The following is a 72,089-nucleotide window of genomic DNA, read 5'->3' on the forward strand; positions in this document are numbered from 1 at the left end:
ATGCTTAGATGATAATTAAATAAAATAAGCATTTTGAAAGAAAATATTTAGGCATTGGATGTTACATATTATCTGATAGAAAGATCCTAGATCCAATTCTTGCAGAAAGGAAACATCATTGATAAAAAAAATTTCAACTAACACTGAATCAAATAAATTAAAAATGTTTCACGTAATTTTTAAAAGTAGAACTCATGCAATGCTTTCATGCACTGATGACAAAGCCATCTGACACACAACATTATCCATAATAGAACAAATCACCATAATAGGCTATTATAAAGAATATATACAAAAATATGAAAGAACATTAAATTACCATTACAAACCCATAAACCATTAAATAGTGAAAATAGATATAAATTTGTAAATGTCTCCCTACAAACACCACAACCATAACCAAAACAAAAAAAATTCTTACCCACAAAAACTAAGTAGCTGGTGTGTTGCAAGTCTACAACATCTCTCAGATGATTGAACAGTTTCTTAATTTTGTTCTTCTAATTAGTAAATGGATTTAGTTGCATGTAGAAGTTTTCTATTTGAATCCTTTCGCTTCCTTCTGCATCATTCTTCATGTCTATAGTATTGGATAGTTGTATAGTTTGTGATGCTATAATATCTATGTGACCCTTAATATCCTTAGTATATTTAGGCCATTGCCTTTAAAACATGTATGCCACCACTACAGCCTTTACACTTTTCTAGAAAAAAAATTATTCTTTCTTGTAGTTGGATATGTGTTGTTGCACATCTAATCACCAAAACTTCTAATCTTTTCTCTTCCACCTTCTTCTCTACATCCTTCAAAACTTTGGCTTCCAATTTGAAAGAATGTTCCTTAAATCCATTAAGCATCAATTGTTTTTTCTTTGCACTTGACAAAAACTCATCCTAAAATACTTCTAGAATCCCTTCATGAAGGAATTTAACTGCATCATTAATAAGTTATGATCCCTATATTTGAGAATTAATAAAATTCTTTTGAGTGGAATGGTAAAGTTGATCACCCAAAAAAATCATATGTAAAGGAGACAATCACTTAAGGTCCATCTGATCTTAAGACATTGATGCCCACTTTAGCATGTCACATCCTAAATCGACAAGACTAGGATGCCTTAGGTGCCCTGGTACTTGTGATTGGGACCCAAAATATGACCCCTCATTTCTTGCCTCATATGTGAGAAAAAATTCAAATACTATATATGACTAGGTATAAAAGGAATCCTACCCTATAATTTGAAGGGGTCTACCTACAATTCAAGTGATCTTTTAATTATAAAATCAATTCAATTCCAAGTGAACAAGCAATCAAGCATTCATCAAGCATTGAAGGAGAATTCAAGTTAAAGCACAACACTCATGATCAACAGTCTGCATGACATCCTAAAACCTTGTGTGAGGATTCAAGAAAGATTCATCAAGGTATCATGTTCAATTTTAAGCATTATTATATTATATCTAAAGGGATCATTTTAAAGAGGGAGGAAGAGATCTTTTCCTAAAGATGTCTACCTCCAAAAATAGAGGAGATATTTAATAAAGATATCATCTTTTAAATTAAGAAATGGGCAGGAGATTAAGAATACAAACCTTCCATATTGCACACTTCAAGGTATATTCAAACCTATTTGAACTAGGAAATCCCCCGTCAACAAACCTATTTTCATCATTTTGTGTGTAGGAAATTGATTCAAGAGTTACGTGTGAAGAATTTGGCAAAGTAAATGATGACAATCAAACTCAAATTTTGATGGAATGAAAATCAAAAGAGTACGCCAGTTCCATACACCTTCCTTTACTATTTTAAAAATATCATCAACCAAAATATTGTGCAGCAGTAGTATGGAGTGCATTTCATATATTTTATGCCCAAAGATTTCACCATACCACTTTCTTTTCAAAGGCAACTGGTCAATTGCACTGTTTGGGTAAGGCATTCCAAATAGATACAGTTGCATACCATTTATCTATCTTGAAAGTCTTTTATCCTAATGGCATTAAATTAAAGTTGTTTCTGTATTTTCTGGTGATCTCTGGAGCAGAGGTTTCTTTGCATCGACCTAGGATACATTTAACTTGTGTTGTCTCTGTGGAAATATGTATCCTAGGTCAAGGCAATGCAACCTCTGCTCCACCAATACCAGATAGAAGAGAAAGAAATTTAATTTAATTCCATCAGCATAAAATACTTTCGAGACATATATTCGGTATAAAAGGAAGCCTACCTTGTCATTTGAAGGGGTCTACCTACAATTCAAGTGATCTCTTAATTATAAAATCAATTCAATTCCAAGTGGACAAGCAATCAAGCATTCATCAAGCATTGAAGGAGAATTCAAGTTAAAGCACAACATTCTGCATGACATCCTAAAACCTTGTGTGAGGATTCAAGAAATATTCATCAAGATATCATGTTCAATTTTAAGCATTTTTAGATTAGATCTATCCTTTCCCTCAAAAAGAAAACATTATACTTCAAGGTTAATTCACAACCCGAGGTTTGACATAGGAAAGTTCCCATCAACAAACCTATTTTTCATCATTTTGTGTGTAGGAAATTGATTCAAGAGTTACATGTGAAGAATTTGGCAAAGTAAATGATGACAATCAAACTCAAATTTTGATGGCATGAAAAGCATAAGAGTAGGCCATGTCACACCTCCTAGTCCCAAGAATTTTTGACAACCTTTTGATAGTAGATTCTGTGTATGATGCTAATCTAAAAAGATTTCATTTTTTCTACATCTGACAGGTGGAGGATCTGGTCGATCCGCACCTCCTAGTCCCAACAATTCTACTTGAACACTCTGTCACGGGAGAAGAGATATGAATTCTAGGTCTACTAAGCAGATGCTTACTATTAGTCATATGATAAGAGAAAAGAGAAGAAACGTGAATACTACTAGCTAACAAGTTGTGTAATGTTGGGTGATTCATGTTACATCATGGATTTCATTGGCTAGCAAGTTGTGTTATGCTAGGTGATCCATGATAGAAAAGATTAACAGAAAAAACCATTTGTTCGCAAGGCTATCCAAAAACTCTACTACAAAATGGTTGTTGTAGTGACACAAAACACAAACAACAATAATAACCAACACTTGCAAAGGTGTAAAAAACAATAATGGTCACACTAGCATTAATCCATGCTATTCCAAGTAATGAATCTCAAAAAAATAATAACCATGCCCTAGGGAGCGCTATGTACCACAACACTTCTAGTTTGAGGATATAACATAAATGAATTAACACGAGAAAAAAGGAGAGCTAATATGCCTCCCCTTAAGATGTCAACATACCTCTAGGTTGATATCTCAAGGTAGATAGCGATCAAGGATAAGAACCTTCAAGACCAAGAAGATACCCTTAATAAACATACATGCATTCCAATCTAGTAAGAAAGATCCTTGTACATGCCTCATTGCTATAAGAAAGGAAGAGATAGTTGTAAAAGCGATATTATGGAAACATTAAACATAATTTAAATGAAGGCAACCAAAAGAATGCAGAGCGATAAAAAAACTCTATAGAGCAACTATTTTTCATACCTCAAATAAAAAATTGTAGGGTGGAACAATAAAAAATGGCAAATCAAGAAAAGAATGAAATATCCAAACAAAATTCTTATACAATGTAGTCTAGTTGAAGGATTTTCATTCAACACAAGATAGTGAAGGGGTCATTATGATGATTTATTTGAAGGTTCATAAGTTAAAGGTAGTCACTAACATATAAAGAGTGAATAAATTGAAGAGCTTGATGAATTGCTAACGTAGCATGAGGATGTATGATGTTAACAATAGAAAAATGATATTATGATGGTGGTGAAACTACAAAATGTTTTGATCATATTTTTATTGAGAATGAAAGCAACCACCTTGAGCTCATGAATGATAGGCATCGTATTGTAGAATATCAACCCTTGTTGAATAAGGGTGTCACATTTTTGAGGCTCGATCAATGCAAGGAGACATTTTGTGTATATGAAGTGGTTTCAATTAGCCATTTTGTGTATAAGTAGAGAGGAGATGTTGATGTCTTTTTTTATTTTCCTACAAAATAATGAAATAGGTCCTAATCAAGGAACACATGCATCCAAGCAAGGAGAGAATTTGGATTCAGGACGATTCTATGCAAGAAAGGATATCAAGTTATAAAAGATAAAAATCAACAAAGGTAAAGTGGATCCTTAAAAAAGAGGAACAATTGACAACTATTATTCTTGCTCCACAATGTAGAGACAAGAAGAACTAGGCTATTACGTTGCCTCCCAAGTATGATTGCACATGAAATCATAGTACCATGAATGACAATGAGCCCCTAATAGGTAATTAAGTTACCAATGTCATATAGCAAGATAAAAACATAATAGGATATAAATATCATTTAGAAGGGATATGATGAGTGTATAACTCATTGTCACCTATTATTGAAATGTTACTCTAACTAGAATAAGTTGTTGAATTTTAATCTCCAAATCATGACATTCATTAGTGGAATAGTTGATGATGCTTGAAAAAAAGATTATCCTAATATTGTTTATGGTTTTTTCTTCAATTTTTCAATGGGAGAGTAATAAACTTGGCTTTAAGAAACTCATACAAAATTATCTCTTGTTGTGATTAAAATTTGTTGGAAAAGTCATAGATATATTAGACAATGGTGGAGGGGATGTCAACAAAGGAGGAGGATAGAAACCTAAATTTTCTTTAGAAAAATGTAATGTATATTTCTCATGAACCTCCACACTTCATTGCACACATCCTAAATCATGTCCATTGCATCCATGTGTATATTTAAATGTGGTATTTAAATTATGTCTAGAGGAGTGTGTTCATTCATATTTTCAAAGTTTAAAGATCCTCAACCATAATCAAGACATGTGTTGGAAGAAGAGGTTGGAATAGATTTAGAAGAAGCTTGAATAATTGACACATGCAACTCCCTTGAGACTTCATATTTGGATAGAGGGACCTTATATAAAATTAAGGAAGGCATGAGAGTGATATATGTATTAGTGTAATTATTATAATTTTTGAATATTTATCTGTAGTATAATATTGGAAATAATATCTTATACTAATTAGGGAGTCGTAATTAGGATATTATTTTCCCATTTTTAGTTGTTGATCTCATTATTTAAGACACAAATGATTTTCATCAGTTCTTTTCTCTAAGTGGAATATATATCTAATGTAATTATTTATATTTTTAATAAGAAAATAAATTTATTGTAGTAATCATGTGGTTTTTTAATTTTATCTCTTGTCTAAGAGAAAGTATTGAAGATCATAACTCTAACATGGCTTTAGTTTGGATGAGTAACAAAATTCCTCTATTATTTATCCTATGATAGATGTTCATACCTTGTTCAAAAACTTCTAATTTCTGTGAGGCAGTTTGTCAAACAGTCGACGTGCCATTTCAAAGCCCCCGTTTTTGCACAGGCTGGGGGATGTTGACAAAGCTTTACACCTGCGCCCACGCTAACGGAGAATCAGAAACATCACTATCTGCAGGTGCAAAATAAATGGGTGACCGATGAATGACTTAAAGAAGGGGAATGAAGCCTATTGGTCTTTAGTCGTTGAACACAATGATCGTTGGGATTGCACAAAATAGACCTTTTAAAATGCTTTAGAAACTTTCAATACTGTGAAGACATGAACAAGGAATTCAAACTACTAAAATGCCTCACAAAAATGACGTCTCATGGAATGCTACGATATGCAAAAACTAGATTTGTTGAAAATCTTTTTGAAACCTTAAGGAAAATGCACATGGTAGGTGTACAACCAAAATCCACAACAATTGCTAGCACCCTCTTCGCACACATCTGAGATTGGAACCTTGGAATAGGGTCTGGGCATCAATTGAAACATTAAGGGAGATTTTTAGATGTTGTAGTTGTGAATGCCCCTGGTAGATATGTTTGCAAAATGTGGGAGCATAAAACTAAACATATGAACTATTTTTTGACAAATAAAAAATTCCCAAAAAGGATGTCGATTCATACGATATATATTGATTCATACCTGGGAGCATGCCCTATTCCACGAGCAAACATTGCTCCCATTTTCGCATGTTATCCCTTTTCCGTCGGGCCTTCAATCTACGGAAAAATCCATATCCAATTCTCGAGCAAGGGAAGAAGAGCTTTTCTTTGCTCGAGATCACCATTCATTTCTAGCAGGAGTTGAGCATTGATTTCGAATAGATATGATCTCTATTTGACCCAGAAAAAACCGGTGGCATTATGCAGATACAACCTGTCCTCTATTGATGGGGTTTGATAGAGGTGGAATTGCAAAGAGCCAATCTAGGTCACGATTCATGCTTATTGTGGGCGGGAGTATGCTGTTGGGGCGGCAATGTGAGAATGTGAAGAGGCCGCGAAATGATTTGAAATGTCTTGGTCTTTTTTTTTTTTGAAGTAATGCCTGCTGTCGTCAGAATTTCAATGAACTCGGGCACTTTTTATAAAAAAACATAAATGTCATTGCCAATTCCACCTCTGTCGAAAACATATATTGAATTATCGTTGGAATTCCGACGAATGCGGGTAATTTTTCAAAAAAAAATCAAATTTGTTCACAATATACCTTCTCCGTCGGAATTTTAGGGCAAATGCATTAGTGTATATATAGTGTGTGTGTGTGTGTGTGTATGCATACATACATATATGTATACTTATATGTATATTTTCTCTCATTTGTTTGTGTGTATATGTATACATATATATGCATATTTTCTCTCGTTTGTTTGTTTGTTTATATATAATTTTTATTTTTTATTTTTGTTTAATATATATATGTATGTATGTATACATACATACATACATACATACATACATACATAGATACATATGTATATGTATACTTGCATGTATAATTTCTCTCATTTTTTTGTTTGTATATATATAATATTTTTTTTTTATTCTTATATATATATATTTGTACATTTATATATGTATATACATATACATATATACATGTATATGTATGTATATGTATATATATATATATCTATATATACATATGTATATGTATATATAGATATATATATATATATATCTATATATACATATACATATGTATATATATATATATACATATACATATGTATATATATATACATATACATACATATACATGTATATATGTATATATACATACATATACATATACATACATGTATATATACATCTACATATATATATACATATATATACATTTACATATACATATACATATACATATACATATACATATACATATACATACATATATATATATACACATATATGTATGTATGTGTATATGTATATGTATATGTATATATACATGTATATATACATGTATATATACATATACATATACATATACACATACATATATATATGTATATGTATATCTATATATATGTATATATATATATATACATATCTATACATATGTATATATACATGTATATATACATACATATATATATATATATCTGTATGTATATATGTATATATATACACACACACAGATATATATATATATATATATATTTGTGTATATATATATTTATATACATATATGTATATTTGTGTATATATATATATTTATATACATATATATATATATGTGTGTGTGTGTGTGTGTGTGTGTGTGTGTGTGTGTATATTTATATGTATTTATGTGTATATATATATAGGTATGTATTTATGTATGTATGCATACAAACATACATACATACATACATATATGTATGTATATGCATATTTTCTATTTTCTTTGTTTGTATTTATTTGGTTTTTTAATTTTTATATTAATTTTTATTAATTTTTTATTTCCTTATTTAACCTTCTTTTTTCTTTTTATCCTTCTTGGTTTTTAGTCTCTCTTTTTATTATTTCTTTTGTATTATTAGTTTTTTATTTTTTAACTTATTTTTTTACAATTGTTTTCCTTCTTTTTCTGTAGTCTTGTATTTCTTTGTCTCCTTTCATCCTTGTTCCTTGTGCATCCTCCCAAACCTCCCCCCGCCCCCCCCCTCAAATACCCCTTAAGTGAGCCTTTGTCTGTATTTTTATTTTTAACATCTCTAGACACTCTCTTTCATCCCGATGATGGATCACAAAGAGTGATCCAAACCATTGATGCAAAAAAGATATAGACAATCAAATCCAAAAACAACTTACCTTTTTAGTTATGGATTGTGGAAGTTTGATTAAATTAATTTTACATAGTGCCAATCTACAATAAAATATATTATTAATTTATCTGTAAGCCATATGATTGTAGTAATCACAGATGTAGTGTTGCAAAATGCACCATTTATGATTCAACACAACCTTACCATGAACCATATTTTGCATCATTTTCCTCATGGAGCCAAATTGACTACAACAAAAATTTAGGTGAATATGTGAGTTCTAGGGAAGGCCTTTATTCATTCCCTAGGTCACCCAATCATTATAGACTACAAACATTTGACAAAGTCTCTTAGGAGGTGCAAGTGTAAAGATTTATTAAACTATGATGTAATGGTTTTTAGAATACATGACACTAACAATTTTTTTTTCTAATACTACAGTTGCACATAGGGTCCATTCATAATAACCACTCTCATTTTTTCTTAACTCCAAACCATTTGGCCATGGCGACAATGGGCGCAATGTTGTAAAAAGAATAATTTTACATTCTTTGCCTTTTGGGTCCTAACATGCTAAGTGAACATGTTGGAGTTGGTGGATGAATGCTAGAGATATTTCACCCCAACTATCTTGATCTCTCTAAGATACACAATGTTGGCAAAGATACTTAAGAGATCTATGTTTGAAAAGTTTCCAAAATATTATAGATTGGTTGGTAGAGAGGCACCTAAGCACACAAGCATACCAGGAGGTCAAAAGTCATAATATGAGCAATTTTATTGTATTTGAGTCATTCATAATGTATTAAGGTTATTTGAGTCCAGTGAATCATAATATGTAAGGATAAATGAGCCATTTTTTCCAAAGATATCATATTTGGTCCATCTTGAAGTGTTAAAAGTGTCCATGTAAGGGTTAGAGTCATTTATGTAAAAAATGCAAAAAATGTAAAAATTGCAAAGTTGCAACATTGCCAAAAAGTGCAACAAAAGTGTAAAAATGAAATCCATTGGTTATGAGGTGGTTAGAGTAGTTGTGAAGGACTTGGAAATGGTTTATAAAACCACGTTTGGCTGAAATCAAGAGGGTAGAGCAGTTTGGAGGGGATTTGACAAAGATTATCCATCAAACCTTCAAACTGTCACAAGGTTTCAAGGAATCTGTGACTGTCCTAGATCCATGGAGGATCAAATTTGGTGTATTTTTATATGTAGAGGTTTTTGAATGATATATTAATGAAATATATTTTAGATGGAACATTTCTTATGTATTTTTGTGGAGTATTTGGCAAGATATGTTTGTTTTTACAATAATTGTCAAAACCCTGTCAAGGGTTACCCATTTTTGGGAAAACGCTCATAACTGTTTATTTAACCGTTGGATCTGGATGCAATTTTGAGATAATTTGTGTAACTCGGTATTCTAAAGTTGTACCAAAAAGATTTATTTATGATTAATATTTAAAGAGTTATTGATGACTTTTTGTTACAGTTCATGGTGAAAGGTAGACTGGTGAAGGCAGTAGCAGTCCGGTTGCAGCATTTGGTATGGTCACATGAGGGATCATAATGAAAAAAGGATATATATGTTGGAAAGTTCTTCGAATCATCTTTCCAATTCTTTTTGGTTTACTTAATTTGGTTAAGAATTGAATATTTTGTGGTTATTTTGGTGAAAATAGTTTTTAAAGGATAAAACCCCGAACTAGGGTATTCCATGGCAATAAAGAATTTGTTCTCTCATGTTATGGTGAATGTTATGATCTGAAATATTGAATGAAGCTTTTTAGGGATGTAATATAACCTTTGAAATTAGTTTGGATTTGAGAAGAGTGATTTATCTTTTTATATGTCTCTTGATTCAAGTTTAAAGTCTACCCTTGAATGAAGGTTTTATGGTTTGTGATAGATGCTCTGCATCAAATTGGTATCAGAGCTAGAAGAGTCTGAGTGTGTGGGTAGAGCACCAAAGGAGGCTATCCACACCAGGACCTAGCCAAGAAGGATTTATTTTTTTGTTTTTGCTGATTTGTTTTTGGTTGCAAGGTGCTCGTCCATCTAGCTAGAAGAAGGCAGACAAGGAAGCTCTGTCAAGGGGCAAAGGGATGGTCCAAGGCCATGGGATGATCCATTGGCTGCCAAAAGACTAGGGAGAGATGCAAAGAGGAGAAATCCTAGGTGAGGCACAAAGGTTCTTGGTGAGGTGATGCAGCATGGAGAGGTGGACTTATGGTTGGTAAAAGCACTTGAATGGAAGCCACTACAAACTCCATTAGTAGGAGTCATAAAGAGATTGTTTAAGAAGGAAGCAACAACATAAAGAGGCATAAAGAGGTAAAGATTAAGACAAAGGTGAAAATAATTTATACTAGATTCCATCATCCTAATAGTTTTGAGTTGCTATGGATTCTCGTGTAGGGTTACATATTCTTCAATGGAAGAATTCTAAGGAAGAGTTGTGCTTCACAATTGCGCAGTAAAGTTCTCTAATGATGTTATTGCCCATGATATGCTCAAGTGGAGATCGTAAGTTAGGATTGTCATTGATTGTGTACTTTATGTACTCATTATATTCAACCTTGTGGTCTCTTATAAATAAAATGTTTTTCTTGATCTTGGATTATAATGTATTTAAATTGTACACTGTTTTTTAGGAACATGCCTCTATTCTTGTACGTGAATGAGCTTGTTGATTTAATTAATGCTTAATTATGTGTTAATATTGTATTAATTAAATTTAATATATGGAAGTCCTTCGATAACTCTCTCTTTATCCATGGTCCTACAAAGAACATCAACAACATATACAAAAAGATCCTAAGGACTTCTAATGTAATCAAATAAAATTTGGTTCAGAATAGGTTCGTTGATGATGAGATCATAGATGGTGACATATGTGCTTCGTTTTATAGTGATGAAGCATATGCACCATGTTTCATTCAAGAAATGTAGCCCTGAGCACTCAGCATGTGTAAAATAAGGGCTACAAAGGAAAGGTATTGAGGCTACATGAACGAGGTCCTCTTCAACCACCCTTTTAAATTTAACTTCAATAGGTTTGGCTTAGGATATATGCCATTAATGGAAAAATCGTATGATAATAATAAACACCTTTAATACTATGGTTATAATGTTAGAATGGCATGAGGTATTCCCTATTGTCAAATGTGTGAAAAGATAACACTTCTATAATGATTTAAACATATATACGATTAGAACTACCACTACATCTTCCATTGACCTTCCACTCATCCACTCAAAACTTATTACTTGAGAGCAACAAGATCCTTTTTCTTTGGACATATTTGACAATGATGAAGCTATAATTGAGCTATTGGGATTCCATGAGAATATTCCAAGTAGTAACTATAGTTAGATTTTGAAATTAAATTAGATGCAACAACCTATTTTGAAGAAGAAGTTGAGTTCTTTAGTATAAACTTTCCAAAAGAAGGAAAGAAATATTCTACATATTGACAAGATTGGTCAATAATTTTACAAAAAAGTTCACATGACATCAATCTAAGAATAGAAAATCAAATGGAGAAAATGTCCACTTCAAAACAAACCCTTAAAAGGAAAAGGGCAAAAAGAGAAAAGCTTGAAAAATTATTTCAAAAATCCAAATCACTAAGCAAATGCAGAATTAGAGTTGGCCTAGTGGTGGAGAACTTGTGCTCTTGAAACAGAGGTCACAAGTTCAAATTCCGCAAGGGGATAAGGTATGTACGCCTCATCTTAGCACAATTAGGTGGTTGCATATTGCTATAAGCCATTTGTAAACCCATATAAGATTCCCCAACATCATGGACTATAAAATAATCTTTCTTTCTTTCTATCACTAAAACACATCCTTTATTTTAGAATCAATCTTTAACTTATTTCTTGTCATATCCATTCAATTATGATGCTTTTTAAGTATATAATAAACACAAATGTGAAGTTATTATTTATCTTCAACTATTGAAATTGAATGTCTGCATTTGACATCCATCCTTACCCCCAAAAAAATAGATGTCGGTAAGCGTCAAGGTGGCCCACGCTAACTGACAGCTATGTGGGCCCGACGAACTTTTACTTTCGGACCAAAGGAGCGGAACAGCATGTGGTTCGGTGGCGCGCCGTGTAGACCAGTTCCGTCTCCATTCACCGAACCAAAGAGTTTTATAATCACTTGACTTCTTTTCGGAACGTGCAGTACCAATGTTCGCGAGGTGAGCTCAAAATAATGTAACTTGTTTGGCGTTTTCCACACGAACGTTCATAATGATAGATACTGTGTTGAGGCCGATCTTTCACGCTACATATCTTTGAACGTTTACTTTTTGATCAAGAAAATTAGGAGCCTTAAATCCGACTGAGCTTAGGAGTCTTCAATCCGAATGATCTTTCCCCACATTTTCTCTAATAGAGCCTTCTCGTTTGCTCAAGCGTCTACAAGCAATAATGGCCCGTCCCGCTCTCGTTCTTTTTTCCTGCATCCTCACCTTTTCACTCTCGCTTCTTCCTTGCGCTTCCCTCTCGCAGGACGGCGTAATTCTTCTTAAAATGACAAAGGAATATTGCAGCGATACTGAATCTTTAAACGATTGGAATGAATCTGATCAAAATCCGTGTGCTTGGAGTAGAATCTCTTGTGATACATTCAACAGCGTTACCAAAGTAAATCTCACGGGTTCTTTTATTTCTGGGAACTTGACTTCGGCTCTATGTAGCCTTCCTAATCTCACGACGTTGATTCTCTCATACAATGAATTCGGCGGTCCTTTCCCCGATGGCCTCTTGCATTGCAAGCGTTTGCGGCAGCTCGATTTATCGTCAAACCAGTTCGTTGGAAGGCTGCTCAGTTCTATCTCTGAATTGAGTGAGTTGAGAGAGTTGAACCTGGCAGGTAATTCTTTCAGCGGTCCCTTGCCCGAGGGCCTTTTCCATTGCAAGCTTTTGCGGCAGCTTGATTTAAAGAGGAACAAATTTTCTGGAACGCTGCCCATTTCTATCTACGAATTGAGCGACTTAAGAGAGCTGTACCTGGCAGGTAATTCTTTCATAGGTCAATTCCCCCACGGCCTTTTGCATTGCAAACGTTTAGAGCATCTCGATTTGTCGGAAAACCTGTTGATTGGAAGGCTGCCCAGTCGTATCTCCGAATTGAGCGAGTTAAAAGAGTTGAACCTGGCTTATAATGATTTCAGTGGCTCCATTCCTCCAGCCTTTGGAATGCTGCCAAAGCTCGAAGTTCTCTTCCTCGACAACAATAGTTTGAATGGGACATTCAATGTTCTCGGGAATATGAAGTATCTGGTAAACTTCATGATTGGCAATAATCCTCTGCAACCTGGTGTCTTACCCAAAGGGCTTGGGAATTTAAAGCAGTTGCAGAAGTTATCGCTATATAACTGTAATCTTGTAGGCGAAATCCCGGATTTCTTCGGCAGATTGACGCAGCTGGAGTGGTTGGACATGCGGTACAATCATCTACGGGGTAATATTCCGACCAGTCTAATGCAGCTTTCGACATTGGGAGAACTGCTTCTCGATCAAAATAATTTGTCTGGACGAATTCCTGCCAACATTCATCAACTGAGGAGGTTAACCATTTTGGGTCTTAGCGACAATGACTTGTCTGGACGCATTCCTTCCGAATTACAATGGGATTCACTGACTTATTTCAGTTTATCCAACAATAACTTGTCTGGACACATTCCAGAAGTTCTAGACAAGCAGGCTTACAAAGACAGCTTACTGCCCAATCCAAGGCTATGCGGGGGTCGGATTTTAACGCTACCTCCGTGCTCCACTCCATACAAGTTGTCACCTGAGAGATTGGCTACCATTCTAGTGGTACCCTTATTCATTGTAGCCGTGGCTTTGAGCTCCATTTGTCTTTGTCGTTCGTCTCGCAGGAAGCCAACTGACACGCCATCGTGGAAAATGACGCCATTCATTTCGACAGAAGTAGACGGATCGTACATCCTCCGCAATTTGAAGGAGAGTAACGTGATCGGATCTGGAGGTTCCGGGAATGTTTACAAGGTCATTCTGCAGAACAGGCAAGCGGTAGCAGTAAAGAAGATCCGGAACAGGGGTAAACTAGCAGGAAATTTAATGAGAAATGGCGAGCATGAAGAGAATAAAATTGGGGAAGTAGAGGTGGATGTATTGGTACTCATCCGTCATACCAATATCTTTAAGCTGCTCTGTTACATTTCAAGCGAAGAGTTCGATTTCAAGCTGCTGGTTTACCAGTTCATGCCCAACGGTAGCTTGTTCGACTGTATGCACGATGACCCAGAACCACAAATGGCGCTGCAATGGCCGATGCGTTATCAGATCGCTCATGGAGCAGCTCGTGGGCTCAGTTACATGCATCATGATTGCTCCCCTCCAGTATTGCACAGAGATGTGAAATCTAGCAACATCTTGCTAGACGAGGATTTTAGGGCTAAAATGGCAGATTTTGGCGTATCCAGAGTGTTCGATAGGCTGGGTGATGAGCATACAGTATCTGGTTATGTTGGGTCGCACGGATATATAGCCCCAGGTTACATTTTATCTCTACCCGCGATGGGCTAATATGTTCAATTTTCAATTTCTATGTAACGGATTTAGCACCATAACATTATAAATTTTTATTGTGCAGAGTACGGCCATATACTCAAAGTGAGCGAGAAAAGTGACGTTTACAGTTTCGGAGTGTTGTTACGGCCATAATACTACTTAGGTATGTGCACAGTGCAGCCAACTGAACGTGTAGCGAAGCTGAATTCATACGAATTTCAAATGATTAAAAATAGGTTTAAATTTGGAAACTTGCCTATCTTGCAAGGAAAAGGAGCATTTCTAATCGAGTGTTTACAGCTGACTTTTTCGTTTTAGCTGCATTTCGCATTGTGAACGGAAGCTCTAAACAATGACAAAACGGGCAAAATTATAAATTAGGAAAATGCGGAAGCTATTCAGTCAATTAAAAACTGCTTTTTGTGCAGGCCTGTATCATGTTATTGCTTTCGGCAAAAAGTTTTGCTCAACTAATATTTTGCGTTCAAATTATTATTATTTTATTGTCATCCCCTGCTTCAATACCCATTTCTGTGCCTGCTTCGTTAGTTTCTCTACAGGCACAATTGTTCCCTGATTCATCTCCCATCTCTGCACTATCTGTTAGGAATAATTAAGATTGTCTAAAAAATAATAGAATATTTCTAGAGTCTTTCAGGAGCTATTTTTAAAAAACAGAGCTGTTGTAAAAAGAAGTTTCCAGAGTTTAGAGTTTTCTAGAAAGCAAGAAGATTCTAGGCTTCAAAGATGTAATAGCTATATATATGTGTGATTGAGGACCGCTGCTGTACGCAGTTTTTTTAATTGAATATATATATCTTTTCTAACCCTGTTTTGCCCTGTTTTTTATCTGTTTATGGTTGCTGTTATGTTTTTATTTTCTGGGTGATTGAAGACAGCTGCTGTACACAGTCTTTTGAATTGAATATATATATCTTTTCTAATCTTGTTTTGCCCTATTTTTTATCTGTTTATGGTTGCTGTTATGTTTTTATTTTCTAGGGCTGTTTTTACATGGTATCAGAGCTAGAAAAACATTGCTAGAGGGATTTGCTGTAGGAAAATATATTGCTGGAAGTGGTTTGTTTGCAGGGCTGATATATTATTGGAGTGATATTTGGTTGCAAGGCTGTTATATTGCTGGAATAATATTTGTTTGAAGGCCTTTTTTTTTTTTGCTAACATGGGCTCTTCAAATGAAGTTTTGCCTACTTTTGATGGAAGTGGTTTTGCAGATTGGAAGATTGCAATAAAAAATACTCTAGGAGAGAAGGCTTTATGGCGGATAGTGAATAAAGAAATTGGAGAACCTCAACAAAATGACGAAGAAAAGGAGTTGTGGAAATGCAAGTTGGAGCAAGCTAGAGGTATTATTGGTAAAGCTTTGAGCCCCAATCTGAATAGAAGATTTGTTGATGTTGATAATCCAATAGAGCTGTGGGAGAATTTAGAAAAGGATTATAAAGATGCAAACATTGCTAGCATGTTTAGTATAGAAGAAAAATTGATGAATTTAGATCCATTTGATTTTGGAAAAATGTCTGATTACTTCAATGAAGTTACTTTTTTAAATGCTCAGCTCAAAAAAATAGGTGTTGAATATGCAAAAATAGATTTTCAGTTGATTGCAATGGTTAAAAGTAAGCTTCCCCAGCCATATAAGATATTTAAGGAATCAAGGAAAAGGGTTCTTCAACTAAATCCCAATACCCCCCAACAAACTTTTGATCAATTTTGCAAGTCTGTTTTAGATGAAGAAGTTCAGCTTATTAAAGAAAGACATATTAAAAAGAATCATGCATATACAACCAAAAGTAAATTTTTTAGAAATGATGGAAAAAAGAATTGAAAAGGAAATAATAAATTTCGAAATAATGAAGGTTCTAACATTTTTTCTAGAAATATTGGTGCAGAAAAGCAAGCTAGAAGAAAACCCATTATTTGCAGGTATTGTGGAGGTCAGAATCACATGGAGAAATTTTGTTTGAAGAAGAGGGACATTGAAAGGCAGCAATATAAGCCCAAGCAAGAAATGTTTAAGGATGGGAAGAAGGATAAACATAGCTTCGTAGCCATCTCTTTAAAAAGGCAAGAGAAATCAAATGAGGAGGTAATTGCTACACCCGAGAGTAAATCTAGTGTTAAGGGGGGATACTTTGCTTCAGATTCTAATAAAGAATGGATTTTAGATTCAGGGGCATCATCTCACATGACTAGGGATAGATCTTTGTTTATTGATTTTTATGAAGGAAAGAATTCAGATCAAGAGATTTCTATTGGTAATAAAATGAAACTTCCAGTTTTAGGAACACGGACTGTTAATGTAACAAATGGATCTTTAAAGAATGTTTTACTGGTTGAAGGATTGGGGGTGAATCTTATTACAGTATATAAAATAGTTCAAGCTGGATATGAGTTTGTTGTCACTGCTGATCAAGCTATTGTTAGAGATAGAAAAAACCCAAGCAATATAATTGCTATTGGTAAAGTTGACCATGAAGAGAATCTATTTAAATTTGTGGGGTTTGTTGATTATAAATTCACACTCTCTCATGCTTTTATTGCTCAAACTGATTATATGTCAAAACTTTGGCATGCTATACTTGGACATATAAATTATAGAAAATTACATGATATGGCTAGAATGGATATGGTTAGAGGATTAACAAAAATGTTAGCTTGTGAAGTTGTGTGTGAGGGCTGTGTGTTAGGGAAACATGATCGAGATCCTTTTGATTCAGGTAAAGCATGGAGAGCTAATCATCCTTTGCAACTCATTCATAGTGATTTATGTGAACCAGGCTATCCTTCACTTTCAGGTGCCAGGTACCTTCTCACTTTTATTGATGATTACAGCAGGAGAGTATGGGTTTATTTTCTTGAAAGGAAAAAATGAAGTATTTGAAGTTTTTCAAAAGTTTAAGGTATTAGTTGAAAATCAAAGTGAAAAAAAAATTAAATGCTTAAGAACCAATAATGGGAGTGAATATTGTAATTATGCATTTGAGTCATTTTGTGAAAAATATGGTATTAAGGTGCAAAGAACAGTTTCTTATACTCCTCAACAAAACGGGGTGGCTGAACGAATGAACAGAACTCTTTTAGAAATGGCTCGTTGTATGTTGCATTTTAAAAGTTTACATAATAAATTTTGGGGTTTGGCTATTTCTTGTGCTGCACATATTATAAATAGAATTCCCACTAAAGCTCTCACACATATCACTCCTGAAGAAGCATGGAGTGGTAGGAAACCCCACGCTAGTTATTTTAAAGTTTTTGGGTGTATTGCTTGGGCACACATTCCTGATGAAAAGAGAAAAAAGTTAGAACCAAAGAGTCATAAGTGTCTGTTTATGGGTTATAGTGAAGAATCAAAGGCTTATAGGTTATATGATTTGACAACAAACAAGGTCTTTGTTAGTAGAGATGTGAAGTTTGATGAGCATTCACAACTTATAGCCACTCCCTCTCACTCTACAACAACAAATGCTTCTCATTTTTTAGATATTTTAGAAACCAATGGTGACTACATTGATGAGGATACAAATGATGACAATACTATTGAAAATGAAACAACTAATGCTTGTAATCAGTCATTTTCTACAGGTAGTGATGATGAAGAAGGTGACTTTTCAGCTAGACAAAAGATAAGGAGTGTTGAAGAAATATATGGGCAAGGCTCAAGGATCCAAGGATGAAATGTTAGTGCTCTAATGGCCAAAGTATTGGAGGTAAATGACCCAAGATCATATGAGGAAGCTAGTGGGGAGAAAGAATGGGAGAAAGCTATGAAAGAAGAATATGATGCTTTGGTGAAAAATAAAACTTGGGAACTTGTGCCACTTCCCAAAGGTAAGAATGTGATTGGTTGCAAATGGGTTTATAAAACAAAATATAAATTAGATGGTGCTATAGAAAAATTTAAAGCTAGATTGGTGGCTAAGGGATTCAATCAAAAAGTGGGTGTTGATTATGAAGAAACGTTTGCTCCTGTCATTAAAATGAATACAATTAGAATTATTCTTTCTTTGGCTGCTAGTCTTGGGTGGCATATTCATCAAATGGATGTCAAAAATGCTTTCTTAAATGGAGATTTATATGAACAAATATATATGGATCAACCATCAGGTTTTGTAGATCAGCAACATCCTAATCTTGTTTGCAGATTAAAGAAGTCACATTATGGACTTAAGCAGGCACAAAGGGCATGGAATGAGAAGATTGACATGTATTTTTAGCTTCATGGGTTTAAAAAATGTAAATCAGATCCAAATCTTTATGTGAAGAAACTGCAAAATGATATTATTATTGTTGCAGTTTATGTAGATGATTTGCTTATAGCTGGATCAAATATTGGGTTGATTACTGACTTAAAATGAGATCTTAAGGGAACATTTTTTATGAGTGATTTGGGTGAACTAAATTATTTTCTTGGCTTGCAAGTTAGTAGGCTTCATGATGGGTTGTTTATTTCTCAAACAAAATATGCTTTGGATCTTTTAGAAAAATTTCAAATGGTTGAATGCAAGCCAGCCCCTACTCCTTTTCAATCTGGAGTTAAGCTTACTAAGGAATGTACTTCCAAGAAGGTGGATGCTACTTTATATAGATAGCTTGTTGGTAGCTTGGTTTATCTAACACATTCTAGACAAGACATTTGTTTTGCAGTCAATATGGTATCTAGATTTATGCAAGAACCAAAAGAAAGTCATTGGTTGGCAACCAAAAGGATTTTGCGATACATTCATGGAACCATTTACTATGGTATACATTATAGTTACAAGTCTTCAACTTCTTTGATTGGCTTTATAGATTCAGACTAGGGAGGTGATATAGATAACAGGAAATCTACCAGTGGTTATATTTTTAAAGTGGGTAGAGTCAAGATTGGTTTTAAAAGAGGAGCCAACAAGGGGGTTAGGTTTTTCCATAGATGTGCTAGAGATTTCAGCCACTAAATTTGGGTCCAACAAGGAGCTAAGCGGACTTAATAGGGACCCACAAGAAGGGGTTAAAGCAATGTGAAAAGTTATAGAGCCTAAGTATTATCCCTTGATGGAGGGGAAGAGAATTTTTAGACTTAGTTCTTGCAATAGATTGATATAATGAAGAATAAACCCAATAAGCAAAGTTAATCATTATTCCATACCTGAGGTTGTTTAACATCAGGAAAAGTTGGATGTGAAATATTTTAACATGCCCTTACAAGGTGAATAATTTCATTAGAAAAAGGGAAACATCTTTCCAAACATTGGGCATCTCTTCTTTGTTATACCTTCTTTGTAATTTGGAAACCCCTTCTCCTATCTTAAAAAAATTCTTAAATTCCTCATTATAGGATCCCTTTGGTGTCTTGAGGAATGTTATTCTATCCCGTGGAAACCTAATGATGGTGGCAATAAAGTTTAGAGTGACTTTGAAGGCAAACTTTCCAATTTTCAACTCCCTTTTTTTCCAGGCCTGGGAAAAATTCTTGGAGATCTTTCGATCGAAACCCTACATGCCTTCAACATAACTATCTTGGTTCTCCTTAATAACCTTCTACCATATCTTAGAATTACTCTTGAATTTATCATGCATGAATTGAGTTCCATTTGTATTAGGAACCCTCCCATTGTAGTCACAAAGAGTTTTAGAGAAAAAATTTGGTGGGGAGAGCAACAACCAGCAGTTTGAGCACAACAACACTTCTGAGAAAAGTGAGAAGTAACGCTATTTTTTGAAAGAGATGTCCACTGCTAAACCAAAAAAGGATTAGCTAATACGGCAGAAAGAATAATGAAAAAGGTGATCTTTTAATATATATTGTGAACATTTAAAATTTACTTTCCTATATATTTATATATATGTTCTAAATATATTAAACTCAGAGATGCTTGAACCTTTGCATAAACTCAACTAGTGAGAGACAAAAACCAAGGGCTCGTGAGGGGTGAGGATCCAATAAATAAATCCTACTAACAAAAAGGAGCAAAACCTAGTTGGCTTTAACCACCACTAACAAAACTCAAAAAACAAGACACTCCCCCACCAAAAGAACAAATTGATGGCTTCCTTGGTGGGGAAGAACACCATCTTCATATCCTGCCATATATCATTTCCTTTTTTTGAAAAGGAGACCTTTCTATTCAAACCTTTCTTTGAGGAGATAAATAGAGAGTTTGGCATGAATTTCATCTTATAAACAAATGCATCAAGCCCTGTAGTAGTGGAGGAATCCAAATGTCTCCTCTTTTTAGGATGACTCCTTACAATCTTATCTTGAATAGTTTGGATAGTAGCATAATTCTTCTCGTTCATCTCCATGTTCTATGCATGCATGCTCTCCATTTTCCTTTTCATAGAGTCTTGATTGTCAAGCAACACCTCCACCACCTTTACCAAATCCTGTGTGTTCTTATTGTGGCTAACTTTTTCACTGAGCTCCTTCATGAATTTAATTATCACTTCTCACTTTTCAACCATAGTAGAAAATTTGCCCACTACCATCCAAGCCCTCGGTTCCTTGTCATCTGCAACCCAACTCAAGGTTCTAGCATGCACATTAGCAAGGGCTTCACATTTGTTAATTTTATTTTTAACTAGCTTAAACTTTCCAAGAAGCTAGATGATAGTAGGTTCATGCTTATTGAATACCTCACAAAGTTCATTTACTTTGGCCACAAAGAGTGGAAATTCCTCCTTGATCAGAGCACTTTGAGGAGAATAATTAGGGGAGTCAGGGGGATGAGGGGAGGGAGGGGTAGTCGCATTACTCACTAATTTATCAAGGGTCCAATTACATCAAGTGGACCATGAAGAAGTTTCCTCCTTCAAACCTTCTTCAACAATAACTAGCTTTGACTAGAGCATTCAACAATAGGGGACCCAGAGGTATTTGTGATTTAGCAGATTGAGAAAAGTTAGCTTGGGTGATAATCTTAAGGGATTAAGAAGATATGCATGATACTAACTAGGAAATATTGTAAGAGGAGGTGAAGAAAATACATGAGCCCAAATAGGCATGGTATAGGAGCACCTAGTCATGTTTCACTCTCCCTTTTAGTATTTTCATGCTTAAGTGTTTGTGATTCTTGTAGTAGGTTTTCAATTCTTTTATAGGTTTTTTTTAGTCATTTCATAAGTGTTTGATCTCATTTTGTTCTTGAGAGATCAAGTTTTGCTTCTTAGGGCTTGAGTTGTCAATTTTGTGCTTCTAGGCCAAAAAGGGCTAAAAAGTGGGAAATTGCCTTATAGGCCTAGAAATGGATGGGAAAGTTTTGGAACATGTTTTGTGAGTTTTTTTAAACATTTATAAGTGTCTAGGAGGGATAGATAAGTTAGGTTGCTCAAAAATTTCATTTGGAGCAACAAAAGTTGTTTTCTTTGTTTGGAAAAGTTATCATTTTTAAGACAAGTTTGTAAAAGTAAACCCCCTATAGCCGGTTGTCTATACAGGACCTAATAACTGAATCATGATGCTATAAATATTCCTCCCTTTTCTTTTTATAGGTTTGGCAATTGTAATTGAATGACATCTTCAATTAGAAATATAAAAAAATCTAGCTTTTAATGGTTTTTTAAATCATTTTCTTGTGACAGTTCGTACAGGATAGTTTCCTTCCATACAGTACTTGCTGGAGATTGATTTCAATGTACATTCAAATAATTTGATGTAATAGTTTCATTGGTTTTACATTTGGAAGTTGGTTGTACAAAATAGTTTCATTTTTGCTCCTTGACTGCCCTGTCAAGGGTTTTGGACTCCAAAATGCATCAACTTGTCTAAATCTGGGTTTGGGATCCCATGGGTGGACATAGAAAAGTTTCATTTCATATGTATAGTGTAAATATTTCATCTTTTGGCCAAGGTTGTGCAAAGGAAGTGTTTTTGAGTCTATGCTAGGCAAGTTGGAGATGGACTTGGCTAGTAAATTTGAATAAAGACTCAAACAAGTTTGTGCTTAAAGGTCAATTGAGTGAAAAACTTAAGGAAGAGGTTTGCACTAGTCTCCTTATATTTTTAGAGACATTTGGAGCTCCAAACAATATTTATTTTACTTTGAAAATGTGTCAAGTTGTAGCTGGCAGCGAGTACCCAGTTTTGGGAATTTAATGTCTTTTTGAATCCAAAGTTGATTTATGAACATATCCATGCTTTGGAATCTTGTGACAAGTGCTAAAAATGTTTCTTGGAGGCAAATACATGCATTGGTGAAGTTTCCATGAAGTTCTAACCTTGCAAAGTGCAGAAAAAACAACAAATTAGAAGTGATAGTGCTTATAACGGTCATTTTACTTCCTTTTTCAGTTTGTATAGCAAGTGTTTGATGTAATGTCATGCAGGGCAGAGTTGAAGAATTGTTCCAAATTATGTGGAAGAGGTTCTACAAGAGTTTGGAGGCTTGGTTTGTGGCTTAAAAGTGCCTTCCTTTTTTTCATGAGCAAAACCCTCTCAAAACCCTACTTTCTTGCCTAAAAATATGGACAGCCATTATACCATCTTCTCAGGAGCTAAAACCATAAAAATCCTTGCATTTAGACCTTTTTGACACCTTCCAAGTTAGGTTCCAAGGTTTTTTTTTCCATTGTTTCACTTTACAAGCAAAAATTACTACAATTAGGCCTCCATGGGCTAGTAGCCTTTTAGCCCTGTTTTAACAAAAAAAGTTGAACCCAATTGCCTCACTAATGTTAGAAACTTCCAAACTATTGAAGGATAGTTGAAATACACACAATGGGCCTAATGCAATCAATTTTGACAGTCAAGACATCATCTTGGGGTGTGGACCTATGGTGGAGGATTTGAGCAACATTGAGGAATAGAAGCTTGACCAAGGGAGTGCAACAAGATAATAGGGTGGTTGTTTGAGAAGAGATGTGGGTGTTGAAGATTGATTTTGCAAACACTAATTGAACAGAAAAGAAAAAGCATATCCTTTAGGCCCACATGATTGATTAAACTAATTTAGACTTATTGAGCAACTTCTCATTCAATCTCCCTATCATAGTGGTATCAAAACCTGAGAAAGATTCAGGTGAAAAGAGAAAACAAATTGACTTAGGACCAATAGAATCCTTAGAAGCAAACATGGTGACTAATGCTGAGTTAGCCAAGAAGGTCAAACACCAAGAAGAAGAAAATAGAGCACTCAGGGAGAGGTTGGAGCAACTAGCAATAAAACTAGTTGAAGTAGAAGTTTAGACTAAAGAATTCCATGATAAGGTAAGAGATAAGGGAAAAATGGTGGAAATAGAAGATGAGGTTCCCATACCTGATCCTATTCTTGAGAAAGAGCCATTATTGAAGGCTTTGAGAGCTATGAGTGGTAAAACCTTAGAGGGAGTAGCTCTTTTCAGTGGAAGGATGGATCCTGATACTCTTATAGAATGGATTAAAGTACTCGAAAACAATTTTGAATGTGATGGAATAACTGAAGCACAAAAGGTTAAAGTAGCAAAATCAAGGTTGAGAGGGGCATCCTTAACTTGGTGGAACTTCATCCAAGAGGAAAGGGTGAAAGAAGGTAAGAAACCAATAGCCACTTGGAAAGAAATGGTAACCAAAATTAGAGAAACCTATCTTCCTAAAGACTATGAAATTCAACTACATAGGAAAAGAAAAAACTTGAGACAAAAAAACCTAGATATTAGTAGCTACACTGAGGAATTTCAAAAACTATGCATGAGATCCAAGGTAGTAGAGGATGAGAGTATACGAGTAGCAAGGTATTTGAATGGATTGAAATGGAACATACAAGAAGAGATGAGTTTGTTATGTCCATAAATAGTTCACAAGTGTTATCAACTAGCACTCAAAGTGGAAGAGAGGAATAAGAGAAAGCAAGAACAAAGCAACAAAGGAAGAGGTAGGGGAAGAGATGGTAGAGGCCATAGAGGAATTTTTGGTGGAAGAGGAGATCAAAGGTCCCAAGGAGAATCCAAACTTATTGAGCAAAGTTGGGCTTCATATAGCAAGAGCAACTATAGAGGAAGGGGATCTAGCAACCTAGGTAGAAGTAGATCTAGTGGACTAGGAAGAGGGTCCTACTTGTCCATGATGAGATGCTACAACAGTCAGAAGTTGGGGCACCCTACCTACAGATGTCCAAAGAAACCCACTTCATCACAAGGAGGTGAAATAAAAGTGCATTATGTGCAAGAAAATGTAGTAAGTAGCAAAGCTCATGAAGTGAGGTTAACATCAGAAGATGGGGTGAGTTTGATAATGAGAAGTGTCTTGATAAAGGAGCCAATCAAGGAGGAACCTAGTCAAAGAAGGCAATTGTTTAGAATTAAGTGCAAGATCATGGGAAAGGTATGCAAGGTGGTCATTGATTCACGATCCACAGATAACATAGTTTCAAACGAAGCAGCGAGTAAACTCAAGCTAGAAAGAATCCCTCACACACATCCTTATAGAGTCACATGGTTGAATAGGGAGCAACATGTTCTTGTCAATGAACAAACATGGGTAGAATTCACTATAAGAGGGTATCAAGATAAGTTCTAATATGATATTCTTCCAATGGATGCTTGTCATCTACTTCTTGGTAGACCTTGGCAATTTGATAGGAAAGCCATACACAATGGTGAAAATAACTCCTACTCATTTCAGAAGGATGGTGTTACATACAAAATTCAATCTATAAATGAATAGAAAGAGGGTAGTAGGTCAAAGAATCAGAATGTTCTAATAGTGAATGAGAAAGAGTTTATTAACATACTTGAAGAGTGTAAAGGAGTGGGATTTGCACTCATAGTGACACCCAAGGAAGAAAAGAAGGAGAAGAGGGTTGAAATACCACAAGAAGTGCATCAAATACTTGGTAACTTTAAATAAATTACAAGGGATGGAACACCTACAACCTTACCACCTCCTAGAGCCATTAGCCATCAGATAGACTTCATACCGGGAGCCTCTTTACCAAAAATTGTAGCCTATAAGATGACACATGAGCAGAACAAAGAAGTGGCAAGACAAGTGCAAGAACTCCTAGATCAAAATTTGATAAGAAAAAGTATAAGTCCTTGTGCAGTACCTACAGTTTAGCACCTAAGAAAGGAGGTACATGGAGATTATGCATAGATTCAAGAGCCATTAATAAAATCACTATCAGGTATAGATTTCCTATTCCAAGGATTGAGGATTTGATGGATTGTTTGGGAGGTGCAAAGTATTTCACAAAAAATTGACCTAAAGAGTGGTTATCACCAGATCAGGATAAAAGAAGATGATGAATGGAAAACAACCTTCAAAACAAATGAGGGTCTTTATGAGTGACTAGTTATGCCATTTGGTCTTTCTAATGCCCCAAGTACATTCATGAGACTCATGAATGAAGTTTTGCATGATTTCATTGGTAAATTTGTAGTGGCATACTTAGATGGCATTCTAATATTCAGTAAAACTAAAGAAGAGCATTTGAAGCATCTTGAAATTGTTTTGAACAAATTATATAATGAACACCTGACAATCAATCTGGAAAAGTATGATTTTATGAAACAGGAATTGGTTTATCTTGGCTTTGTGATCTCAGGTGGAGATTTGAAAATGGATAAAACCAAGGTGGAAGCCATCATAAATTGGCCTACACCTAAATCAAAAAGTGATGTCTAAAGTTTTCATGGCTTAGCACAGTTCTACAGGAAGTTCATGAGAGGGTTTAGTGAAATTTGTGCACCAATAATTGATACTATAAAAGGTGGAGTTAAGGTAAAGTTTCAGTGGACAGATGCAACAAATAACGGGTTTGAACTTTTGAAAACCAAGGTTGATTCTCAACCAGTGCTTATACTGAACCTAGTTTTGACAAGTTATTTACTATTGAATGTGATGCTAGTAATATTGCAGTAGGTGCAGTGTTGAGTCAGGATAATAGACCTGTAGCTTTCTTTAGTGAAAAATTGAATGATGCTAAGAAGAAGTACTCTTCCTATGATTTGGAACTCTATGCTTTAGTTGAATCACTTAGAAAGTGGAGACATTATTTGCTTCCAAAGGAGTTTTTTGTTTATACGGATAATCAGGCTTTGGGTTTCTTAAATTCACAAGATAAGTTAAATCATAGGCATGTTAAATGGGTTGACTACTTAAAATCATACACTTTTAATCTTAAGCACAAGAAAGGACAATGTAATAAGGTAGGAGATGCTTTGAGTAGAATGCTTCTAATAGTGCAGGAAGTACAAGTTCAGAGTATTGGCATAGAATGCTTCAAAGGAATGTATCCTGATGATGAAGATTTTGGAGCCATCTATAAGGTTTGCCAAGCATTTGATAATTCTTTTCATAGTGAATATACTGATTATACTTTGCAAAATGGTTTGTTGTTTAAAGGTGGGCAGCTATGTGTTCCTAAAATCTCAATGAGGGATAATCTAAATCAAGAAAAGCATAATGGGTGTTTGAGTGGACATTTTGGTCTCAACAAAACATTGGAGTTGGTGCAACATTTCTATTATTAGCCTAAAATGTAGCGAGATGTCAGAAGGTATGTGGAGCAATGTATGGTTTGTCAGAAGGAAAAAGGTACTACTTCTAATGTTGGCCTTTATCGGCCTCTTCCAATTCCTACAAGGCCTTGGTAATGTGTTAGCATGGATTTTGTGGTAGGCTTATCTAAGACTCAAGCTAGCTTTGATATCATTTTTATGATTGTGGATAGATTTAGTAAAATGGCACACTTTATTCCTTGCAAAAATACACATGATGCTAGTCATATAGCTTATTTATTTTTCAAGGAAGTGATTAGAATCCATGGTTTACCTTCTAGCATTGTTTTTGATCGAGATGTTAAGTTTCTTGGCCATTTTTGGAAGACATTGTGGAAAAGATTGGGTACTAATCTTTCTTTTGATTTAGCTTATCACCCATAGACTGATGGCCAAACTGAGGTGGTCAATAGGACTCTATGAAACTTCTTAAGGTGTTTGAAAAAGGAATATGGCCAAAGTTGGGATCAGCTCATCCATCAGGCAAAATTTGCATATAATGATAGTGTTAATAGGTCCACTAGTAAGAGTCCCTTTGAGATTTTTTATGGTATGCACCCAAGGGGTGTCATGGAGTTGAGGGATCTTGGTAACATGCAGCAAAAGAGTGGTACAATAGATAACATGGCTCAATCAATGAAGGAAGTTCATGAGCAAGTGAAAAAGACTCTTCAGGATACCTCAACAAAAGTGAAAGCTAGAGTGGATGCATCAAAGAGGGATGTTCAATTTTCAGTTGGGGACTTTGTGATGATGCATTTGAACAAGTCTCGATTGCAAAAGGGAGTTCCCATCAACCTCCAAATGAGGCGGATAGGTCCTTGCAAGATATTGGCTAAGTATGGTTCTAATGCATATAAAATTGACTTGCCTACTGATCTTTCTTTGTCTCCTATTTTCAATGTTTCAGATTTGGTGGCATTCAAAGGTCAGCTTCCTAAGGAGGATGATAGAGTTTCAGATGTTCACAAGTCACTTTCAGGCCTGTCTTTACCTCCTCTATCCATTCCTCAAGCTGAACAGGTGTTGGACTCAAGAGTTTACAAGAGGACTCGCCACCAAGTGCACATGGAGCATCTCATCAAATGGAAAGATAAACCACTTTCAGAAGCCACTTGGGCACATGAGTCTGAGTTCTCTAAGTTTGGAATTCTTTCTTCTTTGATGCCTCACAAAGTCACATGACTTCTTTGTTTTTGGGGGAGTATGGTGCAGGAGCACCTAGTCATGTTTCACTCTCCCTTTAGTATTTTCATGCTTAAGTGTTTGTGAGTCTTTTAATAAGTTTTGAATTCTTTTATAGGTTTTTTATTTTCTCATTTCATAAGTGTTTGATCTCATTTTGTGCTTCTAGGCCAAAAAGGGCTAAAAAGTGGGAAATTGCCTTATAGGCCTAGAAGTGGTTGGGAAAGTTTTGGAACATGTTTTGTGAGTGTTTTTAAACATTCCTAAGTGTCTAGTAGGGATAGATAAGTTAGGTTGCTCAAAAATGTCATTTGTAGCAACAAAAGTTGTTTTGTTTGTTTGGAAAAGTTGTCATTTTCAAGAGAAGTTTGTAAAAGCAAACCCCCTATAGCTAGTTGTCCATACAGGACCTCATAACTGAATCATGATGCTATAAATATTCCTCCCTTTTCTTTGTATAGGGTTGGCAATTGTATTTGAAAGACATCCTCAATTAGAAATATAAAAAATTTTGGGTTTTAATGGTTTTTGAATTCATTTTCTTGTGACAGTCTGTACTGGATAGTTTCCTTCCATACTATACTTTCTAGAGATTGATTTCAATGTAAATTCAAATAATTTGATGTAATAGTTTCATTGGTTTTACATTTGGAAGTTGGTTGTACAAAATAGTTTCATTTTTGCTCCTTGACTGCCCTGTCAAGGGTTTTGGACTCCAAAATGCATCAACTTGTCTAGATCCAGGTTTGGGCTCCCATGGGTGGACTTAGATAAGTTGTATTACATATTTATAATGTAAATATTTCATCTTTTGGCCAGGGTTGTGCAAAGGAAGTGTTTTTGAGTCTATGCTAGGCAAGTTGGAGATGGACTTGGCTAGTAAATTTGAATAAAGACTCAAGCAAGTTTGTGCTCAAACGTCAATTGAGTGAAAAAACTTAGGGCAGAGGTCTCCACTAGTCTCCTTGGATTTTTAGAGACATTTGGAGCTCCAAATAATATTTATTTTACCTTGAAAATGTGTCAAGTTGTAGTTGGTAGCGAGTACCCAAGTTTGGGAATTTAATGTCTTTTTGAATCCAAAGTTAATTTATGAACATATCCATGCTTTGGCATCTTGTGACAAGTGCTAAAAATGTTTCTTGGAGGTTAATACATACATTGGTGAAGTTTCCATGAAGTTATAACCTTACAAAGCGCAAAAAAATAATGAATTAGCAGTGACGGTGCTTATAATAGTCATTTTACTGCCTTTTTCAGTTTGTATAGCAAGTGTTTGATGTAATGTCATGTAGGGAAGAGTTAGAGAATTGTTCCAAATGATGTGGCAGAGGTTCTACAATATTTTGGAGGCTTGGTTTGTGGTTTAGAAGTGACTTCCTTTGTTTCATGAGCAAAACCCTCTCAAAACCCTACTTTCTTGCCTAAAAATGTGGATAGTAATTATACCATCTTCTCAGGAGCTAAAAACATAAAAATCTTTGAGTTTAGACCTTTTTGACACCTTCCAAGTTAGGTTCAAAGGTTTTTTTGGCCATCGTTGCACTTTACAAGAAAAAATCACTCCAATTAGGCCTCCATGGGCTAGTAGCCTTTTAGCCATGTTTTAACAAAAAAAGTTGAACTCGATTGCCTCAATGATGTTAGAACCTTCAAAAATCTTGAAGGACAGTTGAAATACACACAATGGGCCTAATTCAATCAAGTTTGACAATCAAGACACCATATTGGGGTGTGGACCTATGGGGAGGATTTGAGAAACATTGAGGAATAAAAGCTTGAGCAAGGGAGTGTAACAAGATAATAGGGTGGTTGTTTGAGAAGAGGTGTGGGTGTTGAAGATTGATGTTGAAAACACTAATTGAACACAAAACAAAAAACATACCCTTTGGGTCCACTTGATTGATTAAACCAATTTAGACTTATTGAGCAACTTCTCACTCAATCTCCCTATGATAGTGGTATCAGAGCCTGAGAAAGATTCAAGTGAAAAGAGAAAACAATTTGACTTAGGATCAATAGAATCCTTATAAGAAAACATGGTGACTAACATTGAGTTAGCCAAGAAGGTTGAAGACCAAGAAGAAGAAAATAGAGCACCTAGGGAGAGGTTGGAGCAGCTAGCAAATAAAACTAGTTGAAGTAGAAGTTAAGACTAAAGAAGTCCATGATATGGTAGGAGATAAGGGAAAAATGGTGGAATTAGAAGATGAGGTTCCCATACCTGACCCTATTATTGAGAAAGAGCCATTCTTGAAGGATTTGAGATCTATGAGTGGTAAGACCTTAGAGGGAGTGGCTCTTTTCAGTGGAAAGATGGATCCTGATACTCTTATAGGATGGATTGAAGGCCTGGAAAATCATTTTGAATGTGATGGAATAACTGAAGCACAAAATGTTAAAGTAGCAAAATCAAGGTTAAGAGGAGCAGCCTTAACTTGGTGGAAGTTCATCATGGAATAAGGCTCAGTTTTAGGAGCCATCTTGCTGATGGATTTATATTTACTTCCAGCCCATCTGGGGGGGTTCTTGTTGCTATGAGTTGCAGGAGTGACCAACATCTCACCCTCTTCAACCAGCTTGTAATCAAGGTCAACAAGAGGTTTGGTGTTCCCACTATCCTCCATCTCCATATCCATATCAGAGACATCTTGAACACCAATGTTATGGATTTGGCCTTTCTCAGAGAGAAGGGCACAACTTCATGGGCTTTGGTGTACTCCATAATGAACATAATGAGCCCTTCATGGAGGACCAGATTATTTGGATTCTCATCATGTTTTTATAGACTATTCTCCAAAGAAGAAACTAGATAGAATGGAATCGAAATAACTTGGCCATGCCTAAAGTGATTTAAGATGGGAAAATGATAAGAAAAGATACTGGCATTTCTACCATTAAGCATAATATACCTCATAATGAATTTGGCCTTATCCGCCCAGGGATCCATTAGGTCCTTTCTGTTGTAGCCACCATCTACCATTTTATTAACTCTTAAATGCTCCTTATATTTATCAAACAAATTCGCCATGTCTTCCTCCCCTATTTTTCTGTTTCTGTAAAACCTTCTACCATTCATAGCCAAACCCATAACCGTAGCCACCAGGGTTTCATCCACCTAAAATTTAGCATCATAAGCCCTCAAAACCCCTTTCTTCCACCCATTGACAAACATTCTAGTGTGCAGAGGAGAAGGGCCATGGAGTCTTTCCAAGAAGGGAACCATTCCCCCATCAACAATTTCCTACCACACCTCCTTATTTTTCATCCATTTATCAAAAGTGGGTTGTTCTTGCCTATTCTTGTCCCCACCCATAATGGTCCAAGTCGCCAAACAAAAGTAGGAAATGGGCCACACAAGAAAAGTCTCTAAACATAAGCAGGACATGGGCAACACGATAAGACAGAAAATCTAGGCACAAGGGAAGTTTCTAGATCTTTGAATAGGGAAATCGAAAGGAAACCATTTCCCCAACAACTTAATCAAATCATGATTTTTCTTCATTAGTTACCGGAAGTGGATGGTATCATCATATGCCAGGTAACACAAGTTTTTTGGGAAGGAGTCCTGATTGCTCCACCATTTTGCCACCACGTAGCCCACCGTCATATTGGCTAATAAATCTGCCGCTTTATTGCCTTCCTGAAAAATGTGAGAGATTTTGAATTCATCTAACTCTTTAATCATATCACAAAAAGCTTTGATCAAGTTGGCAATAGTCCAGCTACGATCCATACGCCCATTCAAACAGTTGATAATGTTAAGTGAGCCAGATTCCACCTAGAGATTTCTAAATCCTTCTCTTTTAGCCATGTGTATCTCTAAATGGGCAGTGTTGGCCTTTGCAAAATGGTTGGACTGGGTGCCTAGAGGGAGTGCCACCACAAAAACCAGTAGACCCATATGATTCCTAGCCACCCCCCCACAGTTAGCCAACCCATGAATCCCTTTAGTCGCCCTGATAATTTATTACATTGTTAGTAAATGTATTACATTGATTAGACTAGACAATTAGAGAGTAGTTTCTGCACGGTTAAACTATTTAATTACTTTCTGCCATCTCCACCAATTTATAAAATACATATCAAATGTAATATTTGATATTGAATAAAAGGAATATTTTATGTATTTTTCATAACAACTAGTATCAGAGTGGTCTCCCTGAACACCTGTGAATATGCAATAAGTATCTGAAGCTCTGCATATCTTTATGTGCCTGTGAAAATGGTGTGTGAGAACAACGAACAATCTTTGTGTCTATGCTATGACAAACCAAGCAATATTTGTGTATGTAAATTGATTTTAGTTCTCTCTTTCTTTAATCTGCAAGGGAAAGTTAGGACTTAGAAACAAATATTCCAATTTTAGTGAAGTAAAAACTGAAAAATAAAAGGGATATTTCTTTATGGAGATTGTGGTTGATACACTAGATAAATATTCTGGTTTTAACTTTCATACTTGGAAAATAAAAATTCAGATGCAATTAATGAATAAAAATTTATGGGGAATAGTGAGTGGAAAAGAAACGAAACCTACAGATGCATCTAAATTATTAGAGTGGGAGAATAGATATGATAAAGCCAAAGCTATTATTGGTCTTGCTCTTTCTGATTCAGATTTACATCATATAGATTTGGATACATCATCAGCAGATATTTAGGATAATCTCAATAAATTGTTTGGAGCAAAGGAAATAAATTCAAAATTCACTCTAAAACTTCAATTGTTTAGGTTTCAAATGGAAAATGGAGTCAAAATGTCAAGTCATATAAGTAGTTTGAGATCTCTTATCAAACAATTAGCAGAAGTTAAGGCTCTAGTAAATGATGAAGATGCTAAGGCTATCTTGTTAAACAACTTGCCTGCAAAATATAATAATATTATATTTATACTCAGCCAAATAACCTCCCGTAGTTTAGAAGATATGATTTCAGCCCTTTTAGCAAAAGAAAAGAGAACATATGCAAAAGATTTAGAAGGTGTTTCTCAACTCGAAAATGCATTATATGTTCAAAACCATAATAAAAGATCAAGCACAAGTAATGAAGACATTAAATGTTTCTATTGTAATAAAAAATGTCACAAAGCCTGGTCATGTAAAAGTCAAGCTAGAGATGTTCTTAAAGGAAAGTTCAAAGACAAAATCAATGAAGAAAACATTTGTTATATTGAGAATGGGGATTTATCGAATGATCAAGTTATTATTTATGATTCTCTTAGTGGTTTTGGAGAAGTTCTATAAGTCTTCACTTTATTGGAGGCTAGAGGCATAGGAGGATGGATGATTTCCATCATGTCAAGTTAGCTTCTCGCTTTGAGATTGTATTTTTCTTGAGAAACATTTTTGGTTTTTTGGTTTCTTGTTCATTCCTTGTTGTTGTTGGCATACTTGAAGATACATGTATTATGAAGTTTGTTTTTGAAGATAGGTAAGGAGTTTGGTGTAAAACTCAATATGGATGGTTGTTCAGTACTACTTGATGCTATGTTTGAGAATTATATCCTTTCGAGGGTTATCAAGTAACTTGATGAAGCCATGTGGTTGGAGGGCTCAATATGGATTGTTGTTGAATAATTTGGGATATCAGATAGAGGTAACACCTTTCTGAGGGTTACGAGATAGCTTGATGGAGCTAAACTTGATTCATAATTTGTTTCTTCAAATAATTTTTTCACAAAATGCATCTATATGTATTTTGTTATCAAGAATTTTACTATGTAAGGTTTAAGGGGGGGTTTCTGGATAAACATTTATAAAGAACAATGTAATAGCGGGGGGATTGTTAGTATAAATTATTACATTGTTAGTAAATGTATTATATTGATTAGGATAGACGGTTAGAGAGGTAGTTTCTACATGATTAAACTATTTAACTGCTTTCTGTCATCTCCACCACTTTATAAAATGCATATCAAATATAATATTTGATATTGAATAAAAGAAATATTTTATGTATTTTTTGTAACATATGGGTCAAGTTCTCTCGAGTAATTTTTATTCATTTCACATCATAATAACTAAGAGTAATATTAAATATAGTATTCTCATAATTTGAATGGTGGAAATGGGATGTACAGTAGACAACACTAAGCGAATGCCCATCTTTATTAAAAAATTGTAGTATTAGTGCGAATGTCCTTGTTCCAAACCATCCTAAAATATTAGAGGCTGATTGCAAGATTAATTTCTTCAATCCACTCTACTCTAAACTTGTTCTGAGATAGGAATTATCTATCTCCTCCATTAATCTATGTTAATGATGATTAACACAGAGAAAGTAATCCTAAACACAATGTCAGTTTAGGTTAAACCTCCACTCCTTTTTAAACCCACTTCACACTGCTTTTCTCAATTACTTAATAGCTTAAGAGTATTGTTCCCTCTTTTTCCCTCATTGCACATGAAAGCTAATTCACACTTGAAATTAAAATTTATCTTCCATTCCATGATCTTCATATAGAGTCATTTTTCTTCACTACTTCTCATTCTTCAAGCATAGACAACGGCAAAAGGAAACTAATTATCCTAACCACAATAATTATATTATAATTTCAATAAATATTAGAATATTATTGCATTCATTTATTTTTAGTTTCTAATAAGTGTAACCAATCATGTCAAATAATTAAATTTTTCAAGCAAAATCTTATAGTTTATTTCCAATTCTTATTGTAAATGATTTAAAAATGTCATTTTCATTTGTTTCTATTGATTATAGTATGTAAAAATTTGAATTTTTCCAATGACATTATTACTAATATTAATTATTAGTGGTAAAATGACAAACACATTTTTACGAAGAACTTACATCTGCCAAACGTCATTGGTATATATGTCAACATCTATGCTCATTACATATTTTTATAATAAAGGTTCCCTTCTAAATAAATATTTCCTTGTTGTACTTGAATTCTTACTTTAATACTTCTTTTCTTGTCTTTACCTTCTCTAATTTATCCTAGTGACAAGAGAATGCTATAAAATATAAAAAACACTTAATTAATAACACTTTATTGATTTAAAAATTGGCTAGGATAATGGAGAAATGGGAAGTAATGGACAACTCACTAAAAGAGCTCATAGAGAAAATTGGTCAAACTAAGAATGTGAATGACCTGGTTGAGATGGTGGAGGTTCTCTAGGCTAACTAGGAAGAAGTGAGAAGAACTATGGAGACTATGTTTGACCAACACAAAGAAATAATAGAGAAGAATTTTGCGGCTCTCCATGACATCTAGGACAAGATTACTAGGAGGCGGGCTAAGAAAAGAAGACATCTTGAGTCACCTTCAACTATTGGGTTAGAGGCATCTATTTCTACGGTGAAAGCTTCACTGGATTCTCTAGTTGTTTCCTTAAGGAAGGATTCTACTAAAAAACTCTCTATACTGGAAAAGGGTAAACACATCTGTGTGAATAAGAAGTTGGATTTCTCTCCCACCCAGTAAGACATTGGTTCGTGCTTTTGATGGGAGAGTGTTTTTCCATTTTTAGTTGCTTTGTTGTTTCTAGTAGCACATTGTTTTTCTATTTAGTTTGTAGGTTTGTCTGTGCTTTGGTTTTTGTTGGGTCTAGTTAGTAGTAGGTTTTTTATTATACGTTCTGACTCCTCATGAGTCATATATATTGTATTGATTTCAACGTAAAAAAAATGAATGCAAGTAATATTTTTTCTTAATAATTGATAATTGATAATTGAGTTTTTGTTTTTAATGTTGTTAGATAACACAATATATACTTTGTTATCTCATTAATATTCATTATAATATTATTATTTATTTAATCCATTAATATATACTATTATTAAATCTATTTTCTCAAACCCCTCTCATATCCACTTCTTCTCCTATTTATCAATTCCCACTCTATCTATTTCACTCATCTAATGCATGTGGGATAAACACTCATCTAATGCATGTGGGATAAACACTCTTCATTTTACATCAATCCTTTATCCCACATTCATCTTGATATTGTATTCATCCTTGAGGACTTCTATAAAAACCCAACCCCCTCTTTCATTTGAACTATCTATCCATCTCACAATTTGGCATTTGAGTTTACTTTGCATTCTATCTTCCACTTTTATTTCTCTTACATTTTGCATTCATCTTTAAATCTCCATTTTCTCATAGCTTTTCATAGAAGTGCATCTGAGTGCAATAATTTTTTAACATGAAATCTTGAGAAATAGAAGGGCAATGAAGTAGATTTCGTAGTATGCATGTGTATATAGTTTCAAATATTTGGTTTACAAGTGTGTTCTTTGCATGTACTTGTTGGGTGAAATATCTATCTGGATCTTCTCTCATAAGATCTGAGATCAGATTTTCTCACCTATAATTGGCATGCCTGGTGTGACAGCCCTTGTCCTTTTATGAATCTTGTTTTAGTTTTTTTGTTTTGTAGGTCTGGCATGTTTTACATTTTGTAGAATGATTTATGAGCCTTGTTTTTGCTCCATGCATCTGCAAACTGATTCAGATGCTTTATCTATGTGTTAACCTTGAAAATTTTTTATATGCTTTGTCTTGTCTCTGCTCGATAGTGAAACATTCTATCACATAGTCCATGGCTTGCATGCATATCTACAAGATTGTTTTTAACTGTAATATTGGGAAAATATTACCTTTATCATTATGCTTTGATGCATTCCTATTCACTATTCCAAAGCTTTTATCTTTAGCACAGGTATGAAATCTATTAACAAAGATTTTGGAATTCGGCCTCACTTATAATTGATTGCATTTGTTTGAAGGTTTCTAAAACTATCTTTTATTGAGAGGCTTGTTTCAGCGCATCCCTTTTGAGCATATTTTTGTCATTATTGAACTATGTTAGCACACCTTTGCAATAGAAAAAAAAAAAAAAACATTTCAAAAAAAAATCTGTTTGGTGCATTTACTACCATCGATGTATTCCATGAGACTACTTATGTGAGGCATTTAAAAAAAAAAGTTCATGTGTTGGCCTCTGTCTAGCAAATCATGCACCTTGTGCCAGCTCCTAGGCAACTTGCACACATCTCATGTTTTTTGTATGTGTCTATTCTTCCAAGCCTTCCATGCATGCCAAAGTATTTTTAAAACAACAAAAATAAAACTCGTTAGACAAATTTATTAAAATTTACAGGAGGGGGTGTTGTTTCTCCTAAGTGGAGACTTGTTTCTGCAAAAAATCTTTACAAGGGAAGTTTTTTTGACAACCCACATTGAGGCTTATTTAGGTTTAGTTTTAAAACTTTAGTTTTTAATTTTTATTTTTTTTAGTTCATTTTTTTTTTTAGTTTATTTTTTTAGTTTCTTAATTAGATTTCAGATTCTTTCTTTTAGTTAGATTTTAAATTTTTGTTTATTTAGATTTTTTTTATGTTAATTAGATTTTTAATTAATTAGTTTTTTATTTTTGTTAACTAGATTAGTTTTTAATTTTTGTTAATTAATTAGATTTGTTCTCTTAGCTTGTAGAGTGTTCTTAGTATGGGTAGTGTTTGGCTTTTTGATTGACTTTTGATTTTGGGGACTGATCATTGGAATTTCATTTTTTGTAGGTTCCCTCTCGTGTGTTGAAGATCATATCTTTATACTACTAACATTGTTTGATGCAGGATACCCATTGAAGAACTTGTGATTGAAAACTAATCATCTGATTTTAAGATTAGATCACACTTCAATTGGCGCTTTAAAATTAACAAGTGTCTTTTGTGTCTTGAGCAATAGGCTCTTTTTGTTTTACCTTTTAGAGGCCTTGCCCTCCCGAGAAGCCCTTAAGGCCGAGTGAGAGGGGAACAACCCAAGTGGTAAAGAGGCTAAGGCCAAGCCCATTGAAGCCACTATAAATAAATGTGTATGTGAGGAAACTTGCAAGCAATAGGCATCGATGTGCCATACCAACGTATGTCTCCCTCAACATCTGTGTGATGCGTAAAAACCTGCAAGGGCTGGGAGGCCACATTAATTTGAGTGAAATACGACATGTATGGCCACCTAAATAGATACCTTTACTAAAAGCCCCTTATTTTAGAAGCCAAAAACCTCCTAGTTGTTGGTAAAAAAGATCAAACCTCTGATGTCATCTCACATCCTTACGGTTCTTAGTAGAGATACAAAGTTCATCATGGGGACTGATGCTTGGCTGCCCCAAAGAAGTGAGTGTCATGGATTGGAGCCAGTGGGGTCCAACATCTAAGTATCTACTCTAAGCAAGCGTAGCTGGGTAAATCCAAGTGAGGTCCAACAACCATTGTCCTGGCCAGGCTTAGGATTGTGCTTGAATGTGTTTTTTATTTCAAAATCAAACAAACATTTTGTCTGTGTATTTTTTTAGTGTGTCCGAAAACAAACAAGAAAATTTCACAATCAACACAAAAGTTGAAATTGAAACACTTTACAAAAACCTTGGTCTAAAATTTCAAGTATCCATCCATGTTGTAAAACAAAAACATTGAAAAAAAACATTGTCATTGAAACATTGAACCTGTGTTCTCAAAACAATCATTTCAAATCTCTTGAGACATGATTTTTCAATTTTTGATCTTTTAGGTCCTCACATAGTCACATCATTATAGCTTTCCATACCTTTTAGGTCATTACATAGTCTTCAACTAGTTTCACCTTTCATCCTTTCATATCTCATTTAATTATACCTAGTTCTTACATACCACACTTAGATCATACCCTTGCATACCTCGTTTAGGTCTTATCCTTTCATCACGTCCTTAGGTTCCACCCTTAGGTCAAACCTTTGCATCATTCCCTTGGATCATACCTATATTCTTAGGAGACATTCTTGATCCTTATGCACCTTCATTAAATCATACCTAAATTCTTGCAAATCCCCATTTCCCTTTAGGACATAACTTTAAACCTTTCATAAGTACCTTAGGTTATTTCATCATTGGTCCGAGCATATCATTTGTTCATATCATTAGCACTTTCATACCAAAATCCAAAAAAAACAAAAAAAACAAAAAATCCAAAAAAACCCAAAGACATTTCTTGCACTTAGCATTTATCATCTTAGGTCTAACATCAACTTTCAATCATCAATCACACTTATCACTTGAGGTGCATCTTCCTTGAGTTAGGGAATCTATTAGTGTCTCTGATTTGGTATTCTTCTTAGAGTTCATCATCTCCTATCATAGCATGCCCTCTCTTAGATGACTTATCCTTGTGTCTATCCATCATAGCACAAGTCAACTCACATTGCAAATATTATCAGACCTAGAGTATCCTTAGTCCTTGTATCAAACATCATTCATCCTCATATCCTATTTAAGGTTTAGTTTCACATCACTTTCCTAACATGTAGATCGCATTTTGCATCAATCTTTTAGCATAATCCCATCTCAATCATATCACATAGATTGCATTTTTGCATTGATCCTTATCATACCCCAATATTTGCATCATATAGTTTCCACCTTAATATTTATATTGATATTTAGTTACATCCCAATCTCACTCATATCATATAGTTCCCCCTTGGCATTTTAGGATATTCATTCCATCTAGAGTTTCATATATTATCTTAGGTCAAAGATTAAAACTATCATATATGCCCATGGCTACCTTGGCTCAAATTCAAGATCTCAAGAAAAAAATATATGACATTCAAGTCCAACAAACAAAATCAATGATACCTCTTCAGAGAAAAATTCAAGACATCAAGAATGACAAACTGAAATGAATTCTAAAATGACTATATAAGGTGGAAAAACAAGTAATTGAAAATCAAAAGCCAAATTTCAGACAAGATCACAAGACACCTTCACAAAGTAATAAAGATATTTCCTCCAAGTATCCCCTACATAGACATTTTACACCTTTGGGGTAGTCTATTAAGTCATCTTTGAAAGAGCTTCTTGAGAACAATCTTATCATATTGCCTAGCAAGACCACATGGGAATGTGAATTCTTGAGTAATTATTATGCATATCATAGATATAACAAACATAAGATTCGAGACCTCCTTGATAATGGTATCATTAAAATTGAAGATCCTAATGACCCACCTAAAGAGGAACAAGGCACTACTCCTAAGCATGATCAAAACCATGAACCTATGTCTAGAAAATCTCCAAATGTAGCCTCCATCTCTTCCACCATGCCTTCATCTCTTTAAGCTTCTCAACAATAGTCCATACTATCTCTTTCAAATAATGAACCTAACGATGACACAATTCATGTTGACCCTCAAGGGCTATCAATAGTGAAAATCCAAGCTAATCCATTTTTTCATACAAATCCTTTATATGATTTAGATATCTTAGATCTTATGCCATCATATACCGTAATTCCAATCATACCCATTGTGGAAGGCCCCATCCAAAATGCTTCCCCATATTGCCAAAACATTAACACCTTACAAGACTCCCCCATACATATGAAAAATCCTATCCTTCCTTAGAAGTGGCTCCATGTCAAGAGGATAATCTAAAAAATGAAGAAACAAATCCTATCATAAATCAAGATCAAGACACCAAAATTCCTTGATCCCATCCAATGGCTTACCAATATCCTATTTCCCTAGAATCCCATGATGATCCCCTTATACTTTTCCATTTCTTCCATGATGATCCCCTTCCATGTCAAGAGAAAATCATCCTTCCAAATTCCATTCCTAATCCACTTACTAAGGAAGATCATGATCTCTCTTCCACCTTTTCAAATGATACTATTCAAAATGAAGAGTCAAACACCGTTCCTACTCTATCCAATGATCCTCTTCCATGCCAAGATCAAAGTATCCTTTCATCTCCTTGTCATAATCCTCCATGTTCACCTCAAGGATCGATCATTCCTTGAAATCCTTCTCATGATCCTATCATTCCCTATATTCCACCTCCACCTCATAATGGACTCACGTCTTATTCCCAAAGAAAAGTGCATCCTACAAGTCAAAATATTTGTAAAGGAAAAGGGGTATACCTTCACAAGAAAGAAGCCCTCCATATTAAATAAAATATTAAGGGTCATGGCCTTAGTGACATTCCTCAAGATGTTGGTGTCCCTACTAAACCAAAATCCAAATGCATTCCTTCCCTTTCATCCCTTCCATCCATTTTAGGTTCCTATATCTGTCCATCCCTTATGCAGGATCAACAAAGGCACACATCTTCAAGCACCTTCCATCCATCCATACCTCCACATCATTCGTATATATCCATACATTCTTTTCCTTCTCCAAGTAATTTGGATGCCAAGCATAAAAGTCATAAGTCAAGAAATCCACATGTATTCAAAGATCAACATGTCCCATCTAATCGACATGTCAAAACAAAGAAAAATATGATCCAAAAAGAAATAGAAAATTCCAAAAGGCCATAAAGGCCCACTAAGAAAAAGAAAGAAATTTCAAAATCCATATGGGTTCTTAAGGCTTTTGTAGAAGAAATGCATTATAAGGAACTACAAAAGAAAGAAAATTCAAAATCCATATGGGTTCCTAAGGTGGTTATAGAAGCAATGTGTTCTAAGGAACTGCAAATGAAAGAAATGTCAAAAGCCATGTGGATTCCCAAGCGGATCCTTGAAGCACAACATCCCAATAAAAATTAGAGTTGGCATCCAAGATTGTTATCCCTACTTCTATATCTCTCCAACCTAACAAATCCAATTTGGGCCCTCATGTTCCAAAATCCATTACAATTCCTCGATCAAAATATCAAAATCCAAAATACACTTTTCCTCCATCACTCCACCATCTCTCAAAGTGTGTGCCAATGTTGATCCCACCAACATTTACATTCACTCATGCATCGGCCTTTCAATATCTGATCCATTATCCAACACCTCTTTTTCACCCTTCCATCCCTCTTATCCAATCCTTTGCATAAGACTTTACCCTAGTTCCATTTCATTATCCCACCAGCATCTTTGAGCATGCAACTCCATAGCCATGGTTGATTGCAAAACATGTTCCAAGGGTACCATACAAAGAAGTAAGACACTTGAGTCCTTCCATCTCCTATCAAGCATTCATTATCTTCCAAAAAGGGAGAAAAGAAAAAAAAATGAAAGAAGAGAAAAAAGGAAAATAATCAAAAAGTGAAAAAAGAAAAAAAAAGGAAAAGAAAAGAAAAAAGTTTAAAAAAGTCAAAATGAGAAAAAAAAGAAGTAAAATAAAAAAATTTGTCCATGTGTGAAAATATTTTCTTGTGGCACCTTGGGCAAGTACCATGATGAAAACTTGGCAAATGTGCATCATGCGTAATCCATTATCTTCTTGCATTATTCACTGGGGGCAAGTTCCATCCATGTTATCTTATCCACCACATCCATCTATTATCCGTCAACCTCCATTATCCTTCATCCTCAAATATCCCTCATTATCTCTATATCCATACATATCCCTTTTTCCACCTTTGATCTTGACAAGGTTAAGGATCTTTGCAGGCTTCATGTGTCATATCTATTGCATCTGATCTACACTCTTCAACTCCTACCCTTCATTACCACCCTTTGATATTTCTTATTATATCCAAACCCATCTCTTGATCTTGATCAAAACTAAGGACATAAAATGCAAAAAAAACTCTTGACATGTCCATTCCTTTGGATAACATGACACTCGTTACACCATTTCCTTGCTTTATATTGCTATATTCGGTCCTTGTACTTTGATTCACATGTTATACTATTGTGAGGTAGTCCTTGAACATCATGTTAGCCTCCACCATCATTCACTTATCCATTCATGTCCTGTTTGTTCATTCATCTACTCAAAAATCCTTTTTTCCTTGCTAGACACTAGGGGCAAACATTCAAAAAATCATAAAACTCATAAAATGCCCTGACAAAATCATAAAAATCATAAAATTTTCTAAAAAAATCATAAAAAACATAAAAGGTCCTAAAAACCCTATAAATTAAAACATTTAAAAATCCTAAAAAATCCTAAAAATCCAAAAACATGTAATAAACATTGCAGAGACACAAACACTATAGATGAGCAAGCAACTTTGAACTTCAACAAAAATCATGGCATGATGGGACTTTGATTGAGCAGACATAACAACACCTTACCAACTTATCACAACCAAAAACATTAACTATGAACAAAGATCACTTTGGGATAAAACATACATGTCTGTTTGTTGGATTATGTCTTTTAATTTTTTTTTATTTCTTTTCTCTTTGGTGACATGTCTTTTAGCATTTCGAGGATGTCTTTGACTAGATATTTTATCTTCAAGATGTCTTTGACTAAAAAGGTGAGGATGGGGAATGTTCACTACTTTGTTTCTTGTGGATTGTTCCTTAGTAATATGATGACTTGTCTTAGGACATGATTGTCTAAGATCATCGAGGACATATGGGTCTCATGTGAACTAGGGCATTCATTGACTATCTAATGTGTTTTCTTTCACGCAATTGGTATGATGATCTATTTGGGTCTTATTCATATCTAGATGAGTTTTATCCTTTTTCTATAATAAGCTCTATGATGATACAAGCACTTAAAAAGAACAAGAATTCTCACCACCTTTATTTTCTCTTTCTCATCACTTTATCAAATCAACCAACTTGCTTCTTGCAATCTATACACCTCTAGATAAATCAATCAATCAATCCTTGGATCACATTATCTTGCACTATCATCAATCTCTATTAGCTTAATCAACTTGTCAAATTATCTATACTGTTCATTTTCATCAATTGTTCAGTTATGCCTCACTAACTGTGCATTTCCATCAAATGTACATCTCAACATAATCACTTGCACAATATCAATCATCCAATCTCCTTTTCATAATCTATTGAGAGATCAATCTCCATCAATATATTTGATCAATCTCTCAAGGAGGAATAATCAATCAATCATCACCCTTACTAGGATATCTCTGGCCATGTTTTAGTTGATCATTTTCTTTGAAACAATGCGACAGACTGCATTGTCTCAAAGAGGGGAAAAATGTAGACACATAAAAATTTCCATTAAAATTTTCTCATAATTAAACTTAATTTTTCTCATTATGAGGTGGACCCTTATTATCCATTATTCATAATATATTATCCATTATTATTCTTAATTACATTATATATTCATTCATCAATATATTATCTTATTTTTCATCATTATATCATAACACTATATTATAATTCATTTAATCCATTAATATATTGTATTATTAAAACCATTTTCTAAATCTCTTGCATACCCAATCTATTCCTTTTTTATCATTTTTCATATCCATCTATTACATCCACCTAATCAATATGGGATAAACATTTTCATTTCCACCATTGACTATTAATCCCACATTTATCCTACAACTTGGATTCACTCTTGAGGACATCTATAAACACCTTGCCCCTCCTTATTTCTAACCTTGGCAAGCTAATCAACATTTGCATATCACATCTTGGATCTTGCATCTCTTTTCCTCATTCTTCATTTTCTTAATAATTCTCGGATCTTACATCCATCTTGCATAGCTTTGAATCTTCATTCAATCATAGATTTTTGTGCAAATTCTTTTACTAAGAGCACCTAAAATGCACGCATGAAGTCTTGATTGATAGGAGTGCAATAGAGTTAATTCCTATTCTTTTGCATGTTTTTTTTATTTTAGTGTTGCATGTTGTGTGTTTGCAAGTACTCTATTGAGAATGTAGGGTTAAATCTAGATATTGACTCCATACCACCCTTAGATCATACCCTTGTATACTTCCTTTAGGTCTTATCCTTGCATCACGTCCTTAGGTTCCACCCTTAGGTCAAACCTTTGCATCATTCCCTTGGATCATACCCATATTCTTTGCATAGCATTACGCTATTTTCTTAGGACACATTCTTGATCCTTATGCATCTTCATTAGGTCATACCTAAATTATTTCACATTCCCATCTCCCTTTAGGACATAACTTTAAACCTTTCATAAGTACCTTAGGTAATTTCATCATTGGTCCTAACATATCATTTATTCACATCCTTAGTGCTTGCCTATCATTGGACATAAATTTAAGACTTCTCATCACTTTCATATCCTCTTTCTCATCGCTCATTCTTATTTCTCATAAATCTTCTCCTTTCACCCCCTTTCATCCCTCTTTTTCATCATTTCTTTTATCATCTTCTTCATTCTTTTCATTGCAGCAAGATCAATTAAATTCTCTATTCAACTGATGTATGTCTCTAAATCTTCAATCGCTTTATCAGATCAACCAATTATGCTTCTCAAAATCTCAATGCCCCCTAGGTAAATCAATCATCAGATCACCTTATCCTACGCTAGCCTCAATCCCTCTTAGCTTAATCAGCTCAATTAACTTAATTAGCTAATCAACCTGGCTATACTGTTCATTTCCATCAATTGTTTAGTTACACTTCATCAACTGTGCATTTCCATCAAATGTACATCTCAAATTAATCACTTGTGCAATATCAATTATTTAATCTATTTTTCATAATTTATCGAGAGATGAATCTCCATCAATTTATTTGATCAATCTCTCGATGGGGCATAACCAATCAATCATCACCCTTACCAAGATATCCTTGGGGCACATATCAGTTGATCATTTTCTTTGAAACAACGTGACAGACAACATTGTCTCAAAGAGGGGCAAAATGTAGACACATAAAATTTGTCCTCCCAATTAAACTTAATTTTTCCCATTATCAAGTGGATCCTCATTATATAAATTCTTATTATTTATTCTTTCTTATGCCAATTTTTCATTATAATATTCATATCATAATATATCATCTCATTATTCTTCATTATCTCATTAATATTCATTATAATATTATTCCTCATTTAATCCATTAATATATACTCTTATTATATCTATTTTCTCAAACCCATCTCATATCCACTTCATCTCATATTTATCAATTCCCACTCTATCTATTTCACTCATCTAATTCATGTGGGATAAACACTCTTCATTTTAGATCAATCCTTTATCCCACATTTGTCTTGATATTGGATTCATCCTTGAGGACTTCTATAAAAACCCAACCCCCTCTTTCATTTGAACTATCTCGCGATCTTGCAATCTGGCATTTGAGTTTACTTTGCATTCTATCTTCCACTTTTCTCTCTCTTACATTTTGCATTCATCTTTAAATCTCCATTTTCTCATAGCTTTTCAGAGAAGTGCATCTGATGGCAATAATTTTTTAACATGAAATCTTTAGAAATAGGAGGGCAATGGAGTAGATTTCATAGCATGCATGTGTGTGTAGTTTTAAATATTTGGTTTGCATGTGTTTTTTTTGCAGGTACTTCATTGTTGGGTGAACGATCTATCTGGATCTTCTCTCATAAGATCTCAAATCATATTTTCTCACCTACACTTGGAACTCCGTTATTCAATGACATCAACAAAAATTTTTATTGGGAAAACCTTATCAACAATTGCTTAGATTGAATAGAAACTTGGAAAGACAAATGGATTTCTTCTATTGGTAAATTATTGATGATTACAGAAGTTATTTTGCTATTATAGTTTTATTTGATGTCTTGCCTCAAACTTCCATCTTCAATGGATGAAGAAATTAATGTAATTATGAGAAAAAAATTTGGGAGTGGCATAGGTGACCAAAATAAATTTCCATTAGTTGCTCAGGACAAGTTTTATGCCCCAAAAATTGCTGGGGGCTCAAGTATTAGACAACTTGTTGTGATGAATCTAGCAATGGGCACAAAATTAGTATGAGAATATTTGCCAATGGGAATTAAAAATGGGTCAGATATTTGAGAAGAAATACTTGGACTTTGATCACCCCATGTGTATTCTAATAATTAAGAAGCCTCCACAAGTATCTGCAATTTGGAATTATATCTTAGAATGTAGAGACATTATCTCCGAGCATGTTACTTGGAAATTAGGGAATGGCCAAAGAGCCTCTCTCATGGACTGCATTTTAAAATTTAATAAATTAAATTATCTTTTTAATTAATTCATATAAACGTAGACCATGTCATGAAATTTTATTTGTACTAAGTTTAATTAACAATTAGTAATTAGTAATTAAATTTTATTTAAGTATTAATTAATAATTGCATGAGAAATAGGAACTTATAATTAGAGTCCCATCCTGCATGGATTCATTCCTATTTGGTTTAGTCATTAATAAATTAATTTAATTAATTGAGGTCAACTCCTATAGTAAACAATTTATGTTGTTGTGATTAGAATTATTGTCTTTTCCTTGCATTCCTTTATGTTTTTAATAGATTTAGTTTTATAATATTGCTTAGATGTCATGTCACACTTCTTATGGGTGACTAGAGATTATATCATTTTTGTCATAACTTAATTTTTATTCATATTATCTATAGTAAGAGAATGCCATTTTGCACCATCACAAATTTCCTTTAGTCTTAGTCAACCTAACTTCTTTGTGTTTTCTTGTTTGTAATATTGAGTTTGATATTAGTATGAAGCTCAAATATTTGTGAGTGAATTTTTTTCTATCTTATATCTATAGATGGATCATAACTATAAAATATTCTATCAAAGTTCATAAGATTTACCTGCATTACATGCCAACTTTAGGAGGAAATAATATAATGTCAAGTGGTAGTAAAAGGGTATGAATACATACTATTTGGCAATGCCTAAAATAATGGATGGTTGATATTAGGACACAATTTTATACGACAAGGGGAAATGGCCTTATTACAAATGTACAAATTTCATTTGTTCATTTTCTCAATGAGTATCTCAAGAACTTATATTTGAAATTATTTTAGCTTAGTCTACATACTTACATAGACACAAGGAATTTATTAATCATAATTCACTAATTTGTTTAGGGCTGAACATAACTTATACTTAGAAAATCTTGTATTCTAGACACAAGAATCCAACTAAATGAGAATTTTAAGAATTCAAATTTAAATTATATGATATACTTTAACAAATCCAAACATGAATATAACTTTTATCAAAGGCAAGAGACTAATTTTTATGGAATTTAAGGTGGGTCTTGAGTTTATATTTTGGATGTCATCAATCCAATATGTTTGAGTAGTTAACTAAACTTTCTTTATTCTAATTAATTGAGCTCGTAAAAAGAAAAAATCACTTTATGTTACTTTGCAAATTACAAATGATTTGTTCTATATATATTTTATTCAAATGATTTGTTCTATATATATCTTATTCAAATGATTTGGGCTTAGTTACATGCATCATGATTGCTCCCCTCCAATATTGCACACAGATGTGAAATCTAGCAACATCTTGCTGGACGGGGATTTTAGGTCTAAAATTGCAGATTTTGGCGTATCCATAGTACTTGATAGGCTGGGCAATGAGTGTAAAGTATCTGGTTATGTCGGGTCACATGGATATATAGCCTCAGGCTCGATTTTACCTCTACCTGTGATAGGCTAATATGTTCAATTTTCAATTTCTTGTGAGGGGTTTAGCACCATAACATTATAAATTTTGATTGTGCAGAGTATGGGCACAGAATTAAAGTGAGCGAGAAAAGTGACGTTTACAGTTTCGGAGTAGTGCTGTTAGAGCTCGTGAATTGTATGAAGGCTACGAATGAGATGAATGGAGGAGGAGTTGGATTAGTTGAGTGGATTCGCAACACAATAACAATGGGTGGGGGAGAGGCGGCAGTTTTAGATCGCCGAATAGAGGAGGAAAGCTGCATCAAACAAATGCTGCGGGTATTGCGGGTGGGTCTGTATTGCACAAATAGGGACCACAAACGCCGGCCTTCCATGAGGACTATGGTGGAGATGTTAGCTGTTATTATTGGGAACAGTTTAAATTAGGCACATTAAGTTTATATTTTTAGATTTAAAAGTGTTAAACATTTAGAGTTGACTGACATTTTCTATGGTTAATATGTTATTCAAGGTGTGTGGTCACACTAAGAATACACTTCTAGACTTAAGAGTGTTCAATACTCAAAGTTGACTAACATTCTCTAGGCTTAATATGTTGCTTAGTGTGTGTGGTTTAAGGCTGGCCACTCGTTAGTGGCACGACTACTTTTAAAGACATTCATGTAGTACTCTTTAGACATGTCAGCAATTGAATTTTTCAGATTGTTAGTCTGACGTGTCATCATTATTAATAAATAAATTATTTTCAACACTAAATTGATTTCCAAGTCTTCCATCAAGTTTTAAATAAAATATTTAAATTAGAAAAGACGTAAGAACATAAATAAAAATATATATATTTATATTTATTCAATAGATAAATGACATAGGAGTTTATTCATTTCATGTTGTAATATAAAGATATATTGACTTTGCATTTATAGATTTCAAATAATTATCAAGTATATTTTAGAATGGCTAATAAAAGTCTTTAGAGAAGAAAAAGTAGAAAAACATAAATGTTTATATATGTTGGAATATTTGAGAAGTTGGAATTTCAATAGATAAATATTATCTCTAACACTATGGTTTTTTAGACACATTCTAGAATTTTAAACATTTTGTTCGACACTTCCTCATATAATGTATACTTGGAGAGGTTGATTACATTATTTATCATATAACAACTTTTTTTAAGTGTAAAAGATCTCAATGTTTGAAAAATTTAACTATACGTGATTTTTTTTGTAAATATATTAGTAATTTGATGTTTTGTTCTACAAAAAGTTAACCTTTCCACTTGTTTTTCAATCAAGTGATAAAAAAAGTGATTAAGCACTTCTATATGTTTGGATCTATCCTAATATACATGACTTTTTGCTAGATTCATAGTTCTTTGATTATCGCAAAATATAATATTTAGAAAATACTTTGGGTTATGTGTTTCTTCATGTAGTACATCTTTAGATGCCTTTGATGAATTAATATATTAAGCTTTTGTGGATGACAATGATACTAATGATTACTTCATATTATTCCAAAAAAACTATTTTATGCCAAGATGAAAGATATATCTAGAAACAAAAAATTCTTAATCTATTTTAGGAGTCTTTAGCATGTTTCCATTATTCAATGTGTTGGTCTTCTATGTACTTGGATAAAATGTCACAAGCATATGCAATATTTGATCTAGTTATAGTAACATACAATACACTTTGAACAAGTTTCCTATAGAATTTTCCATCCACCTTCTTTTGAGTAGCTATAGTACTCAATTTTAATCCTACTTCACATTGTGTACTTGATGGTTTACAGTTATATTAAATTTTATCAATACATGAAAAGTATATTTTGTTTGAGAAAGCATGATCCTTTGTTCTTCTTGGCATACTTGCATGCTCCCAAAATAGTGCATCAACATGAGATGAATTATTTCAAAATCTTGTTTGAGTTGAACCTTGGCTTTTTCAATGTACTAAGTGTGATCTCTCATATTTATTAAACCACTCATATGTAGTATAATATTAATAATTTTACCATCATTATGCTTTACATACACATCTAGACAAAGTTTTTCATTTTTAAATATTGCTTCTAAAAATTACTTATCTAATATTTTACATTGTTATTATAATACCTTTTATTGGTATTAAGAGGATATGCCTGGTATTGATAAATTTACACCTTTGTATTTTCATAGACACCCTCAGTCTGGGATGCCAATCACACTAGTCTGGCATTAAATTGGCTCTATTTTATAAATATAGGTTCTTCTCTATGTCCTATTTGTAGATTTGATCTACTATGTTTTCTTTCTATTTTGTAATTTTTTATTATTGCTGAAAGCTATCATTTTGTCACCTTTAAACCTAGATATTAAATATGGTTCACAATCTCAAATCTATTACAACAAGGGAACAAAATGTAGGTCCCTATCTCTCCTTTTAAGATTATAGTTCAGCCTATTTATGTTGCAATGGTATGTAATAGAAATTTGAGATCTTAGTTTGCATCCATAACCTTAAGATCCCATTTTCATACATATAATAAGATGTTATTCACTTTTGATTTAAATGAGATTACTTGATTGAATCTGGTTTATTTTATTGATTAGAAAGCTACATTGACTCATTCATTTGATATTTCTATTTCATATGTGGCATATGTTATAGTTAAAAAGAAAGTGTTCCATTAAAATACTCACTATATGCTTAATTAGTGTGTTGCTTCATTAGTTTTACAATGAAGAAATTTCATGCATGTGATGGTGGCTTACTTGCCCTTATACCACTCTATCCATGTTTGAAGTTCATCCCAACCGTGAGGAGATTGTGATGAAAGAGGTTGATATGGTTAACACTTCTCTTAATTCCCCTTTGCCTTCTATTCATTTCAATCCTCTCCCTCCTAGAGATGAAACCTCGATAAATCATGGTTATCTCTCTTCAATTTTTTCTCATTCATTAGGATATTTTGGTGCAAGAAGAAGATACCATTAACACTTCACTGAATGATATCTCTTTCTCTTAGAGATGATGCATTGAAGAATGATGATGATTATTCTTTTAGAATTTACCTCCCATATAACGATTCTTTGGTGTAAGAAGAGCATGCTTTAGACATTGATGCTCTATATCTTAACACATTAATGGACTTAAAGATCCTTATTCCTCTCCTAGAGACTACCTTATCAAGATATTTTGATACCATAAGATGTTATTCATTTCCTTAATGACATGTCACCTAATATTACATTGAATATAGATGAAATATTGAATGCAAATAAAAAATACATAGAGAATGAAAATAAATTGCAAGCAGATAGAGCTAAAATAGGACTAATTGCCCCTAGCATAGCTATTTAAAAGACAACAAAAAATATGGCCATCCTAGCCAAAATGATCCCAAGAATGCAAAATATAAATATTTGTTAGTTGAACCCTTCTGAAATCCTTGATCAATCAATTATTTATCTAGCCTTCCATACCAAGATCTAGGGGATTGTTTTTGTCCATACAGGGCCTTCTTTAATCTGCAAACAATGTTTGGATCATCTTTCAACTTGAAACATTCCAATTGTTTAATATAAACTTCTTCTTTCAAATTTCCATATAAGAATGTTGATTCAAATCCATCTAATAAACTTTAAAATCCTTAAAAGTTTTAAAAGCCATTCTAATTGCTTCCGTCTAAGCAACTAGGTCATATGTCTCATCAAAATCAATGCCTTCAATCTGAGTATAATATTTACAAACCAACCTTGCTTTATTTCTCAGAACCTTTCCATCTTCATGCAGCTTGTTCTAGCCAAGCATTAGTCTAGATAAAAATATGCAAGCTATTCACTTGACAAATACACATCCAAATGTACATCAGTTCAAACTAGGAAGGGGTAATACCCCTAACTTTTACCAGAGATAATCAAAAGTATCTTTACACAACAACTTCATGATGATATTTGCAATATGTTGTTTTGTAGGTACATACTCAAGCTTTACTTCATTATCCAACACCTTTTCCCTCAAGAAGTGATATTGAATAGATATATGCTTTTTTCAAGAATGTTGTACCAGATTCTTTGAAATGTTTATACACTAGCTTTATCACACATTATTGAGATGGGTTCATTGACTGTTACACCAATATCCTTCAATGTTTGCTTCATCCATATAATCTACGAGAAAAATGAAGATGCTACAATATATTCTACTTCAGTTTTAGATAAAGAGACCAAACCCTACTTCTTACTTGATCAAGAAACTAACTAGGAGCTAGGAATGAATGCTCCACCACATGTACTTTTCCTTTCATCAATTTTTTCAGCCCAATTTACATTAATATAAGTTGTTAGAGTGAAATATAAATTCTAGGATACCACAAACCAAACTCTTATGTTCCTTTTAGATATTTGAAGATTCTTTTTATTGCCATAATGTGTGATTGGTTCAGTTCTTACTGAAATCTAGCTGCCAAATAGAATGCATACATGATATCCAGTTTGGTAGCAGTTAGATATAACAATCATCCAATCATTGATTTTTAATGACTTGCATCTACTTTAGGGGACTTATTATCCTTTGTGAACTTGCATCTAATGGTCATAGGTGTACACACCAGTTTGGCATTCTCCAACCCAAACTTATTCAACAATTCCTTAATGTACTTAGACTGAGAAATGAAAATTCCTTTGTCTTTTTGATTTACTTGCAAACTAAGAAAATAATTTAACTCACCGATCATGGAAATATCAAATTCCTTCTACATCTCATTTGGAATTTTTTTTCACATACCTTCATTTCCTCCAAATATTATATCATAAACATAAACTACAACAATTAAGATTTTACCTGAATCAGTTTTGAAATATAAATTGTTGTCAGTCAATCATTTCTAAAACCCTTGATCAATCAAATGCATATCTAGCCATCTATACCAAGCTTTAGGAGCTCGTTTCAATCCATATAGGGCCTTCTTCAATCTGCAAACAATGTTTGAATCATATTTCATATTAAATCCTTCTAGTTGCTTAATGTAAACTTCTTCTTTTAGATCTCTATTAAAAAATGTTGATTTTACATCCATTTGATAAACCTTTAAATCCTAAAAAGATAAAAAAGAAAGAAACATCCTGATTACCTCCATTCAAGAAATTGGGGCATATGTCTCCTCAAAGTCAATTCCTTCAACCTATGTGTAACCTTTGCAAACCAACCTTGCTTTCTTTCAAACAACTTTTCCATCTTCATCCAACTTGTTCCAAAATATCCATTTTGTTCCAATTACATTCTTATCTATCGGTCTATGAACAAATTCCCATGTCTGATTCTTCTCAATCTAATATAGTTCTTCTATCATTGCCTTTATCTAGTTATGACCATTTCATACTTCTTCTACTATTTTTGGTTCAATTTTTTATAGCAAACATATCAAAACTTATTCTTGAGCTTCTTTGCTTCTTGCGATAGTTCCTTTGTTCTTATCTCCTATAATTTAATCCACTAAATGATTCTTCTAAACATATGTGGGGATATTATATGTAGATGTTGAAGCTTCCTAAGTTTCCTTTTCTTCTTCACTCGTTTTCTCTTCCCTATTTTTGTGAACTGATTCATGAGAATCATATCCTGCCAATTTGTCAGACACTTTAGAAATATCTTCATTAACCTTCACATTTGCACTTTCAACAATCTTGTTTATCCTTTTGATGAAACACCAACAAGCCTTTCTCCTTGTAGAATATCTTAAGAATATTCCTTCATCTTCTCTAAAATCAAATTTTCCAAGATTATTTTCATCTCTTTGGACATAGCACTTGCTTTCAAATACCTTGAAATATTTCACGGTCGGAGTGAATTGCTTCTCTCCAATAGACTTCTAAGATTTTTACTCCTTTGATCATTGTTCTGGCAGCCTCTTGAATAGTCCAGTTCATTGTGTCCACCACATCATTTTGATAAGGTGTCCTAGGGGCATATGGCAGTCTTCTAATACCGTGTTTCTCACAAAATTTGTTAAACTCATCAGAATTATATTCTCCTTCTCTGTTAGACCTCAAACAATTAATCTTTCTGTTAACTTCATTTTCAACTTTATCCTTAAATATTTTGAAATTTTTTAATCATTCTAGAATAATCATCAATCAACAACATGAAATACTTCTCACCTTATATAATCTTTGTTCTAATAGGACCGTATAGGTTTGTGTGCACTAAATCCAACAATTTGGTGGATGAATGCTCATTTCTTCTATATGTTCCTTTCATCTATTCTCTAGCTTTGCATTCTCTTCAAATATTGTTATTTAATTTGGCCACCCTTGGTAAATCTCTCACTACACTTGATGACCTAATTTTTCACTAAATTTTAATGTTGATATGATACATCCTTTGATACCAGAGCCAACTATCATTGATCTAAGATAACAAACAATGCTTTGTATCTCCTTCTAACAAATACGTATTTCCACCGATCCTTTTCTATGTTGCAATAAGAATTCTAGATCCCTTCGGATCTCACTACTATCATCCTAAAAAATAATATTGTAATCATTTTCGCACATTTGTCCAACACTCAAGAGATTATGATGCAAAACCTTCACATAGTAAACAATGCCAGTGTTATGCTTTCCATGAAAAGAAATAGAACCAATTCACACAATTTGTGTTGTTTGATCATCTCCAAACCTAACACAACCACCATCATACTTTTCAATTTTTACAAACTTACTTTATCACCAATCATATGATTTGAACATCCACTATTAATAATCCATTCATTTCTATCTCTTCTAACATGTAAAGCAATAGAAACAGTCTTAGGAATATCAATCTTAGGTACATCCTTTTATACTAAAAATAAGCGATCACCATCTTCATAGTCTGATTCATCATCTGAAATACCAACATCATTTTTGACATAATAAAAATTAACAATTATATGCAGATCCAAACACAAAAGATGAATAAAATGCATAACATAGATAGCACAAAGAATTAACATGGTTCACCCAAGATGGGCTACATCCACAAAACACAACTATCTAATATTTTCTTGTTATCCATTAAATTAGTACAAACACCATTACAAATCCATTTTACATTTCAGCTACTTATAACAAGCGATTTTTAGGAACACACTCAAAGTCGGTTATTTTTAGGGTTTTTTTTTCCATTGTTGGTTTTTCAACAAAAGATGGCAAAATTTTTTTTTAGGACTTGCATGATTGGTCGCCACATATCAAGAATCTCCCACTTGGAGACTAATCAAGGTCCACACCAAATAATCTCCCACTTGGAGACTGATCCCAGATGACACTGCTAAACTTGTAGCTCCCACTAGATAAAACTCCTAGACTCGACTATTCCTTAATTCCACAATTTTTAGTCAAGAAGGCCAAGAGAAACTAAGTAGTAATCAAATTCTCTTGTGGGACTACCTTTGTGAGTATATCTACAAGATTGTCACTTGTACGAATCTTATCAAGCTGTAACTGGCCATACTCCAAAACAAACTGTGTGAAGTGGTACTTGAGATGATTGTGTTTTGTCGTCAAATGAAGAGCATAATTCTTTGCAAGTTGAATGGCACTCTAACTATCTGCATACAATGGGCTATCCTCCTACATCTGGCCCAATTCCACCAAAAAACATTGTAACCAAATCATCTCCTTGCTAGCTTCAGTAGAAGCTACATACCTAGCTTCAGTGGTTGAAAGCACAACAACCTTTTGTAGTCTATAAATCCAACTAACTGTAGTCCCCCCTACAGTAAAAACATATCCTGTAGTACTCCTCTTTGTATCAATATCACCTATAAGATTAGAGTCAATATATCCTCGAAGAGAAACATTTGATCCTTTGAAATATAATGCCTTGCTAGTAGTACCTCTCAAATATCTGAGAATCTATTTGACAACATTCCAATGTTCTATTTCTGGATTGCTTATATACCTGCTCACAACTCCCACTACATGTGCAATATCTGGCCATGTGCATACCATCACATACATTAGACTGCCAATAGCTGATGAATACGGGATGTTAGACATTTTATTTACCTCTTCATGTGTCTTTGGACACATCTCCTTAGTCAATTTGGAGTGACTAGCCAAAGGTGTATCAACTGCTTTTGCATTTTGCATGTTAAATATTTTCAACACCTTCTTTATATACTCACTTTGGGACAAATCTAAGGGTCTATTTAACCTCTCCCATGAAATCCTCATACCAAGGATTTTCTTAGCTTCACCCAAATCCTTCATCACAAATGACTTTTCTAATTTATGTTTAAGTTTATTTATATGCTACATGTTAGACCGAGCAAGAAGCATGTCATCAACATAAAGTAATAGGATAATATAATGGCCATTATCCAATGACTTAAAATAAAGACAATGATCAGAATGACATCTGTGGTAACCTTGTTCAACCATGAAACTATCAAATTTCAAATACCATTGTTGGGGTTCTTTCTTTAGGCCATATAGACTCTTCTTCAACCTGCACACTAATTCCTCCTTACCGTTGACCTCATATCCCTCTGGTTTTTGCATGTAGATTTCCTCATCCAAATCCAAATCCAAATCCCTATGGAGAAGAGTTGTATATTTCCTCCTCTAATTGAAGTCATTTTTACAATTGGAGAAAATATTTCATTAAAATATATACCCCTTTTCTGTGCAAAACCTTTAACCACGAGTCTGGCCTTATAGCTTTTTAGTCCTCCATCCTCTACCTTTAGCCTATAAACCCATTTATTTGGCAAGGCTCTTTTTACTGCAGGTAATGGGACTAAGTCCCAAGTCTGATTCTTTATCAAAGAATCTAATTTCTCTTTCATGCCTAGCTCCCACTGTTGTTTGGCATCCACTTGTATTGCTTCTTCATATCCTTTTGGTTCACCAGAATCAGTTAATAAAATACAATAAAAGAAGGAGAAAATCTTTCAGGAGGTCTACTTGACCTCATAGAACGTCTAACACTTGCAGAAGTTTGTGGGATATTTTGTTGTTGCTGAGCAACAGGTAGTAATGGAATTTTATTTTCAGGAATCTCATCCAGCATCACATATTCCTTTTTGACCCGTTCATGCTTATTTTCCTACATTTGTTCTTTATACATGACCTACTCATTGAATATAACATCTCTACTTCTAATTATTTTCTAATTTTCAAAATCCCATAACAATAACCAAAGTCATCCATTCCATATCCAATGAAGGTACATTTTTGAGATTTAGCATCAAGCTTACTTCTATTTCATTTATCAACATGGACAAAAGTTTCACAACCAAAGGTTTGTAGAAAAGAATAATTTACCTTTTTACTAGTCCATGCCTCCTCTAGAATGCCACCATCCAAATGGTTTGAAGGCCCTCCATTTATCAAATAAACAACAATATATACAACATATTTCTAGAAATGTAGGGGCAATCCAACATGCAATCTCATGCTCCTAGCATCCACCATGATGGTCCTATTCATTCTCTCAGACACACCATTTTCTTGTGGGGTTCCTGGAATTGTCTTTTGCCTTTGAATTCCATTGAAATAATAATAATCTTCAAATTATTTGCTACAATACTCACCTCCATTATCAAATCTCAGACAGTTCAAATTTTTTCCTATCTCCTTCTCAACCAAAACTTTCTATTTCTTAAAAGTTTCAAAAACATCTAATTTCTATTTTACCAAATACACCCATGTTTTCTCAATTGCATCATCTATAAAAATAACATAATAACAAGACCCACCAAGAAATGATACCTAAGTCAGTCCCCATACATCTAAATGCACAAGATCTAATTTCTCACTCTTCTTATCTTTCCCAACCTTGAGAAATTTGGCTCCTTTTTGTTTACCATAAACACAATTTTCACAAAATTCTAAATCAATATTCTTTAATCCTGGCAACAAATTTTTAGAGTGAAGAATTTTCATCCCTTTCTCACTCATGTGCCCAATTATATATTGCCACAGTTTTGAATCTATCCTTGCAACATTTATTGTAGTTGTCCCTACAACAACTTTTTTTGTAGCATCTAAGGTAGAATGAGTATTACCAATAAATAGATACAATGTGCCTACCTTTGCACCTTTAGCTACTACTAATGCACCTTTAGTGACCTTCCAGACATTGTCTATGAGGGTAACTATGCAACCTTCATTTCCTAGTTGTCCTATATAAATTAAATTTCTTATTAAATTAGGAACATGCCTTACCTCCTGCAACAACTAGTCATTTCCATTCTGCAACTTGAATTTTATCTTGCCTTTTCCAACAATTTGACAGGGCTCATCATCACCCAAATATACCTGTCCAAAATCAGCTTGAATATAATCTAGAAAATATTTTCTATGGGGTGTAGCATGAAATGAAGCCCCTGAATCTATTACCCAAGAATCATTAACATTATCTAAACACATAATCGAGGCATATTGTAAAGTATTACTTGCAACATTAGCTTCCTTACTGTCATCTTCATTTCCATCTCCTTGTTTGTTTTTCTAAGACCAACAATAATTCTTTAAATGTCCTGGTTTTTTGAAGCACCAGCAATCCTTTCTTCCTCTAGATTGAGAGAGTCATTTCTTTGACTTCCCTCATCACTTATCATGCCCAGGTTCTTTTCCTCTTTCCTTTGATCTTACCCTATTCTCTACATTCAAAATAGTTCCTGATGATGTTGAAGTCTCACCTGTTCTTTTCTATCACATTTAATCACTTAGGATAATACCAACAACATCATCAAATTTCAAAGTATTTGAACCCGAGATAGAGTTACTTACAATCGTAACCAAGCTATTCCAACTTTCTGGTAAAGAACATAAAATTAAGAGAGCCCTAACCTATTCATCAAAGTTAACTTTTTTAGAAGTCAATTGGCTAGTAACTATATTAAATTCATTTAAACGATCTTCTATAGATCCTCCCTCACTCATTTTCATATTAAACAAATGCTTCATAAGAAATACCTTATTCAAAGCTGAGGGTTTCTCATTCAATTTAGCCAGTGCCACCATTAAATCTAAAATTTTTGTTTCTTTTGATATATTGAATGCTATAGATGACACAAGGCACAATGAAATGGTTCCCAGTGCCTTTCTATCTAGAATATTCCAATCTTCATCTGACATCATGGTTAGTTTTTTTTACTTTCCTTCCAGTGGCTGCCACATATCCTTTTGATATAGGCAATCCTCCATTTGCATTTTCCATAACTGATAATTTTGGCCATTGAACTTCTCGACCTTGAATTTGGTTTCTTCCATTGCTCCAACTCAAATCTGAAAGTCCCTGTCAATTTACAAAAATACATAGCTCTGATACCAATTGTTAGGGTTTAGGTAGATCCAGAGCAAATACAAATTAATAATTATATGCAGATACAAAATCAAAAGATGAAGAAAAATGCATAACAAAGATAGCATAGAGATTTAATGTGGTTCACCCAAGATGGGCTACATCCACAGAACATAGCCATCCAATCTTTTCTTAATATCTAGTAAATTAGTACAAGACCATTACAAAGCCTTTTTACATTCCAGCTGCTTATAACAAGTGATTTTTAGGGAAACACTCAAAGTCGGTTATTTTTTGGGTTTTATTTTCAACGTACGACAAAAAAAAAATTCTTTGGGGGTTGTGCCCCTAAACCCCGATGAGGATACATAATGAGTGTATAGTACTTGCATGATCAGTTAGCACATATCAAAAATAGGTTGTCTTATTAAATTTTCATGTACCTTCTCTATACTTTTATCTTCATCCTCTTTCCAAACATCTAGTAGCTAATGAGCAATCTTTCAACATTTAAAGGATTTAATAGTAACATACCTTTGTATCTGTCAATGCCTTTCTTTAGTTTCCTTTCAAATTTTTCTTCCATCTTATTTGAACTTTCATCTTCTGGATCTTCCTTATAGACTTTAAAGGAAGACTCAGATTTAGCTGTCTCTTTTCCAAACTTCCTTATCCTGAATATGGATAAAGTACCACACAACTTCTCTCTAGTAAACTTCTTTGGATCATAACTTTCTTCAATAACTGAGATCTTGTCATTGTAGCTTTCTGTTAGAGACATCAAAATCTTGTCAATTATGTCTCCATCTATCAAGGTGTTTTCAAGTTCTCTATTTTCATTTATTGCACTCTTAACCTTCTGAAAATAGCTTGTTATACCTTCTCCTTCTTCCATTTTCAAGTTCTCATATTTGCACTTAGATTTTATGTTCTTTGATAATTTAACTCTATCATTTCATTCATAGATATCTCTCAACTTTTTCCAAACCTCATAAGCAGTATTGAATGAAATAAGCTTTGTCAATTTAGTCTTTGATAAAGCACTAAAGATAACATACATTGCCTTTTCATTCTCTTCATAACCTTGAATCTCATATGAAGTGGTAAGACCATTTGTGAATTGCGCATACTTAGTTTCTACTGCTTTGTAAGTGTTGTATCCCAAAGAGATTAGGTAACCTCTCATCTTTAATTTCTAGAAGCTATAGCTGGATCCTTCAAAGATAAGAATAGTCAATTTATGTTCCATCAAATCAGGATCTACCTCAAGTCTTTAAGCTGTTATGCAAGGAATCAAAGATCTGATACCAATTCTTGAATATCTGAGCAACTAAGAGGAGGGGTGAATTAGTTGACAACTTAAATAATTTCTTCAATCCTTTCACAAATCAAGATTAACCAACAAAACTAATTAAAGTATATATAATATGTAAACACATACACACAACACATATCATAGTAAGCACTATATATGATATGGAAAAACCAAGAAGGAAAAAACCATGGAGAATGTTAGTGATAAATATATAACATCAGTTAAGGTGACACCGATTAAGGTGATTTTTACAAAGGGGGGCTCACTGCTAGAATGCTTACTGCCCAGGAAAGGCTCAGTACTAAAGAAAGAAATATTGTACCACAATAACACAATCTTCAAAACCAAAACTCCTTCCGATGTGTCAACATCAACACACTTCACAAATCAGATTTTCCATTTTGGTCTCACATATCTTCCATAACAAAGTCACACAATTGCCATGCACTTTCCACAATAAATCATTTAGATCATCCTCATATATATATACTATCTCTAGGAAATATAATCTTCTAAGTCAGCCAAGATAGAGATCTAAAATTGGTCAACACTAAACATTTCAGTGGTGGGAAGGAATAAAAAGTAGACCATACCACAACACACATCATCTATAATATCAACACGTTACATGTTCCATTATAAATTTTGGACCTGCTATACAAATGCCACTACACTTCCTAAAATTCTAAACTTAATATGGACCCAAAAATCACTTCCCAATACAACAAAAATAAGAATGGAACCAAGATACACATAATTCAATTGATCAACACCATATCCAAAAAATATTGAAATTTGGATCACCATCAACTCAACCAATCTACATTGAATATCAACTAGAGAACATATTTTGGAGCACCTAAGGTTCTAGGAATGCAACTTTTGGATCAACCATTACCAAAACCAAGTGTTGACATCAATGACAACAAATCATAATAATCAACATCACATTTGCAACTACTATTTGAATGGTATGGATTCATGGTAACAAAGAAAAATGTTCAATTTTAGGAATCTGAAATAAGGTGTTTAATAGAAATCTTCCCACATATATTAGAAAAATGAGGCCTTTGGATTCTCTCTACATCATCATATACTTTAGTAGCTACTTAAAACACTCTTTTGGGGTCTCATTTCATCATCAAACTATATATTTTTTTTATAAGTTTGTATACACATAGATTCAAATAAATATTTTAATTGATAATATTATCTATATAGATTTATTAGGTATGGAATGATTCAATATAAGGGATAAGATGACAATAAATTAAGAGAAGCAAGCCCCAAATCTTAGTATCTTATAAACTCATGTAAGAACATCAAAAGCATGATACACTTATAAAGGAATCCTAAAAAATTGAAAGAAAAATAAACTAAAATAAAATAAAGGGAAAACAAATAAAACAAACTTAGGCCACCAAAAGTTTTAGTATGAAAACAAAGGCTCCAAGTCAACTAGTTGAAGAGGCCTTGATATCAAGATCTTGTCTCAAATAATAAGTATGATTCTAAGAATATTATTGTGAAGGCACAATCAGACTACTAGAAAGACACAAGAAAATATTGTACCTTTAACAAGAAGAGGGTCCATGGTCCAAAAACTAGCTAGTTGTGTTATCATAGAGATCCATAGAAAAGAACTGAATTCCACTAGCCAGAAAGTTATGTTGTATTACGTGATGTATAAAAATTTGATTCCAATGTGCAACAAGTTATATTATGTTGTATGATCCATTGAAGGAATGGATTATACTTCTCAACAAGTTGTCTTATGTTGTACAATTTATGTAGTGCAACAAAATGATAACACTAGCAAGCCTTCCTATACTAAGTAATCAATGCCTCAGGGACTGTAAACAACCACAACGATCATGCTAAAAAAATATATTATGTTTGATGACCAATGTCTCAAGGAGCATTAAAAAAATATATTATGTTCAATGACCAATGTTACTAATGCCTCAAGGAGCATAAGAAAGGATCAAATTTCCAAGTTGTGTAATGCTAGAAGATCAAAAGAAAATTTATGTATAAGGAACATTGCAGAGATAGATTTATAGACATTTTTTAGGAGGTATTATGATACATAACTCCACCAATTAGCGATCACATCATTCAACACAATAGGAAATAAGATGACCTCTATTCCCCCCTTAAAATGCCAATATATTGCTATGTTGATATCTTAAGGAAAATAAAAATCAATATCAAAGATAAACACATTCAACGCCAAGGAGATATCGTTAACAAAAATGCAAATATACTAGCTCAAAAGGATATCCTTATGAAGGATGCAAATCTCCAAGCAAGGAAGAGAGTTTTGTAAAATAAACATCTTGCAACAAGGATAATAGAACCTTATAAAGGATACATAACTACTAAAAGGAAAAGCGAGAGAGAGGGGGGTCTTTTCCTAAGGATATCTACTTCCATAAATAAAGGAGATCCTCAAAAAAAGATAGAATTTTCAATAGTAAGATGAGAATGATATCCTTACCAACAATATACCCCTTCCCAAGAGCTAGGAGAGGGCTTTTTTGATGAAGGATTCACACTTTGAACTCCAATGATAGATCATCATAAAATATATGATATGAGTTTAAAGAAAGGAAGAGGACCTAATCAAGGATACACAACTCAAAAGGAGGATGAAATACCTATGAAATACATGAAATTATATGTAAGGAAGGAGATATTTATGAAAGATGTATCTCTAGCAAATAGGAAAAGGAATCCTTATTAAAGATATATGTTTTTAAACTACTAATTCCCACAATCTATAAGAAATCTTCATCACACAAAAAGATATTATATTTCTACCCAACTATTATTATACATGATATTGTACCACTATGAATGAAAATGAGCCCCCAAAAGATAAGTTACAAATGCCATATAGTGAGGAGAAATGTAAGAACAAAAAATGTTATTTATTTATATAAGAAGTTGAATGAATAAAAAAATCAATATCATATTTAATATAAATGATATGATTAAGAGTGAGTTTTCTAATTTCTCTCTTAAAGGATCTAAAATTAGTGGTAGTATGACCATACACGTGGTGATAAGCACATAAGAATAAATTTGTGTGGTCGGCTTGAATTTTAAAACCTTTTAAAGGTGGAAGAATGATAGAATTCCTTGTTTCATATGTCCAAGACCATATCCATTATATATTTATTTAGAAAGAATGTTAAAACCAACATTGTAATTTGTATAGAACTATAATGGTGAAGAACTTTCATCATAAATTTAATAAAAAATTATTGTGTAAGTATATAGTTTGAAGTACTAAAAAGTTAAACCAATGAATATAGATTGATATTTTTTTGAATGATGCAAACCTTCATTCATGTATAATTGATAGTTATTGATAGTTACAAGGGGGTCCTTTTTCATTAGTTTGTCTTTATGAATATTATAGGTCTTTGTATGGGAGGAAGTGTTTTCATAATTTAATGTTTCAACTATACTCTATGTAATATTAAGTGGTGTGTCATATTAAGGAAATGAATAACATCTTATGGCATCAAAATATATTGATAATGTCTAAAGAATGCTCTTCTTACACCCAAGCATCCTTATGCAAGAGGTAAATTTTGAGAGAATCATCATAACTATTATTAAATTTTTCATCTCTAACACACACGTTTGGAGAGAGAGAGAGAGAGAGAGAGAGAGAGAGAGAGAGAGAGAGAGAGAGAGAGAGAGAGAGAGAGATCATTGATTGAAGTGTTACTGGTATCTTATTATTACACCAAAATATTATAATGAATGAGATTAACTTTAGGAGAGAAACAACCATGGTTCATAAAGGTTTCATCTCTAGAAGAGAGAGCATTGGAATTAATAAAAGGTAGAGGGGCAGTAAGGGAGTTGAGAGAGAGAGAGAGAGAGAGAGAGAGAGAGAGAGAGAGAGATCATTGACTGAAGTGTTAATGGTATCTTCTTCTTGCACCAAAATATTGTAATTAATGAGATAGACTTTAGGAAAGAAACAATAATTGTTCATCAAGGTTTGATCTCTAGAAGGTAGATAATTAGAATGAATAAATGGTAGAGGGGCACTGAGGGAGGTGTTAACCATATCAACCTCTTGCATCATAATCTCCTCATGATTGGGATAAACTTAGGACATGGATAAACTTTTATAAGGGTAGGTAAGCCATGATCACATGCATGAAATGTCTTCATTGTAAAACTAATGAAGCAATACACTAATTAAGCACATAGTGAATATTTTAATTGAACAAAATTTATTTTTCAACTATAACACATGCCACATATGAAATAAATATCTAATGAATGAATGAATGCAACTTTCTATTCAATAAAATAAAAGATTTTATCAAGTAATCTCATTTAAATCAAAACTGATGTAGCACTTTGTGTTCACCAAAATTATATGTATGGAAATGGGACCTTAGGCTTCTAGATACAAATTAAGATCTCAAATTTCTATTACATAACATTGGAACATGAATAGGTTGAACTATAGTATTAAAAGGTGAGCTAGGAACTTACATTTTGTTCCTTTGTTGTAATAGATTTAGGATTGTGAATTGTGTTTAATATCTAGGTTTAAAGGTGACAAAATGATAGCTTTCAGAAATAACAACAAATTAAAAAATAGATTTAGAAAACACTATAGATCAGATCTATAAATAAGACAGAGAAGAACTTGGATTTACAAAATAGAGCCAATTTAGTGTCAAATTGGTGTGCTTGGAATCCTAGTTTGAGAGTGTTTATGCAAATACAAATGTGTAAATTCATCAATAAGAGGAATATCCTCATAAATCCAAGAAAATATATCATCTATATGTGCAGGATCATGGTGGGCAAAACAAACCTTTCAGTGGCAATGAAAATTAGAAAACAAAGTTAGGCAACTTGATGTGAAAATTTGAATAGGTTACCAACATTATTTCAAAATTATGTAAGAATAGAATATATAGAAAATTGAATTTAGTTTCTAAGCTACTAGTTGTTTTCTATAAAAAATTAAATCTATTTGATGAAAAATTGAAATTTCAATGCAGTAGTAGTAAAATTTCAAGAAAAAGATAAGAAGCAAGTGTCTATCTGACAACCCTAATCACAATCAAATCATAAATTTTTTTTATAAGATTTTGGATATAAGTAGAAGAATCATGTCTGGATGTGAAATATTTTTTTGTGTTTTTTTTAAATAAATATTTAATTATGATTTTTTTCCTACAACTTTTTAAAAATTGGAAAAACTCATATGTCTGACCACCATAACTTGGTCAAAAATTTATGAAATTCAATTTTTTTTTAATCCTATTTTATATGAAGAAAATTATGTGATGCATATCTCATATTCAAAAAATATGATACCATTTCAAAGTTATAGATATTTTTCAATCAACCTATCAATCAAAACTTTAGTGAGAATATCGCCACTTTTTAGCCCCTCATGATCGTACACATACCCAAGAATAAGAATGTAAAATATTAAATTTAGTAAGTTTTGGAAGCAATATTTAAAAGTAACAAAGTTGGTCTAGATGTGTATGTAAAGCATAATGATGGTAAAATTATTAATATTGTACTACATGTGGGTGGTTTAATAATTATGAAAGATCACAATTAGTACATTGAAAACACCAATGATCAACTCAAACAAGATTTTGATATGATTGATCTCATGTTAATGCACTATTTTTGGGGCATGCAAGTTTGACAAGATGAAGAAAGGCACATGCTTTATCAAATAAAATTTAATATGTGTAAACTATCAAGTACACCATGTGAAGTAGGATTAAAATTGAGTAATAAATCAACTCATATTAAGGCAGATGGGAAATTCTATAGGAAACTTATTGGAAGTCTATTGTATGTTATTATAACTAGATAAGATATTTCATATGCATGTGACATTATATCCAAGTACATAGAAGATCAACACATCGAACAATATAAATATATTAAAGAATGTTATAATATATTAAGTAAAAATAACCTCTTGATTTATCTTTCATCATAGTGTGGAAAAAATTTCTTGGAATAGTAAGAAGTAATCATTAGTATGATTGTCATCCATAAAGCTTAATATATTAATTCATCAAATGTATCTACAGGTCTACTACTTGAAGAAACACATAACCTTAAGTATTTTTCCAAATATTATATTTTGTAATAATCAAAGAACTATGAATCTATTGAAAAGTCATCTATACCAAGCTAGATGCAAACATATAGAAGTACATAATCACTTTGTTCATCACTTGATTGAAAAACAAGTGGAGAGGTTAAATTTTTTTCGAACGAAAGATCAAAGAACTAATATATTTTAAAAAAACATCACTTATTCTTAAATTTGTCAAAAAGTTGAGATCTTTTACACTTCAAAAAGGTTTTTATATAATAAATAATGCAATTAGCCTCTCCAAGTAAACATTATATGAGGGAGTGTTGGAGAAAATGTTTAAAAATCAAGAATTTATGTAAAAAACAATAATGTTAGAGATAATATTTATCTATTGAACATTCCAACTTCTCAAATATTCCAACATATATGTAGCATCCTAAATTGTACTCATCTATAATTTTATCCTTAATTAGGCCTCACTTTTGGGTTCATCCACTATGGCCTAACTGAAGCACTGATTCTGTTCACACCAAGTATCAAACACAATTTTCACTATCCACACTGACTCCCCAACAGCCTGGAGCCCTTATTTCTAAGACCAAGGTACCCAATGCCATGGTCCCCTTAGAGAGAGCCCATCTTGGGGCCTCATAATGATCATCTAATTTTGGTAGGGACCTATATCCTATGTCAGTTTTTGTCATATATTCAATTTATTTTTTGACCAACAAGTATGAAAGGATGTCTACCCCTCTGAATTTAAAGATAACAATCATAAATTTGAATTCATAATTGAGATCCTATATTAATGTGAGAAAGAAATCCATCTTCTATTTAGTATTGGAGAAAATTCAAGCATTGGAGATGAAATTCATGTTATATTTATGAAGACTAAAAAACTTCATTAAAGGTATATATTTAGGTTTTTATTCATTTTCAGCATTTCCCTCATAAGGAAAGTATTTTAATGCAGTATTAAGATTTTTTTACAAGCTTCTCGACACAAATTATTAGTGATATCTTGATTTTTTCAGATATTTTAATTTGTCTATATTCAACATCAAGGTTCAGGATGCAAATTTGAACATGGCCCCATATTTTTTGACCAAACTTTCTATCACATGTGCCTTTGATTATTTTGTAGAGACTTATCCCTACGTCTCTATATCTCATTTGTAGCTCAAAGTTTTTGTTGTTGCATGTCAATTCTTCATCATTCACCCTAGATCTAGGATGTACATATTTATTCAAATCAATTTCAGTTAGAAAAAGAAAAAAATAATTTAATCTACATTCAATCCTATTACATTGGATCCATTGAGTTCTCCCTTCCTTTAATGATTTGTTTGGAAAGTTAGGCCATTTCCTAGATTACAAGGCTTAACTTGTAAAACTCTAAATTGCCACCAATGTATTTTGGTGAACACAACTTATCTTATGCTTACTTCTAATTTTTATTTTTAAGTATGATTTGTACACATTGCATTGATTCATATTTGTAATCATATAGCTTATACACTCATAGTTACATTCATTTCGTAGTTTCAATTGCATGTTTATTTTCCTTTGAAATAACAAGGAAAACATAGAAACATATTGTTTATATACTATGTGTGTTTAGACTTATATTGTTACATTAAATCATTTCAATTTTTCACTAAAGAAGGCTACTGGTCTACTTCTTGGCTCAAGACTCCCCCTACTGCCTTGTTACTTGGATCACATTCTATCATGAAAACCTTATGAAAATCAGGTAAAACCAATATAGGTTGTTATGATACCCTCCTTTTCAAATACTGAAAGGACTTGTCTGCTTCACTAGTCCATACAAACTGACATTTTCTACCCCCTCGATAGTATCAATCATAGGTGCACATACACCACTAAAATTCTTAATAAACTTCCTATAGAAGCTTGCAAGACCATGAAAACTCTTTACCTCATTTTCATTTCTAGGTGTAGGCCAATTGAGGATTGCTTCCACCTTGGATGGGTCCATCTTGAGATTGCTCTTGGAGATTACAAAACCAAGAAACACCAACTCTTCCTACAAGAAGACACACTTCTCCAAATTGATCTTCAACTGTTCTTCACTCAACCTTTTCAATATCAAATCCAAGTGTGTTAGATACTCATTCCTATCCTTGCTAAAAATAAGAATATCATCTAAGTACACAACAACAAAATGATTGATAAAAGGTTTCAAGACTTCATTCATGAGTCTCATGAATGTACGAGGGGCATTTGAGAGGCCAAATGGCATAACTAGCCATTCATAAAGTCCTTTATTTATTTTGAAGGTTGTCTTCCAGTCCTCTCCCTCTCTTATCCTGAGTACTTGGCTCCTACTAGACAGTCCATCAAGACCTCTATCCGAGGCATAGGGAACCTATACCTGATTGTGATCTTATTTATGGCTCTAGAGTCTATACATAATCTCCATGTACCTTCTTTCTTAGGGGTCAATACTGTAGGGACAACCCAAGGGCTAATGCTCTTCCTTATGAATCCCTTTTCTAGCAACTCATGTACTTGCCTTGCAAGTTCCTCATTTTTATCACGGGTCAATTTATATGTTGCTTTGTTGGGAAATGATGAGCCTGGTATAAGGTCAATAAAGTGACTCACATCTCTGAAAGGTGGCAGGGTCTCTTGTTTTCTTCTTGCAACTATACCCTTGTATCTTTCCAACAAGTCCTTCACTTCCCTAGGACCTATAGTCCTTTCTTGCACCTTGTCTTCCATTTTCTTTTTCAATTCATCTCTTGGCTTCACCACTATGGAAAAGCATGGGGTACCCTTCTCTTTGTTTGTCTACATAAACTCGTCTTTACCTACTAACATGACACTAGTCACAACGTGACTGTCCTTACCATCATCTCATAGTGGAGTCATAGTGTATTGCACACCATCTTTAGTTAACTTGTAGACATTTTTCCTCCTATCATGTCTTGAGTCTACATCATATTGCCATGGTCTTCCAAGGAGTAAATGGCAGGCATCCATCTCTGCAATATCACACAAAATCTTGTCTCTATATTCACCTATTTGAAAATCAACCCAAACTTGTTCACTTACCAAGGCTTGATGCTCTTTTCTCAACCAGGAGACTTTGTAGGGGCAGGGATGAGGATGTTTCTTCAATCCATGCTTTTTGACCATCTCAGTTGAAGCAGTATTATCCATTGACCTTGAGTCCACAATGACTCTACATACCTTTCCACTTACCTTACAAGTAGTTCTAAACAGTGTCTTCCTCTATGGTGGCTCCTTGACAGTCGATACCTTCGAGAGGGTCCTTTGGAACATTAGACACTTCCCTTTCTCTAGGTCTGCATGTCTTGAAGGTGATTTCATACTTTGGGTGTCCTCCTCCTATGCCAAATGAACTCTCCTTTCTCCACCTTGACTATTAGAACCTTGTTTTTTCGGGCATCTAAATGACTAATGACCAACTTGATTGCATGTGAAATACCTTCCGGTGAACACATTGGCTCCTATACCTCCAAATCTACCTCAGACATTTGGTGTCCTTCCTCTGAAACTACCCTTGTGACTTGGTTCTCCATCTGATTCCTGATTTCTTGACTCTCCTTGTGGTTTAGGAGATGTTCCTCTTCCACCAAATCTACCTTTTCCTCTAAAGTTACCCCCTCTTCCTCTACCTTGCTAGTCTCCCTTTCTTCTAAACTTTTCTTCAATCCTTAGTGCCATCTGATAGCATTTATGAACTATGTCTAGATTTAAGAGACTTAATTCATCTTGAATGGCATACTTGAGGCTATTCATGTATCTTGCCAACTTTTGCTTCTCATTCTCTGGCACCCTTGTTCTCAAGGACATTTTGTGGAACTCCTCTATGTATCCACTGAAATCCAAATCCTTTTGTCTTAGGCTATGCAACTTCTTGTGCATTGTCACTTCATAATCCTCAGGTACAAATTATCTTTTCACCTCTGCAACCATCCTCTTCCATGATGAGATGGGGTTCTTTCCCTTTTCTACTCTCTCATTTTGCAAGAAGTTCCACCAACTAAGGGTAGATCCTTTCATCTTAGACTTAGTAGTCTTCATCTTTTGGTTCACAGCAACATCTTCACACTCAAAGTGATTCTCTAAGGCCTTCAACCAATCCACCACCTCCTCTGGTTTCATCTTCCTAGTAAACACAAGTAGACTTTCTTTGTCATCTTTGCTACCTACTCTCTCAAGGGCTTCAAGGAAAATTCTTTGATCTGGAGGTATCCTTTCTCTTGTGTACAAAAGGGAATCATCCTCATTCCCTTCTTCCTCTTTTTCTTTAGAGTCTCCTTTCTTCTTATCCATCTTACCCTTAAACCTATCCAATTCTTTTCTCATCTCTTTGTTGGCTTCTGCCTGCTCTCTTACCAACTTGGCCAATTCAACATTGGTCATCCTTCTTCCATCACTAGTGCCCTCTACTTATGACATCTTTCCAACCTCCTTCTTCCACCCTCAAGAACCTTTAAGGCTCTGATACCACCTGATGCAGAGTGGGCAACAAGAAGGTAAGAAGACCAAATTCACCCTTCCAAGCCTAAATAAGGCCTATCTCAACCCACAACTATGGTTCTACACACACACTAATGTATTTAATCAACCAAAACACTTTCTAAGGAGGCTTAGGGTTATTTGAAAACCAAGGACACTCATCCTATACCTTTCA

At 33.7% G+C, this 72,089-nt stretch overlaps 1 protein-coding gene across 1 annotated transcript; it reads left to right on the top strand.

Annotated features, from left to right (window-relative positions):
• The first annotated feature begins 12,591 nt into the window (after window positions 1–12,591).
• LOC131066185 (receptor-like protein kinase HSL1) lies at window positions 12,592–49,116 on the top strand. The gene is made up of 2 exons (XM_058000881.2): window positions 12,592–14,686; window positions 48,788–49,116. The coding sequence occupies exons 1-2, from the start codon at window positions 12,592–12,594 to the stop codon at window positions 49,114–49,116; spliced, it is 2,424 nt and encodes an 807-aa protein (XP_057856864.2).
• The last annotated feature ends 22,973 nt before the right edge of the window (window positions 49,117–72,089 follow it).

Source organism: Cryptomeria japonica, chromosome 10, assembly GCF_030272615.1.
Source record: "Cryptomeria japonica chromosome 10, Sugi_1.0, whole genome shotgun sequence".
Classification (NCBI taxonomy): domain Eukaryota; kingdom Viridiplantae; phylum Streptophyta; class Pinopsida; order Cupressales; family Cupressaceae; genus Cryptomeria; species Cryptomeria japonica.

Bases quoted from the DNA above. Each gene is read 5' to 3' on its own strand.
- LOC131066185 (XM_058000881.2), top strand. From the start codon at position 12,592: ATGGCCCGTCCCGCTCTCGTTCTTTTTTCCTGCATCCTCACCTTTTCA. The intron at 14,687-48,787 runs GTTACATTTTAT...TTGATTGTGCAG, and splicing joins GCACGGATATATAGCCCCAG to AGTATGGGCACAGAATTAAA.